Genomic DNA, 57,489 nt, shown 5'->3' with positions numbered 1-57,489 from the left:
TAAGTCTCTGCGTTCTTTGGTTAGCATAAGGTCTAGCCGTCTTTCCGCATCATTGTCTTCTGGTTGAGTTATGACTCTTGGTGAGGGTAGACCGATCTCGACTTGAACCATGGCTTCAGTGTCATAGGTGAGGCTGAACGGGGTTACGCCCGTGCTTGCCTTTTTTAGCGTTCTGTTCGCCCAAAGGACGTGTGGAACTTCGTCCACCCAGCCGGATCTATGCTCCAAGAGTCTTTTCTTTATGCCGTCGACGATGCTCTTGTTTGCTCTTTCCACCTCACCATTACCCCTGCGGGTGTGCCACTGAGGTAAAGGTGTGGGTGATTTGAAGTTCTTTCAGCCACTTTTGTTGCTTCTGGTCAGCAAAGTTGGTGCCGTTATCGCTCACCAAATTCTGTGGAAGTCCAAAACGACAAATAATAAATTCCCAAATAAATTTTTTGATATGTTTTGCGGTTGTTTGGGCTAAGGGTTTTGCTTCTATCCACTTGGTGAAGTAGTCGATGGCTACTACTAGGAACTGAACGTTCCCTGCTGCTGTGGGAAATGGGCCTGTCACATCGATGGCCCACTTCTGGAATGGCCATGAAGAAGTGACTGGAACAAGTTCGTTCTTCGGGCGATGCGTGTTGGGTGCGTAGAGCTGGCAGGACCTACATTTTCTGATGTAGGCCAGCGCATCCGTATGCATCCCCGGCCAAAAGTATCCCGCGTTGTTTAGCTTAGCTACAACTGCGCGTGGACCTGCGTGTACTCCACAGATGCCTTCGTGTACTTCCCTTGGGAGGTAATCGGCATCTTGGTCGTCAACGCATCTGAGGAGTGGGCCCAGAAAATTACGCCTGTAAAGTATGTCATCAACAAGTTGATAGTTCAGTGATTTACAGCGTATCTTTCTTGCCTGTGTCTTTGACTCTGGTAGTATACCCGCTGCAAGGTAATTTATGATTGGTGTCATCCATGTTTCCGTGCCGGTTTGGATGACACAAATTTCCTTGTGCGGGACTGATGGTGCTCCAAGAAGTTCAACGCGGATGTCCTTTCCCAAGTGGGTGAAGGCTAACGATGCAAGCTTGCTTAACGCATCCGCAGATTTGTTTTCGCTTCACTTGATGTGCACAACTTTGCAATCGTTAAAATCGCGCATAAGGGATTTGGCTTGCGCAAGGTACAGGGCCATTATGTCATTCACGGCCGTGTATGTCCCGTTTATCTGGTTGGCTACTAGCATGGAGTCCACATGGGCTTCCAAGTTTTTCACTCCCATCTTACGCGCAATTCTTAATCCGGCCAAGAATGCTTCGTACTCCGCTTCATTGTTCGTACTTGGGAAATCAATCCGAATAGCGTAAGTGTATTCTTGGCCTGCTGGGTTAATTAATTTCAACCCTGCGCCTGAACCTTCGTTGTTGGCTGCTCCATCAGTATAGAGTCGCCAGACATCGTTAATGTCTTGTGCTGGAGAGGGTTGAGCCTCTTCCTGGCACTCTTTTTCCCGCGATGCGGGGACTTCCGCAATAAAGTCGGCCAAAACCTGGCCTTTTATGGCTGGTCTTGGCTTGTACTTTATCGCGTATTCCTCCAACTCAATTGCCCATTTGGCTAGGCGTCCCGACAACTCGGGTTTGCCTAGAACGTTTGCAAGTTTGAAGTTGGTGAGAATGGTGATTGGGTGACCTTGGAAATATCGTCTTAGCCTGCGTGAAGCCTGTACAAGTGCTAAGACTAATTTTTCCAGGGTAGAGTACCGGGTTTCCACGTCCGTTAAGACGCGGCTTACATAGTAGATGGGCATCTGGATGCCTTTTCGTTCTAGTAGTAGGACTGCCCCGGTTGCTCTGTCTGTGGCGGAGAGGTAGAGAATTAATTCCTCCCCCACTTCTGGTGCTGTGAGTGTTGGGAGTTCGATCAAGCGTGACCGAATCTCTTGAAAAGCTGCTTCCGCTTCCGGTGTCCAGCGGAAGTGCGTTTTCTTTAAGCAATTTCTCAATGTTGACACGAATGGGAACGACCTATCCGCATGGTTTGCCAAAAAGCGGTTAAGTGCGACTAGTCGTCCATTCAGTGTCTGGGCTTGTTTGATGGTAGTAGGTGATTCCATTTTCATAATGGCTTCGACCTTTTCAGGGTTCGCTCTGAAGCCATCTTTGGTAACGATGACTCCTAAGAACTTCCATTCTTCCATCCCAAAAGAACACTTGCTCGGGTTGAGCTTCATGTTTATCTTCCTGAGCGTGTTGAAAGTTTCTTCGATGTCTTTCAACATCGCTCCTGGCTCAAGGCTTTTGATGACCAAGTCATCCATGTAAACTTCTAAGTTCCTCCCGATTTGGGCGTGGAACTCTTTGTCCATCAGGCGTTGGTACGTGGACCCAGCATTCTTAAGTCCGAATGGCATCATTTGGTAACAAAATGTGCCATCGGGAGTCCGAAACGCGGTTTTGTCCTGATCGTCAATGGCCATGTGGATTTGATGGTACCCTTTATACGCATTAAGGAAGCATTTAAGGCGAAACGGTGCTAACGAATCTACCTTAAGGTCAATTTCGGGTAACGGGTAACAATCCTTGGGGCATGCTTTGTTTAGGTCTTTAAAATCTATGCACATGCACCATTGTTTGTTGGATTTCGGTACCATGACGGGATTTGCAACCCATGTTTGATATTCACTAACGTACGATGCCTGCGTCAAGGAGTTCCTTGACTTGGGTTCTACACGCGTTAGCCTGTTCCGCACCCATTACGCGACGCTTTTGTATGACCGGCGTAAAAGTCGGGTCACACTTGAGCTTATGCTTCGCCTTACTTCGGGGTACACCAGTCATGTCAGCTGGTGTCCACGCGAAGATGTCAGCATTTTTTTGCAATAAGCGTTTGAGTAAGGTGCGTGTGGGATTAGTGATTGTTGGGCCAATGGTAACGGCCTGGTCAGGGTATTTGCCATTGAAGGCCCATTCTTCTGGCTCGGTAATGGTCGGTTTAGCCATCTTTGGTTTGGGTTTAGATGAGACAGATGCGATGCATACCTGGGGAATACCCGTGATCATCGTGACACCCTCAGCTGTTGGCCATCCCATCATGCCATGGACCGAAGATACCACGGCATTAAATCTTGCCATCCCATCTCTCCCGAAGAGAATGTCGTATGTGTGGTGTGGCTTCCTCATTACGACGAAGTCCACGTCTTCTGTGCGGGAGTACTTCCCGTCCGTGAGAGTGACGGGGAAAGATAGGATACCCAAGGGGGTGTTTGTGCTGCCGTCAAACCCTTCCATCGAGGCGTAAACCGTTTCTAGGCGTTCTTTGTCTTCGTCGTCTAGCTTGTCGAAGAACTGCCTATACATGACCGTTGACGAAGCGCCGTTATCAGCAAGAGTGCGAGAGGTGATGTAGTGCCCCAGCTGGCTTTTGATGACTATGGGGCCTTCTTTGTTGGGTCCTCCTGGCACACGCGGGAAGCGCACTTCAGCTTCCTTCCACGCACTTGGCTCTGTTGTTCGTCGTTTTCTTCCTCTGACGTTGCCATAAACCATGTGAATGCTGATGTCGATGGGCTTTCGTCCGTTGCCCTTGTACCGACTGTCATTCCTCCCTCCGTTCTTGATTGACGCCACGAAGTGTGTAAGTTTTCCATCTTTGACGAATGTTTCGACGATATCCTTCAAAGATGTGCATTCCTCCGTGGTGTGGCCTTTGGTCCCGTGGAAGTCACAGGATTTGCTCTGATCAGCGTTATGACGCTGTCGGATTATTGGAGCCTTTGGCCATGGGAGTTTCTCGGTGGCAAATATCTCGGTGACGCTTTTGGTGAGTGGCGTCCATCTGGGATTCCGGTTTGACGAGTGCGTGTTGTCCCTTCCGCCTAAGAGAAGGCGAGAGTTGGATGAGGTGTCAAAGTTTATCCTTGACTGCCAAATACCAAGCTTCCTCTTCTTATTTTGTCGGACGGTACGGACGTTATTTTCTCTTGTTTTCTGCGTGTAGAGGTTTGTGCTTTGGGGAAGGTTTCTACCCAATTGCTTCTCCGTCTCGGCGAAGCGTTTAGCTGCCGTCATGATGGCATCCCACGTGGATGGCATGCCATCTTTACCCGTCAACGTGCGGATGAGCTCTGGGTATTCAGCGCCCTGGATGAAAGCGGCGCGAACAAGATCTTCACTAATGGTGCCCAGACTTAGCTTCTTTGAGTTGAAACGAGTGATGAAGTCTAGCAAAGATTCGTCTTCCTCTCTGACGCAGTTGAGGATCGTCCACTGCTCTTCAGTATATTTTCTTTGTTGACTGAAGTGCTGGCTGAACTTGTGCTGGAAGTCTGCCCAATCATAGATGTGGTGGACCGGTAGACGATCAAACCACGCTCTGGCTGCCCCGACGAGCGTCATCTGGAACATGTAGCACCATGTGGGTTCCGTCCAATTGCTGACGGTTGCCCCCGCTATAAATCTGTTCAAATGATCGTCCGGGTCAGATACGCCATCGTAAGTGCCTATGTTGGACATCTGTTTGGCACTCTTTGGAGCGATTGCTTCCGCAATGTCTCTTGCAAACTTGGACGTTCCCGCATTTGCAACAGTTGGTTTGAAAGTTTTGGAGAAGTCATGTGGGTTTCCCCCCGTGCTCTTTGGCTTGAAAGTTTCTCCAAAACTTCTTTTCGAGCGGAAGTCTGCTTCTTTACGCTTCCCTTTCGCCTTATGACGAGGGTTTGCGTCACTGTCAGATTCTTCCCAATCATCATCCGAATACTCGCAATCATTGCTCATGTTGAGCTGTTGTCGAGTGCTTCCGAATTCGTCATTGGCCTGTTGGAGTGAACGTAAACGTTCATCCAACTCAGCTTGGAATTCTTTTTGACGTGCTTCCGCCCAAGCTTTAACTTGATCTAATGTTTGGCGGGGAAGCCTCTTCTGCTGTTTCTCGAACTGAATATCAATGAATCCCAGGGGAGGATTGTTTACTGCACTTGCCCCCGCTTGGGTAACCGGGGTAGTGTTCGTAAAAATCGTGTATTCACCGGTGTTTCCCCCAGTAGCTGGGGTTGTGGTTACCGGAGTTTCCTGGTCACTCGGTGGCCTTGGCATCGGAGTAACCTTAACCATCTTTCCAGGAGTTTGAAAAAACTGAGAGAGAATTAGTTCTAGCTTAATGCACGGATGGCGCCAATGAAGAAACACTAAATGGCCCCGGCAGATTAAGGATAATCTTAGGGTTAAGTAGATGTTTCCCACGAGGGTTAGGTCCGGCAAAGATGGTTATTCTTCTCGACCTGCAAAACAGACACCGTGAGCTCGTCACTGGGAAGGGGGGGGGGTTCCTCCTTGTGACCACCCTCCGGCGTGAGAATCAGACTAGATTGCTCTGAATATAAATGTATATTGAGAGAAATAGCTAGAGAGAAGATAAGATGATATGAGATGATAATACCGTTCCAAGGTGTTGGAGTATTTATAGCCGAAGGTGGGTTTCCAAGCAGGTACGGCCAGCTGTATAATATTCCTTTTCCACCAACTACGGGCTATGTTCGTGCCACGATGGGAGTTGGTGGGTAGGCAGCGGCTGATGGCAACGTTTTGTACTGGAGCGTGCTCCTCCTCGTACTATTGTCGGTGAGCTGTCACCCTGTGATTGGTTCATGGGTCGCTTTTACCAGATCTTGTCTATTTGTCCATACCTTGGTAGGTATAGTACAAAAGATCTTCTGAAAGCGTATGGACTGGCTCTTTTGGACGGGAATATTCCCGCCCTGCTCATTCCTTCAGGTGACATTGCTGAAGTATAAGAGTTAGTGCCTTATGCGTGTAGCTTTACTGTTAGTGCGGGTAGCCTTCCTTCTTGGTTTGTACCTACAGCTGCGGGAACAGGCAGGGTACTGTACCAAGGGAGGCTTTCCTGCGGGAACAGCTGGCTTACTGCGTGTAAGGTCTTCATCTCTCTGAGCATGGTGGGTCCTGCGGATCCAGTTGGTCTTTGCGCAGACGTACCTCTTTAAGGTGAGTCTTGCGGGTCCAACTGGGCTTTACTGGGACCTACCTCTTCATATACATTTGACCAATCCAACGTACTCCAATGGACGAATCTTTGTGGTCCATAAATAATAATAATAATAATAATATCTTTAAATAATTTTTAATAAACTTTAAATTGTTATACAAAAGTAGAATGTTCAAGAATTTGAATTACACAAGTAAATAAGTTTTTATTAAACCGATAAAAAAATCTAAATAACAAAGTTTTACAATTTTGTCACCTGATTTTCGAATTCTCCTTCCTATTTGAATGCATTTGTCATACACCATTATAATGTAACCAAAATCTATCATCTCTAATTTATTTTGTCGAATTATGCTATTTAAAATTATCATTAAAAACATCCAAACAATTTACAATGAAATGGCAGGTAAGCGAACAACAAGCTGCGCCGCAACTCTCTTTTGGATATCATACCCAATCTCACTAAAACAAAGTTTTGGTTATAATCTGACTGTGTTTGCACCATTTCAATGTAATGTTGACTAAAATCAATAACAGTTGTACTCATTATTGTGTAACGAGACATACTTATCTCACTGTGTTTGCTTTCAAAGCACATCTTTCCCTTGTGACAAGTTTAAAAGTTTACAAACGCGAGTTCCTTACTGTTTTCTCTTACGGCCGATCAATACCTTTTAACAATAAAATCAGTATTAACCAGAACGATAAGACCACCAGTAGTGGTGGCTTTGCCACCTGCGTTATGGCTCAAAACGCGGGGGGTACACCCCCCCCCCCCCCGCGTTATGTTGAAGTCAATTTTGCAAGCGTTTTATATACAACGCTGAGAATGGAACAAAATCCAAGGTTGACCGTTGCAAGATAAGTCTCAATCATCTGTTCCCGGGTCGGGGCCGGGTCTTTGGGGAACTCCATTACAATCAACCAATGATTATAATCACACCCGGGTAGCATAATCGTCTCTCTGGGTTCACTGCTACTGCTTCTCTTTGACGAGTAATCCCCATCGACTGCTGCGGCCTTTGGTTGCAGGGTCTGAACCCGGTTCAAATTGGGTATGGGTCGGGTGAAATTGATGAACGAAGAGGGTTTTGATTTTGTAGGTTCCCTGGATGGATCTGCACGGGATATCTCAATCTACACAGGTGCGGAATCCCTGCGTAGGTTGTTACGAGCGTAGAACACATATCAAACAAACACACGATACGAATAAACGAACACACGTTATATTATAACCGAAACACGTGATATAATCACTGAATACAGACTCAATACTCTCTGGTTCTCACGTCTCTCGACTCACACACGTCTGTATACGATTACCTTCAACAACTCTAAACAAGCCGTGACCTAGCGTATAAATACACGACAACTTCGCCTGATATGTTCAGGCGAAGTTGTTGCTAACTTCGCTTGACTAACAAGTTCGCCTGATAAGCGAACTTATCAGTAACTTTGCTTAAACATAAACTAAACACAATTAACATTACAGACTGGATTACAGACACTAGACTATGAACTACTGACATTATGCACCAACAGACTCCCCCTTGGCAGTAGCTTCATATCTTTATCTTTAAGCACTTGTCTTGTAATCTTCATGCATGCACTCCCTCTCTTACACAGACCGTGACTACTCGCTGATATTTCCTCGCTTCGCCTTTCCAAGCAGGAATATAGAATATCTTCTTCTCGTTTAACACCTGCAGATCAGCTTTAGATAAATTAACAAGATGCATCGGATCATACACTCTTAGCACTTCTTGTTCGTCTTCGTCTTCCATCACGGCTTCAGCAGTCTGGCAATCCACATACCACCATTTCAGATCTTTCAGCACATCTTGAGGCATAGTCTTCATTGGAACCTCTTTCAAACACCGAATCGGCTTATATTTCATCACCATCCAAGGTTTGCCATCTGCTCTCATTCCTCTTTCAGTATCTTCAACTAATTTCCCTTTCTGTGGTTTTAACAACTCAAACTTTTTCTCTTTAATACTTTCTTTCCATACTATCTTCCCAATAACTCTGGCCATATTATCATCACTTCTATTAATCAACCCCAGTCTGGCCAAATCCTTTACCTCACACTCAGGTAAGGTATTTAGAGATCTCAACATCCTCTTAAAGTATTGGATCCCATCATATCTTTTCACCACGAACCCTTTTAGCTGTTCATCATATAACCAACAGATAATGCCTTTCTTTGACTCAGCGTACCCTTTAATATTATAACTTTTCTTGAACATTGTAGGTACCACTGGCTTCTTCGTTTTGATAAACCAATGAGCATAGCCTTCCTTCCATCTAGGCTGCTCCTCCCATTCTGTATCATCAACTACTGTATCTTCACATACATTCGACTTCTCAACGGTTGGAAGCTCGTGTTCAACATTCTCCTCTACAATTTCACCTTCTTCAACATCATCTTCTATCACTATCTGTGCACCAATCTTCTCAATTTCTTCTAATGGCAGCACATCATCATCACACACATCATCAACATCTAACATATCATCATCCAACTCCTTCAAGGCATCGATCACATCATCTCCCATCTCCTCTTCATCTACCATCACCACCTCATCACCACCAGAACCGCCAGCTGCACCTGCAGACTCCCCCTGAGCTGTGGTTGTCCCAAGAGCTTGAGTAGTTCTTGGCAACTCACCACCTGCACCTTTCGATGCATTGGGATCATCGTCTCTGTCATTCTTCTTCTTTGTCCTGAGCTCGTCGCCTTTACAGCTCGTCTCCCCTGAGATGCCAAGAACTCCTTCATAGCATCTATAATTTTTCCATGTTCAACCAGGAGGGACGACTGTAGTTGATTTTCTGCTACTAGGCGCTGCATAGCCTGGGTCTGGATAAGATATATCCTAGATTGCTCTGCCACGACCCGCTCTAGTGCAGCTATTCTTTCCGAGTCTGATAGGGTTGCATCGAAATCGAACCTCATGTGAGATATGGCTTGAGTATACTGAGGAGGGATTTCGAATGAAACCGGGACATCAGAAGTAGCTGTGGACGTAACCGCAGGTGGTATCGTGACCGACAACCCTGCAGTGTGAACCACTGTCGACTCAATAACCTGTGCAACAACCTCCGACGGAGTAAGCGTTGGAGGCGGCAACGATACAATATCTGGAGTCGTCAGTTGGAGTGTGATGGATGGGAGGCCAACAGATGATGATGTAGCCACCACGGGAACGTCCGTGGCGCTTGGCCTTGTGACCTGTAATGGTGTAGGGACAATTGACATACCGGACAGTGCGGGCGGAGCGAAACGTATGACTCTAGAGCTCTCACCAGCTCCCCTACCTGCACCTGTCCTGTCCCTTCTTGAACGTCTGATCAACATATGAATGTCTTCTTCTTCTTCTGACTCACTGTCGTCATCTGTCCTCTTTCTCTTCCCATACGTCCTCTCTTGAGTCACCATCATACGTCTTGCCTCATCCATTACATCATCAAAATCTGAGTCATCCACCGTCGTAGCTGCTCTAGTAACATTTACTCCCGTACTCTGTGGAACCGAGACCTGTATATTTTCTTGAAGATCAACTCGGTCCATGTCAAAAAATCCTTGGCCGCCAAAAGCAGCGTCAAGGTCTACCTCTTCTTCAGCTGACACAACAGGCGCAGCAGGTACAGCTTGAGGTGCTCCCGCCTGTTGGTGCTCCCGCCTGTTGTGTTTGAGGATCTCTAAACTCGTCCCCATTAGCAGGAACATACTCCGGGTTGATTAAATACCCAAACAGTGGAGTATGCCTAGGACGCAGTTCAGGCTTGCTTCTAGCACTCGAAGTTCTACATTGAGCAAAGATACGCTTGTTCACACTCTCCACGTATCTGATAGGGCGACGTTGAGGCAACGTGGGAGCAACATGATTCAAGATCATTTGGAGAAATCTTGGATACATGATGAATCTCTCACGCCCCATCGCCCTTCGCTGTCGATCAATCTCATAGAAGACCATCTGACTCAAGCTGTAACGCTTGTTATAAGTCAGAGCAGTCATCGCCGACTGCAAGGTCGCGCCCATCCCGTCAGTGCCCGCCTTCCTCCCTGACATGCAGACAATCATTACGTGCATGAGGAAGCGCCACTGATCGAGCAAGAAACCTTTCCTTCTTTGTGTATCCCCCAAGGGACCAGAATATCCCATTCGTAGAAATGCTCCATCACGGAACGGAGCAACAAACTCTGTCGGGTCGTCCCTCGTCTCCTCTCCAAATTGCAAAGCCACCTGGATTTGTTCAGACGAGAACTGAACATCCTGACCATTTACCGTTGCACGCATCACCGGGGGGTCGACGCGGCAGTCATATTCCACCGTCTGCCAGAAATCCTCAATGTTGGGCAAGGAAATCGGCAGAGTTGTCGTAATGGCGTGGAATATCCGCGAGCGTAGCAGGAATGTGATGATTTCGCGGAAATCATCTACTCCACTCGCGTCTGGGTCAAGTGTGATATACATGTTATGACCCGGAAAGAATTGTCTCTCATTATCTCCTCCATCATCGCCACCAGCACCTCCAGCACCAGCAACAGCAGCCATATCTGCAACAAACGAACCAAGTTAGATAAACGTTAAAGCATAACACAAGTTCGCTTGTTACCATGAGCGAAGTTGTGATAAAATCTGTATAGGCGAAGTTAAAGGTGGGGCGAAGTTGGGAACAACTTCGCTTCATCTTTAAGTTCGTCTAATAACTAATAAGTAAAAAGGTCCAGGCGAAGTTAATGATAACTTCGCCTCACCACAACATCGCCTCAGGCGAAGTTAAACCTCAGGCGAAGTTACGGATAACTTCGCCCAAACTGTAAGTTCGCCTGAATCTGAATCGACGACAATAAGACGATTCGAACGACGTGCAGTTGGCGATTTTGGAGATCGAGGACTCAAAAACGCAAGATTTTAAGAACCTTTGGACGATTAGTTTGTTCATGACCACGTAAAAACAATGTTTGAAATCGGTTTTAAGGTCCGACCGACCGAGGTCACGACAGAGATCGAAACGACCGTCGATAAACAAGAATGAACAGATAACACGAAGTACCGACACCACATACCGTGAATCGATAATCGAAACTGAGAAAGAAAAAAAGAAGAAGGATTCGAAAATTTTATCGATAAGTTCGCCGAGGTTAATCGTGAGGATAAGTTCGCTGAAACCAGAAAATAATAAACTGTTTGACCTTAAAAATTCCTTTATATAGGAGCGGAGTTATACAGGCGAAGTTGTGGATAACTTCGCCTAGGGGGAAGTTATTCACAAGTTCGCCGATATATCAAATTTTACAAAATCAACCCCTATAATTTGAACAATTTGCAATTAAGTTTTAAAACTTCCTTAAAGAGTTACATGACACGATCAAGACTAAGTAACCAAGTATAAAATCAACAACTACATAAATAGGAAAAACTTTTAAAAATTAAAGTACAAGGGATCAAATTTCAGTCTTGACAGGGACTACTACGTTTTAGAAAAGATCCGAACAGAAATCATACTAATTACGTGACTGTCACATAGATCCGTGTTTAGCTGTATTATGACATAAAGAAACAGGTTGTAGGCAGGTAAATAACTTAAGATGGTTTTCATCGTTTCTGTGATACGAGTTAAGTTCAATTAAGCTCAAAAATTAAGTGGGCAACAACTCAGAGATTATGATGCCTCCTATATATTCTCAAAGCGTATTTGGCTTTCCCCAAGTCACCCCGAATTGACTTCGACCCGTAGTGTCTGATTAAGTTGTAAGTATTCTTCGATCTTTAGACTCTGCTTCCCGTTCTCTTTCTTACATCATGATTGACATTTCAAGTTAAAGAATGTCTCAATGACTTATAAATTTTTTTTTTTTATCAAACACAAAGAGAACAACTGCAAGTCCCGAATCTGGATCACTGCAGTCTCTTGACACGCTTTCTTCACGGGAATCAGAACACTAACAGGCTCGTGTATGACTGGGTAATCGCTTTTCTGCCTATCATTCGGAAAGATATATATGAAGACATGCAGAACTCTTAAGAAGTTTCCACATAAAATCAAGTAGATTTAGTTAGTATCACTTCTACTTTTACGCACCATAAAAAGCTACCATGACATACAATGACTGTTCTAAAGCCTTTTAAGCCTAATAACTTCACTAGTTAAGCACACAGAATCAGTAAATCTATCATTTTCCAAGGTTGGATCAATTTTCTGTTAAAACATAGTAACAGAACTTCTTACGAAGTAGTAGACTTGAAAAATAATTTCATTTCCCTAAAAAAAAATTTTTTTTGATTTCAATCGCCCCGATCAGTTCAAAGTCTTCAGGTAAACGGTTATCCTGAGGATCCAATGGATCCGCTGGACCGACCACATACAAGTATGTGTCCTTCTAACTAAGTATGAACGACTAATTTTCAGCGAAAGAATAAAAACACATCATAAACCGCCCCGGTCACATTCAGTCATCTGGTTAATGGCAACCCTCAAACTCTACAAGTAGAAAATGAGGACCAAACATATCCGAGGATATGTCCTTCAAACTGAGGTAACCGACATAATTTTAAGCGATAGTGACATTTTTTTTTATATATATATGCACAAAAAGCATGGTTACTCGGGATTGATCATCCCATTCAACTCAACAAGGTTTTGAAATCTTGATTTGTCAAACGCTTTAGTATATAAATCAGCGAAATTATCAAGCGTATCCACCTTTTCAAGCACAATCAGTTTCTTCTCAGCACAATCCCGTATAAAATGATGACGTATGTCAATATGTTTAGTTTTACTGTGCTTTACGGGATTATTAGTTACTGAGATCGCAGCAGTGTTATCAATACAAATTGGAGTAAGTGAGAAATTCAGACCATAGTCGCGTAACTGTTGTTGAATCCACAGAACCTGGGAGCAGCAGTTGGATGCTGCCGTGTATTCTGCCTCACATGTTGAAATGGCGACTGATGTCTGCTTCTTGCATTGCCAGGACACTAATCTGCCTCCTAGAAACTGACATCCTTCAGTAGTTGACTTCCGAATCTGATTGCACCCTCCATAATCAGAATCTGTGTAAGCTACCAACTCCAAGTCTCCTCCCTTCGTTTACCATAACCCCAGCTTAGGTTTGCCTTTGAGATATCGCAAGATCCTCTTCACACCCTTCATGTGAGATTCCTTTGGGTTTGCCTGAAAACGAGCACAAAGACAAACTGCAAACATAATATCAGGCCTAGAAGCAGTTAAGTACATTAAAGAACCTATAATAGCCCGATACTGAGTTGGGTCCACATCTGCGTCATTGTCTGTCTCAGCACCCAATTTATGGTTGACGCAGATTGGAGTATCGAATGGAGTGCTGTCATCCATCTTGAAGCGTTTGAGCACATCATGGACATACTTGGTCTGATGAATGAACATCCCATCCTTCTTCTGATCAACCTGCAATCCTAAAAAGAAAGTTAGTTCACCCATAGCACTCATTTCAAACCTTTTCTTCATGGCGGCCTCAAACTCCTGACACATGGAGACTTTTGATGCAGCAAAGATAATGTCATCCACGTAGACTTGCACCAGCAGGAAGTCGCTTCCTTCTCTCTTGAAGAACAACGTGCTATCTATCTTCCCTCTTTCAAACCCATTTTCAAGCAAGTAATCTGATAAGGTTGAGTACCAGGCACGAGGTGCCTGATGTAGTCCATACAACGCCTTGCTTAACTTGTACACGTGGTCTGGAAAGTCTGGGTCAGGAAAACCCGGAGGTTGCTCAACGTACACAACCTCATCAACTTTCCCATTTAGGAACGCACTTTTCACGTCTAACTGAAATACCTTCATCTTCTTATAAGCAGCAAATGCCAAAAACAATCTAATGGCTTCCAATCTTGCCACAGGAGCGAACACTTCATTATAATCAATCCCCTCTTGTTGATTAAAACCTTTAACGACTAGCCTCGCCTTGTTTCTTATAATAATCCCTTTCTCATCTCTCTTGCACTTAAAAACCCATTTTGTGCCTATCGCATGCACATTCTTTGGTTTTTCAACCAAAGTCCAAACTTCCATTTTCTTGAACTGAGCCAGCTCTTCTTGCATGGCTTCGACCCACGAGCTGTCCTTTAGAGCCATTTGATAATTCTTTGGTTCAATCTGGCTGATAAAGCAGGTGTACAAGCATTCGTTGATTATGCCTGTCTCCTTAATGCTTGTGTAAACACAGGTGTGCTCATTCAAGCTACGTCTTGTTTGTACACCGGAGGACACATCACCAATCACATTCTCCAAAGGGTGATCTTTATGAATTCTCGTGGTCGGAACCGAACCGACATGCAAATTGTCTTCCAAGTTAGAAGAGAGCTCGTCATTGGTTGTTCCTTGCTGAGAGTGAAACGGATTGAAAAATTCTTCTTCAGGAGAGGCAGCAGGGGTATCGATAGCATTTGATGAGGAAGGTTGACATTTATCAAACAGCTGTCTTTGCACTAGATTTTCTTCCTCATCAAGGATCATCTTCGTAGCAACTCTTTCTTCTACTTCTGCACTATCCAAATAAGGTATGTTAAAAGACTTAAAAAGTCTATCATAGTCGAAAAACTCAGCAGGTCCGTTGCTTGGTTTTGGCGGTTTGTAACTTGTGATATCGGTGTTACACACCACCTCAACCTTGCCGGTCGATGTATTAAAGACACGTCTGTTGGGAGTCCCAACAACATAACCGACTAAGATTCCTTCATCGGCTACTTCACCAAATTTAGAATTTGTTTTTAAAATCGAACAAGGGGACCCGAATGGTTCAAGACCACTCAAGTTGGGCTTCCTCCCATGCATAAGCTCATAACATGTTTTATTAAGTCTTTTAACAGTCAAGACTCTATTCAGGATATAACAGGCTGTAGCAACAGCTTCAGCCCAGAACACCACAGGAAGCTTCGAATCAGCCAGCATAGTTCTGGCTCCTTCAATTAACGTTCTATTCTTCCTCTCAGCCACTCCATTCTGTTGCGGAGTATACGGAGCGCTGTACTGGTGCTCAATCCCTTTCTGAAGGCAGAAGATCTCCATTTCAAAATTCTTGAACTCCGTTCCATTGTCACTCCTGATGAACTTAACCCTTTTATCCATAACGTTCTCAACTTTGGTAATCAAATTCTTCACCATCTGAGCCGTTTCATCTTTTGATTTCAGGAAATATACCCACGAATATCGTGAGTAATCATCAGTGATCACTAAGCAATAAGAAGTACCTCCTAGACTTTTTGCATTCACGGGACCGAAGAGATCTATGTGAAGCAATTCTAGAGTACTGACAATAGAATTGACCTTCTTGGTGTGATGGGATTTCTTGTGCTGCTTTCCCTTCTTGCACGCTAGACATTTGTCTTCAAAGTTGAAACTTTTCAAGGGAACGCCCAGCACAAGTCCATTCTTGACAATGTGGTTCATCTTCCGAAGATGAATGTGCCCCATTCTCCTATGCCACAATTCGGACTCCGATTCGCTCGCTTTTGTCATAAGGCATGATTCTTCCGTGGCCATTTCAGTCGACCTCATATCCATAATATACGTATTCCTCTCACGTGGAGCCTTCATCACAATCCACTCCTCTGGTATCTGAAAACCAGGATGCAACACAATCGCCTCATTCTTTGTAAAATGTACGGTGTACTCCTTATCACAGATCTGCGACACACTCAGCAGATTGTGCTTCAATTCTTCGACAAAGTTTACTTTCTCTAGAGTCATCTTTCCATTAGACACCGTTCCCATTCATGTAATCTTGCCTCCACTTTCTCCAGCAAAGCTCACTCTCCCTCCTTGAACAGGTTTCAAATCGTGTAACAAGATTTTGTTACCCGTCATGTGCCGGGAACAGCCGCTATCCACAACCCAAAGATTATTGGCAGCCCTGTTCAACTGTTCCTGCACGATTAAAGCAAAAGATTAGAATCTAGGGACCCAAGACCAATTGGTCTTGGATCTATACATCCCGAACTTTGGCTTTCCAAAGTTAGTCTCTGTATAATTCCTGTAAGTCCTATTAGTATACCTCCTTGTAGATTGATTGTGAGGCCTTCCAAACCTTTGTGAATTGAAAGAATTATAACTTACTGTTTGGTTATCAGCAGTGTGAAACTGAGATTGGTTTCTTTGAAAACCTGAATTAGTCTGATTTCTGAATTTTGAATGGTTTTCACTTTTACCAGTATTATAATTACCATTAGGCTTAGTCTCAGTTTTGGTATGCCTCACACCTCTGAATCGCTGCTTCAGAGGGCAATCTACAACTAGGTGCCCTAATTGATTACACCTAAAACAACACCTATGCTCAACTTTCTTTTCAACAGTTGTTTTGGATGTCGAGGCTGTACTACCGCCCGTTCGTCTCACATATGGTGGGACATAAGGGTTTAGCGGAGAACTCTTTTTAGTTGTTTTATCTTTCTCTCCACTATTTGGTAATACAACCTCCTCCTTTGTCTTACCCGACTCGAATGACTTATCCGAATCTGATGAGACCGGACTCGGAACAGAAATTTTAACACTTGACACAGGCGGACTTGTTTCGCCTCTACTAACATCTGGTTCTTTACTAGTTACCTTAATTGGAACTGTCTGAACAACCTCAAAGTCAACAGATTTCTGATTACTAGGATTAAAAGTGTAATTGTGATTATAAGGTGGTGGGACCTCATGATAACCAATTCCTCCCCTCTTAACTGAGGAACCTTGATCACTAACAAGGTGATCAAGAATAGCAGAGGAATTTCTGAACTGCTCAAGTTTTCTATTCAGTTCCACCACTTTCACCTGGTGATCAGCAATCTGTTTTTCTCTTTCAGCTATTAGTTTGGTTTTTTCTTCCAAAACTTCATAGCTTAGATCAATCACTTGAATTTTTTCAGCAAGTTTTGCTTTTAGACTTTTAATATCTTTTTCACAAGCTTTTATTTTAACTTTATAGCTATTTTCTCTTGCTTTTGTAAAATGATGATCTTCTTTTAGAGTTTTAAACTCAGCATCCAAACTAACATACTGATCAGTTATAGTTGCTAATTGCTCAGACAAGTTTTCACATTTAGAACAAGTAGGTTTAGAACATACCTCGGAGAGCTGGTCTTTAGCATCAGCCATGAAAGCTTTTTCTTCTCCAGTAGCTTTCTCACTTTCTTCATTTTCCACATTCGTCAAATTTGCCTGTTCAAAGATTTCTTCAGAATGCAGGTTCCAGTTATATTCACCATCTTCTCTGGAAATCATGGCACTATAATCTTTACTACCCCTATTATGCTGTGTAGACTTGCCTTGACCACGTTCTACACGCTCATTTCTGCACTCCTTAGCAAAGTGGCCGTTTTGCTGACAGTTGTAGCATCTTACCTTCGTCTTGTCAAACCCTGGCCTTCCACCGACAAACTTTCTTCCGGTCTTTTTCATAAACCGTTTCACTCTTCTCACGATCATAGCCATCTGCCATTGCAGATCCATTTCTTCCAAATCATCAGCATCAATCTGGTCATAGTCTTCATCCAACATAGCTGGATCAACAATCTTCCCCTGAATGTAGTTCTCATAGAAAGCAATAAAAGAAGCATAGAGAGCAAACTGCTCTTCAGCATATTTGACACTCATAGGCATTTTAGAGTAGTTGTTGCTAGGAATACTTGGAGAACAACTACTCTTGCTTGCTTGCGGTTTAGAAGCACTAGATCCACCTGCTACAAAGCAAACATCACCATTCGTGTTGACTGACACATGCCCCTCATGTGATGAGTTGGCGCCCGACTCTCCCTTCGAGTAGTAGGCAGCTGATTCAGTCTTCGAACCTGAACTAGAGTTGACTTTAGAACCATACATACCTGGATCTTGAACCTGATCCGTAGGTGTCTCCTTTCTAACCATGTTAAGCTCAAAGGTTCGGAGCTTGTTAACTGCTGTCTCAAGGTCATAGTCAGCAAAGTCTTTATCTTCTCTCATCAACACAGTATACATCTCCCATTTTGGTGGGAGAGCATCAAGAAGCTTCTCAACAATCTCATCTTCTTTGTATGCAATTGAATAGTTGCTGAGTTCAGTCATCAGATGATAATATCTGGTGATGATATCATCAAGTGATTCGTTTTTCAGATACTTGAAGACCGAGAATTGAGTTTTGAGCAATTTGATCTTCGAAGCACGGATTCTCACATTTCCTTCAAACCGGTTCTCAATAGCTTCCCAAAGCTCTCTTGCTGTCTTGTACTTTCTAAAAGTATGAAGGATCTCTTGTGGAAGAGCCATAGTGATAGCAGCATGAGCCTTGCTCTCGGCCTCATACATCTTTTTCTCTTCTTCTTCCATTTTGCTGTACTTTTTGATCTGATCACGACCTTCGTACTCCATAGTTGGTGGAATATAACCATCCTGGATGCATACCCACATTTTCGCATCCTGGTACTTGACATATTGTTCGAACCGATCCTTCCAAGCAACGAAGTCGGTTCCTTTAAGCAACTTTGGGGCCTTAGTAGCTGACCCTGCTTCTACTTCCATCTTAACTAACTCTGAGATGTTAATTGACGACATCTTTCTCAAAAACTAAGAAACCCGGAAAAAAAAAATTTCTTCTGAAAAGTACTGTAGGCGAAGTTACGGATAACTTCGCTTAAGTCTTAACTTCGCTGAAGAACTTCGCTGATTCTTAACTTCGCTTGAGGTAAGCGAACTTAGGAGGTAGGCGGAGTTGTAGAGAACTTCGCTTGAGTTAGGCGAACTTGAGAAGGTAGGCGAAGTTGTGGATAACTTCGCTTAACCTTATATCTTCGCCGAAACCCTACGAACAGTGACGGCAACTTCGCCTGATGAACACGAAGTTTCTGCAGATCTGATTTCTGGGTTTTTCGAGGTTTTTGACGGTGTAAAGGGTTGAATACGATGGTAGGAGGTAAGAATGACACAAAAACACAGAAAACACGTCCCGCGAATAGTCGAAACGGGACGATTTCTACACCCGCGTGAATATCCCGAACCACACAATTGAGCAATAGCTTTGATACCAATTGTAGGTTCCCTGGATGGATCTGCACGGGATATCTCAATCTACACAGGTGCGGAATCCCTGCGTAGGTTGTTACGAGCGTAGAACACGAATCAAACAAACACACGATACGAATAAACGAACACACGTTATATTATAACCGAAACACGTGATATAATCACTGAATACAGACTCAATACTTTCTGGTTCTCACGTCTCTCGACTCACACACGTCTGTATACGATTACCTTCAACAACTCTAAACAAGCCGTGACCTAGCGTATAAATACACGACAACTTCGCTTGACTAACAAGTTCGCCTGATAAGCGAACTTGTCAGTAACTTCGCTTAAACATAAATAAAACACAATTAACATTACAGACTGGATTACAGACAATAGACTATGAACTACTGACATTATGCACCAACAGATTTTGAGATTGAGGTGGGTTTTGTGGATTTGGGGGTTAGGGTTTTAAAGATGAGGGAGAAATTGAGAGTAGCCATTGGATTATGTGTATGAATGAAATGAAAATGATAAGGGTGATGAAGAAATAAAGAAAGAAACTACTGATATTTTAATTGTACCATGACTTGACTTGGACTTCATATTTGGGCTGATATATTGGTCAATTTTGCAAGCGTTTTATATATACAATTTATGTTGGATTTGGTCCAACATCTTTGGATGTATCGGCCTCTGCCTGGTGAAAACGATGATCAAAACGAGGGCAACAATGAAGACGATGATGAAGACAACGACGACGATGAGGACGATGAGGAGGACGAGGACGACGATGAAGAGGGCGAAGACGACGACGACAACAACGACGAATAGTTTTTTTTATTTTCTTGTAATATTTATTTAATAAAATATTATTGTTATTTGATTATTTATTAAAAATTAAAAAAAAACAAAAAGTGTAAAAGTGACTGGGCGCCACGTGGCGCATAACCCCTGGATGTGGAGAGTTATGACTACAGCCTGTTTTTGTACAAAACCATAACTCTGACTGGGCGTCACGTGGCGCATAACCCCTGGATGTGGAGCTTTACGACTACACATGGTCTAATATAGCGAAAGAATACTATTTGAAAAAGAAGAAAGTACAAGGTGCAAAAGAGGGAGAACACTAAAAAGTTTAAGCTTTGAACAACTGGTTGGTCTGAAATGAATAACCAGGGAACACGTTACCCCCCATACCCCAACACCACAACAATATGCTTTCTCTCTCTACCACCACTCTCTCTCATCCAACGCCGCCGTCGCCGTCGCACGATCACCGGCGGCCATATTTCCTTCAAACATTCAAACTCCGAGCTTCTTATTCGGATAATTCGTCTTCGAATCGGCGAGTTGTTACGAGAGAACGCGGCAAAAACGATAAACTCATCACTGCTCTTGTAAATTTCTGCCTCAATTTATTATGCATTTTGTTTGAATTCTCTATTATTATTATTATTATTATTATATTTGTTGTTATCATTAGCTTACATGACGATAATTTGGTGTAATTATTTATTTACTGATGCATAATTTAGGAGTGTGCACGGTACGGTTAGGTTATTAGTCTCAACTGAAACTCAACCAATCGGTTTTTGGCTAACTGTTTAGGTTAGTTTGTCAGTTTTAGGTTCAGGTTCGGTTATCAGCCTCTACCGAAACCGAAGTCATTGGTTAATATAGTTTTTTAATCAATCGGTGTCGGTTAATTTCGGTTTGGTTATATTCGGTTAATAATCAAAACCAAATTTCGGGATAAAGTACGTGAAATTGAGTTATAAGTACATGAAATGGTGGTATAAAAGCTAGAATTATATGTAAATATGAATGCTATGGTTCTGTTAACCGAGGGTACACGAAAAACTGATAAGCGATTTTCGGTTGACAGTTTGGTAATTGCTCACCCGATAGATATCAATGAATGGAGAGAATTTGACTGGTGATTCATGGTTTCTAGAGGAACAAATGTTATTTTTAATATGAGATTCATTTCGTTAATCTTAACTTGAGAAAACAAATTACAAAGTTTGTCAATCTCCATAAGCATAATTAAAGGAACAGTTTTTAATATAATGGGTCATTATAACTGTGTTTGTAAATTTGGTTTCTTTGTTTTCTATTCATACATAACATTGTCATGTAAATGCTGATCTTTATGTTAAATTTGGAATTTGTTTGTTATTACAATTTACAATTTTGCCATTTTGACCGAAGGCTATAGTTTAAAATTTCTTCATGTAAGTATTAGCACCAACTGATGATGAACTTGCAATCTTTTGACCTGCTAAACTGTAGAAACATGTGAAAAATGTGTAGGACAATGTGGAATGCCAATGCAGAACCTTGAAGTTATTGTTTTAGATCATTTAAAGTTTTTGACATTATATTAGTCATTTGTGTTCAATAGGAAAAACATGGGATTGACAGTTTGGAGCTTCCGCTAATTCAGCATACACAGTTACCTGATCTGGAAAAACTTGTTTCTCTATTGAGTGGTGAGCTCAAACTTCTTGATTTGAGTTAACTTATTCTTCTTCTACAGTTGATAAATTATCATTCCCATGATTTGCACATTGTGACCATGTCACCATATCTGGATTCTGGCATGATTGAAGATTTTTCTTTTGATTAAACTTGTGACTATTTATTTCAATGCCATTTATGTCTTATCTTTTATGGTTTTTTGGATGTCAGAAACTAGTTTTGATTGGATTATCATAACTTCACCCGAGGCAGCTCTAGTGTTTCTTCAAGCTTGGAAGTAAGTTGAAAAATCTCTTGTCTACTAAGTATGCATTTTTTTGTTTAATTGTTTGTATTTTGTGTTGTTTAGGCTGCTGATCCTTTACTTATAAGATCCATGACTTTTGATTAATGTTCTTTTTTATCATTTTTTATTTTTAATATATACTTTGTTCATGGTTTTCCACTCTGTCCTAGCTTGTATTCAATTTGTTAATTATTTCAAATTACTGTTAAATATTATAGGACATAAAGATCACTTTAGTGATATATAATTTGTAACCTGTCATAAATATTATGTACTACATGTTGCTATCTGTGTCAGAAAGTCAAAGATCCTTGAGCTTCTTGGTTCTCTTTATAATAATCACTTGTAGCATGTAGGTCCCACTGTAGCTCCTTCTTTAAGGAGGATTATATTCCAAAAATCACATGCAATACAAGACTTCTAAAAAGTAAAAACTTTTCATGCTTTCTAATAAAGACCAGACCAAGAAGTTTGGGATGACATATGATATAGGTGTTACTTGGTTATGATAGTCATCTTTTATTGGTTAATACATATGCCATTAAATTGACTTGTTATTATTTCGTATGCAATTTCAGAGCTGCTGGGACCCCAAGTGTCAAGGTAGCTGTAGTTGGAACTGGTACAGCAAGCATATTTGATGAAGCTTCTTCGTCTAAGCACTTAATTAATGTTGCATTTACTCCATCAAAAGGTGTCTATACATTTCTTCAGTTTATATTCACATTTCAGAAGTATTTAATTAGTATACATATCTACTAAAAGATGTATCAGAATAGCTGTAGAGGATATTAGGAAGATGTTTATCTTTATGTCCTTCATTTGCAGCTACTGGCAAGGTTCTTGCTTTAGAGCTGCCAAAACACGGGAATGAAAAATACACAGTTTTGTATCCTGCGTCTGCAAAAGCTAGTAATGATATAGGTATGTGCTTTGTTTTCATAGCTTTTGTCTTCGTAAGTTATTTAAACATATTGCAAAGTGGTACAATGGAATTTTATAAATCATTCGGTACAAATAGATATGAATTAGATAGAGTAAAAGCTCAACAGACTTTTTTTCTTCATATTCTTTTCCTTTTTAAAGAAGCTTAACATGGGTTGTTTATTTCAGAGGAAGGCCTTTCTAACCGTGGTTTTATTGTCACAAGACTGAATACATACACAACGGTACATATCTTAAATGCTGGTTGGTTTTGAAGTGTACCAGTTCAACTCTAGTTCTGATTTTACGATGTGTTTTAGGAACCTGTCCAAAAAGTGGATCAAATGATTCTTCAGCAAGCACTCTCTGCTTCTGTAGTTGCAGTTGCATCACCTTCTGCAATTCGGTAATGTGTTTGTTTCATTATCTGATGATATGTTTTCTTGTGTGTTAAAGTTGTATATCAGCTTAAACAGATTTTAAATTTTAATCTTGCAAACAGAGCTTGGGTCAATCTTTTACCTGAACCAGATAACTGGAATGGTTCCATTGCATGCATCGGTGAGACAACTGCTTCAGCTGCTAGAAAGTTGGGCTTGAGAAATATATACTACCCATCTAACCCCTCTCTTCAAGGGTAATAATTTATATTTTTTGTTTTATATCATTTTAAAACCTCTACTTGAGCTACTGTCAAGTTTTGATACATTTGTGTTTGACAGATGGGTTGACAGTATTCTTGATGCTTTACTTGCACCTAATCAAATCCTGAAGGCTTGAAACCAATCTTTGGGGCATCTTGTTTTTTGAGGTAACATGTTATTATGAGAGCTGATGTTTGTAAGCATCTCTAATAGCACCATGAGAAGTAGACAAGTGGCAGAAAGGTTTTGCTCCAATCAATGTTCAGCGAGGAGCATCTTTAGGATGCATAGTTTTATATTGTTTGTAAAATTCATATTGTAAATCAACATTGTATTTTTCAAATTAACCGTAATCAGGCAGTTTTGATTCTTAGTCTCGTATTGATGTTCTTGTAAAGGAAAAATAATAATAAATGCAACATCATGGAAATTTTTTGTTAATTTTCATATGTGTATGTTTATTGTTTAGCTAGTTTGTTACATAAATGGAGAAGATTTCCATTACAAGAATTTGAGCTGTTAAAAATCTGCATCTCAGGCAACAAGCTTCTGAACACATATCTTTCCGCATGTACCCTCTTTATCTCATATGAACTTGAAGTGCGTTTATATCAAGTCATTATATATTATTTATTGAAGTTTAATTAGTTTATTGTTTGTGTCCAAATTATTCTATTGAAGATGGAGGAAGTTCCCATTGAAGAAATGATGTGATCATGGCTAAAACTCTTTCTGGTTGGTAGCTTGGGACTGTATGGCCGGCACCTCTTACTATGGTCAGTACCATTGATCCTCTGTAGCCTACCACATATCCTCCAACCTATCAAATTTGTTACATCAGTTTTGTTAATTTTATATTTATGCTATTTGTTTGTGAAACTCTGGTTGGCATTGAATGGTTGAGGGTCGGAAACTTGGAATACTGTGTACCTCTTTGTTATAGTACCAAGGTCGCCAACCAACCTCTACTGGGATCTTTAACTTGTTTACAGAGTACCTTGAGGATGTTACTGGGACCCGTCCATCAGTGTCTCCACTGTAGATTCATTAAGGATCAATTTTATGTTTCTTTTCATGTACACGCATTCATTAGAACTAGTCAATATAGGATTCACCTGTATATCCAGACAATAAGACCATCTTCAACTAGTTGATTGATAGTAGGCAGAATGGTTGTTGGGCTGTCTGTCCATCCAAATCCAACAGCACTACAGACATTAGGAAAGTGATCAGTCATACCCTTTATTACTTCTAACTGTCACATTAAGCCCTTGTGTTTATATTGTTGGTATGTAATTTAGAAAATAGATATACCTGCAAAATCCCCAAAGGGTGTTTCGTGCATGAAGAGCTTCTTGCACTTCTGCTCGATTCAGATAGGTGGATACATATTCATCAGAACAAGGATCAAAAGACTTGACCTAGTAGAAGTACTTCTTGCTGTTAAAATCTTATTTATATACACGATGACTTGTTATATGCCCAGTTATATATTATATTTACTTAAAGGAATCAGAGACTTACAGATCCTAGGAATCCAGGTTGTTGTGCAGCATGACATAATGGAGCATAGATGTTGTATATATCGATTTCACCATATTCACCGTGCCCTTGGCCCATATACTCTGCACATTTACCCGAGAAATTTCCAGAAACGAAGTCACAGTACTTGTTGATTGCATTTGTCTCATCGGAGTTTAGGGCATGTGTCCAGTAATAGTCATACATCCCTTCATAAGAGGTAATCTCATCTATCCAAGCATTCCCAATCTGCACAATCAGATAGTGCATTAGTGTGCATTAGTGCTTGCAGTCTCCAGAGTATATGTCATCATAACAATATACTTACTGCAATTCCTTTGAGATTAATAACCGTTTGGTTTGGTTTGGTTTGTTTTCTTGTTCTCGGAGAGAACGAGTGAAGCAAGCTGAGGTACATAGTGTCCTGCATAGCTTTCACCTGTTATAAAGAAATCTCGGGTCTTGTATTGAGGGAATTTATTTAACCAGTTGACGAGGAAAGTATAGGAGTCTTTAGCTGTCCGTTTGTCGCCTGTTTTGTAGTCAGAGGATCTGTTTGAATACGAGAACCCAACTCCAGCAGGTGACTCCAAGAATATTACATTAGCCACTGTCAATTCATCACAGTTTATTCATTTGTTTTATGTCTATGCAAACAATAGACTAATGAAATGAATTTGTGTCATTACCATTATTCCACGCATAGTCGTTGCGGTAGTGTGTTTTCCCATCACTGTTGACCCGAAAGGGTCCAAGTTCTTCCATGGCTCCATATCCAAAAGATGAGCATCCCGGTCCTGTAGAATAATAAAAACAGTGCTCTCAATTCTATGATCATGGCATCAACCGTGTAAGCATTGTTTCAAGTTTGAACACGGCCCATTTAACACCTTAATCATATTACCTCCATTAAGCCACAAGACTAGAGGTTTGGTTGAAGAATTATTGGGCGATTCAGCAAAATAATAAAACAATGCTCTTCCGGCATCTGGATCGACTGTTACGTATCCTGAATAATGCTCAAAGTCCACTTCTGGTTGACCTGGCAGCTTATCAATCCTGTCCGCCTCCATTGATCCTTGTTGAGCTATAGTGTAATGTGGAGATAAATTTGAAACATCTTGTTTTGTCCATGATTCTGCACGTGGTGGATTCCCTGATCTTCTCGAGTTGATCAATTTGTTTAAGTTGCTGATTTGGTCACCCTTTCTTGCAACAGAGAAACCGAAAAGGCAAAGTGAAACCACTGTTAACATCAAACATGACATTCGTGTCATTTTGATTGTGCATGACTGATAATTTTGTATCATTTTTACCTGTGTTTCTGTGTATGTATGAATAACTACCTATCTATACACACACACACACACACTATCATAGAGATTTCTTTTAGCTGGCTTGCTCTTGTTGCTGTCATTTCTTAGGCTCATTGTACTACTCTTTGAAATCTCCACTTTATTTAATTACAAGTCTTGATAAAATTCAGCATTGACCTTTTGCAATATCTGATTGTAAACTTTTCCCCCGACCTCCTTGTGTTTATACACGTGTACTTGACAAAGCCTTATGTTCAAAGCTTGCGTATCTTTTTGGTTTGTCCCATGGAGAGTTGTGGTTGCCAAAAGGCGATGGTTTAAAAGGTTGTAACCTTCCGGTTGGTGGTTACCAATGAACCATTGTGACTTTTCTTAAAGGTGCCTATTTGAAAGGGTGTTGTGCCTGTAGGTTTTGCATTTCAATCAAATTGGATAGCTTTGTGAATTGTAAACGTTTCACGGTCAGATTAAAGTATTTCATGTGTATATGATATCAGTAATCGAATAAAATGGAAAATTTTCTACAAAGAATGAAGACGTTTTTCCTGTGGAAAACAGAGCTGGATTTCAGTATCTAAAACATTCCCATTTGATAATTTTTTATATGGGGGCTGTACCATTAGAACGAGTAGGATGAAACGTTGCAACTATTCGTGAAAGAGTACATTGGGCTTGAAAAGTGTGTAACACCTATCCAACCCCTCTCTTCAAGGGTTATAATGTATAATCTCTGTCTCATATAATTTTAGGAACTCTTAACTGTGCTAGTGTCAAGTTATAATGCATTTGTGTTTGACAAATGGGTTGACAGCATTCTTGATCCTCTACTTGTCCATAATAATTCTTGAAAGCCTAAAACCAATCTTTGAAGCATCTTGTTTTTGAGGCAACATGTTATTATGAGAGTTAATGTATATTAACATCTCTGACAACAGCATTAGAAGTCGATTAGTGTCAGAAAAGTATTGCTCCAAGTTAAGTTCAGCGAAGATCATCTTTAGGAAGCATACTTTTGTAATTGTTTGTAAATTTTCCATATTATTTTTCTAATTAACTGTAATTAGGTAGTTTTGATTCGATTTATAGCCTCGTATTGTAAAGGAAAATAATAACAAATGCAATCTGAACTTATGTTTCTGCGCATCATGGAATATTTTTGTTATTTTTCATAGCAAGAATTTGAGCTGTTAAAAAATCTACATTTCAGGTGATAACAAGTTTCGGAACGAACACACATCTTTCCACTGGTACCCTCTTCATCTCATAAGAACTTGAAGTGCAATTAAATCAAGTCCAGCATTTATTATTTATTGAACTTTAACTAGTTTATTCTTTGTGTCCAGATTATTCTATTGAAGATGGAGGAAGTATCCCTTGAAGAAATGATGAGATCATGACTAATGCTCTTTCTGGTTGGTAGCTTGGAACTTCATGGCCCGCGCCTCTTATTGTGGTCAGTATCATTGATCCTCTGTAGCCTACCGCATATCCTCCAACCTGTCAAAGTTGTTACATCAGTTATGTTAGTTTTATTTTCATAATATATGTCGTTAACACTTAAGTTAGTATTTGCTGTGTACCTCTTTGTTATAGTACCATGGTCGCCAATTGATCACTAATGGAATCTTCAACTTGTTTACGGAGTACCTTGAAGATGTTACTGGGACCACTCCATCAATGTCCCCACTGTAGATTAGTTATAGATCAATGTTATGTTTCTTTTCATGTACACACATTCATTAGAACTAGTGAGTATATAGGATATTAGGATTAACCTGTATATCCAGACAACAATACCGTCTTCAACCAGCTGATAGATAGTAGGCAAAATGGTTGTTGGGCTGTCTGTCCATCCAACGCCACTACAAGCATATTAGAAAATGATTAGTCGTCCCTAGGCCCAGCAAACTGGACGGGTCGAGTTGGTTCGGGTTATGGGTCAGAACAGGTTCTAAGAAAAATGAGTTCAGGTAAATACGGGTTGTTTTGAAACTGTATCAATCTGGCTGGGTCAAAACGGGTTTGACAAAAAAAAAACGGGTTTGACACGTTGACTATTTAAGGTGACCCACTTTGACCCTTTGACTATTTAAGGAGACCCACTTTGACCTGTTGACTATTTAAGGTGACCCAAGTCAACCCATATACAATAGATTGCCAGTTTGCCACCCAAAGTCATCCTCTTTATTACTTCTAAACATCATGTGAAACCCTCGTGTTTATCGTGCTAGTATGTAAATTTAGAAAATAGAGGTACCCGCAAGCTGCCCATGAGGTATTTCGAGCATGTAGAGCTTCTTGCACGTCTGCTCGATTCAGATAGGTGGATACATAGTCATCAGAACATGGATCAAAGGACTTGACCTAGTAGGTAGAAGTACATAATATTGTTAAAATATAATTTATTTTTACAAGTAATGACTTGTTGGATACTCAGATGTTCACCTCACTTTATCATATATGTATGCATTGTTTATGTAATGAAACAATCGACTTACAGATCTCGGGAATCCAGGTTTATGTGCATCGTTATGACATAGTGGAGCATATATGTTGTATGGGTCGATCTCACCGTATTCATAGTCTCCTTGGCTTTGATACTCCTCGCATGTATCTGAGAAATTTCCAGAAGCATAATCACAATACTTGTCGATTCCTGCATGCGTCTCGTCAGAGTTTAAGGCATGTGTCCAGTAATAGTCATACATCCCTTCATAAGAAGTAGTGTCATCTATCCAAGCATTCCCAATCTGCACAATCATATAGTGCATTACGGTTTACATTTACACTCTCCAAAGTGTATGTCATCGTATCAACATTGTTTGTACTTACTGCCATCCCTTTGAGATTAATAACTGTTTGGTTTGTTTTCTTGTTCTCTGCGAGAATCAGAGAAGCAAGCTGAGGTACATAGTGGCCTGCATAGCTTTCACCCGTAATAAAAAAATCTCGGGTTTTGTATTGAGGGAATCTGTTTAACCAGTTCACGAGGAACGTATAGGAGTCTTTAGCTGTCTGTTTGTCGCCTGTTGTGTAGTCGGAAGATCTGTTTGAATATGAGAACCCAACTCCAGCCGGTGACTCCAAGAACATTACATTAGCCACTGTTAAATTCATCACGGTTTAGCTTTTTGCCCTATATTTATGCAAACGAAAGAGTAATGAATTGAGTCTGTGCTATTAGTTTATTACCATTATTCCATGCATAATCGTTGCGGTAGAGTGTATTCCCATCACTGTTGACCCGAAAGGGTCCAAGCTCCTCCATGGCTCCATATCCGAAGGATGAGCATCCCGGTCCTGTACAAATAGTCTCATCAATCCTATGTTCTTTGAACACGACACATTTAACACCCTAATACTATTACCTCCATTGAGCCAGAGGACTAGTGGTTTGGTTGAAGAGTTATCAGGTGATTCAGCAAAATAGTAAAACAATGCTCTTCCAGCGTCTGGATCGACTGTTACATATCCTGCATAATGCTCAAAGTTCACTTCTGGTTGACCTGGCAGCTTATCAATCCTGTCGGCTTTCATTGATCCTTGTTGAGGTATAGTGTAATATGGAGATAAATTTGAGACATCTTGTTTTGTCCATGATTCTGCGTGTGGTGGATTCCTTGATCTTCTAGATTTTATCAGTTTCTTTAGATTGCTGATCTGGTTATCCTTGCTTGCAACAGAAAAAGCGACAAGGTAAAGTGAAACAGCTATTAACATGAAATATGTGATTCGGGTCATTTTAGTTGTACGTAACTGGTAATCTAGTATCATCTTTATAAGTGTTTTGTGTGTATGTATGTGTGTCTATCTACTTATATATAGACACAAACACGTATGACATCATAGAGATTCCATTTAGCTGGCTTGCTCTTGTTGGAATGTCATTTCCTAGGCTGGTTGTGCTGATCTTTGATATCTCCACCTTTATTTAATTATGAGTCTGGATAAACTTCAGCGTTGACATTTTGCAATACGTGATTGTAAACTTCTCCCCAGTGTCCTCGTGTTTTTACACGTGTACTTGACAAAGGATTATGTTCAACACATGTGGATGCTTAGCAATTGCTTAAAAAATATAGAAGTTGATAGACCCGAACCCGTTTCCACTCACGGATCCGTGTTGGAATTTTTTTTTGCAAAATACTAAACAAATTTAGTTCTTTCGAGTTCTGGTTGTCAAAAGGTGGTAGTTCAATTGTAATCTCCTGGTTGGTGGTTACCAATGAGCCACTGTGACTCTTCATAAAGGGTGCCTATTTGAAAGGGTGTCGTGTCTGTAGGTTTTGCATTTTATAAAATTGGATGGCTTTCTAATTTGTATATGTTTCACTATCAGATTAAAGTATTTGTTGTGTATTGGAACTTAGTAATCGGATAATATGGAATTTTTCTGCAAAGAACGAAGATATTCTTTCATGTGAAAACGAAGTTGGATTTTCGTATCTAAAACATTTCAAATGATTTTCTATATGCAGGGGGTCGTACCGTCATGACAGTATGGAGCGTTGCAAGTTGCAACTCTTCGTGAAATAGTAGTATAGTACAACAAAAATTGGGCTTGAGAATTGTATACCACCTATCCAAGTGTCCTGCAACTCTTCAAGGGTAATAATGTATAATTTCTATCTCATATAATATTAGGATCTATAACCGTGCTAGTGTCAAGTTGTCATTTGTGCTTGACAGATGGGTTGACAGCATTCTTGATGCTTTAATTGTCCACAATTAATAAGTAAACAACTGGTAGAAAGGTATTTTGCTCAAATTCATGTTCATTGAATAGCACCTTGAGGAAGCTTATTGTTTATAAATTTCTGTATCGTTAGTCAAATTTAATTTTTAAATTAACTGTAATCGGGTAGTTTGTGATTCCGACTTAGGCTAAGTGGTATGGCTCATTTGAGCCATTCCACCTCATTCGTCATGTCTGCATCATGTTAGCTTTTCCTCCACCATTCAACCACTGGTATGGGTCATTCTCCATTTTTCATTTTCAATTTTTGTTTAATGCAATCTATATATTTAAACTAATAGTTTTTATCAAATATAAAACAAAAATGATATTTAGATATTGTTAAATAATAGACTAATAGTATATAACTTCAAACCTCTAAAATCAGACCAGATCCATCAATCATCATTAACCCCTTATTCCTTCAAACTTTCAACTATTCCATAACAAAAAGAAAAAAAAAAATAAGAAAGGCGCACCCCGTCATGCGTGACGACTGACGGGGTTTGAGCGGGGCGGTGTTCCTTCAAGACCCTTCCGTGTTGATGCTGCCACGTTGGACCCTTCACTGATGGCGCCGGAGCCACACCGGTTAAGCCTTATAAATTCGTATTAACAAATTGAACTTATGTTTCTGTGCAACATGGGAATTCTTTTTGTTATATTTCATATGCATATGTTTATTAATTAACTAGCAAGTTACATAATTCAGAAATAGAGGGCTCGATCTCCATTACAAAAATTTGAGCTATTACAATATCTGCATCTCAGGTAACAAGTTTCAGAACTTGAAGTACGGTTAAATCAAGTTCATTATTTATTACTTATTGAAGCTTAATAAGTTTTATTATTTAGATGGTGGAAGTTCTCCTTGAAGAAATGATGTGATCATGACTAATGCTCTTTCTGGTTGATAGCTTGGGACTGTATGGCCATACAGTCCCAAGCTATTGATCACTGATGGCGCCTCTTACTGTGGTCAGTACCATTGATCCTCTGTAGCCTACTACATATCCTCCAACCTATCAAATTTGTTACATCAGTTATGTTAGTTTTATTTTCATAATATATGTTGTTAACGCTTTGGTTAGTATTTGCCGTGTACCTCTTGGTTATAGTACCATGGTCGCCAACCAACCTCTACTGGAATCTTCAACTTGTTTATAGAGTACCTTGAGGATGTTATCGGGACCACCCCATCGATGTCCCCGCTGTAGATTCATTAACAGTCAATTTTATATTTCTTTTCAGCTACACAGGTTCATTAGGACTAATTAATATAGGATTAACCTGTATATCCAGACATCAATACCATCTTCAACCAGCTGATTGATAGTAGGCAAAATGGTTGTTGGGCTGTCTGTCCATCCAACACCACTACACATATATTAGAAAAATGATTAGCTAGCTCCTTGGTTACTTCTAACCATCATGCTGTGGTTTTAGTACTAGTATGTGAATTTAGAAAATAGAGGTACCCGCAATGTGACCATGAGGTATTTCGGGCATGAAGAGCTTCTTGCACGTCTGCTCGGTTCAAATAGGTGTCTACGTAGCCATCCGAACAAGGATCAAAAGTCTTGACCTAGTATAAGTACATAACCATGTTAAAATCAAATTCAAAATATAAAAATAAAGGGTTGAAATGTAATGTCTTTTCATCTCTTCTAATATTCTTAAAACATATAAACAAAATTCATTTATTTGTAGATGCGCAAATCATGCTTAGGCTATATTTCCTACACATGTGTAGATAAACGTTGAAAAATGATAACAAATTAGTTTAATGATTTTTTATGCGCATAACATAGACATTTATATGATAGGAGCAAAAGGTTTATAAAATATTAATCATTGATAGAAACAGTTGAACAATTTAAGTTTTTCCTTTTGTTCATGCAATAATTTAACTTTTCGTTATAAACATCGATAAGAGGCTTACGGATCCCTGGGACTTAGGTTTTTGTGCATCGGCAGGACATAATGGAGCATATATGTTGTACAAGTCAATTTCACCAATTTCATCGCCTGCTTGTCTTTGATACTTCTCACATCTATCTGAGATATCACCAGATTCGAAATTACAATAGTTAGTGATTCCTGCATGTGTCTCATCAGAGATTAAGGCATGTGTCCATGCATAGTCATATTTCCCTTCGATAGAGGTAGCGTCATCTATCCAAGCGTTCCCAATCTACACATGCAGATAGTGCATTAGTGCTTACAGCCTCGAGAGTGTACATGGTTATGTACTTATGTCATATTAATACAGGTAGTTTTTACTTACTGCAATTCCTTTGAGATTAATAGCAGTTTGTTTTGTTTTCTTGTTCTCTGCGAGAATGAGAGAAGCAAGCTGAGGTACGTAGTGGCCTGCATAGCTTTCACCAGTAATAAAAAAATCTTGAGTTTTGTATTGAGGGAATCTGTTTAACCAGTTCATGAGGAACGTGTAGGAGTCTTTAGCTGTCTGTTTGTCGCCTGTTGTGTAGTCGGAAGATCTGTTTGAATACGAGAACCCAACTCACGCAGGTGATTCCAAGAATATTACATTAGCCACTGTCAGTTCATCACAATATAGCCTTTTTTATGTCTATTCTAACAATGGACTAATAAATAGAATTTGTGTTATTACCATTATTCCATGCATAGTCATTGCAGTAGAGCGTTTTCCCATCACTATTGACCCGAAAGGGTCCGAGTTCTTCCATGGCTCCATATCCAAAAGACGAGCATCCCGGACCTGTAGAAATAGCCTCATTAGTTCTATGATCATGCTAACTGTTGTTTATATACGACCCTGTTTTACTGTCCTATAATATTACCTCCATTGAGCCAGAGGACTAGCGGTTTGGTTGAAGAGTTATTTGGTGATTCAGCAAAATAATAAAACAATGCTCTTCCGGCATCTGGATCTACTGTTACATATCCTGAATAATGCTCAAAGTCCGCTTCTGGTTGACCTGGCAGCTTATCAATCCTGTCGGCCTCCATTGATCCTTGTTGAGGTACAGTATAAACTGGAGATAAGTTTAAGACATCTTGTTTTGTCCATGATTCTGCATGCGGTGAATTCCCTGATCTTCTCGATTTGATCAATTTGCTTAGAGCGTTGATCTGGTTATCCTTGCTTGCGACAGAAAAACCGACAAGGTAAAGTGAAACAACCATTAACATTAAATTTGGCATTCGGGTCATTTTAGTTGCACGTATCATCTTTATATGTGTTATTTGTGTATGTGTGTGCATCTACCTATATATATGCATACACGCGCATTATAATACAATCGTACAGATAGCATATAGCTGGTTTGTTTTTGTTGCAGTGTCATTTCCTATGCTCTTTGAAATCTCCATATTATATAATTACTAGTCTGAATAAAATTCGGCATTGACATTTTGCAGAGTATCTGATTGTAAACTTCTCCCATTAGCCACTCATGTTTTCACATGTGTACTTGACAAAGCCTTATGTTCAACACTTCATATGCAGATACTTTAACAACTGCTTAAATAAATATTGAAGTTGGCCCGTATCATATTTGATCCATTTGCACCTGACTCGACTAGCCTGTTTTGCGAATGTTATATTTGAGATTCTGAAATCTTGTATTGGTCTATCTAGCAAGCCCAGACAATATATATTTTATAGATCAATCGGATTTTAAATCGTGGGTAATTTTATTGAATCTAGAAATATGTATAAACCAGATATTTAAGGTTTTATTAAATTTAGTTCAGTTAAGAAATTAAAACAAATTGGTTGAGTTATTTACTTATTTAGTTGGAAATATCTGTAAGTTTATTAAAATTAAACATGTTATAAAGATGGTATATGATAATTTTGGTAAAAATAAACATGAATTATAAATGTATATATTTATAAAATTACAAATAAGTATAAAAGGCAACTTTGGTGCCGGAAAGCCCCATTGGGCTGGCTTTGTGGCACCTTATTGGTCTGCGACATTTTGTTTTTTTCCTTTTAATTCTGGTACCCTAACAAAGGTAAGGAAAACCAATCAAATGTTAATTTTGTTTTTGTTCTGGTACCGTAACAAACGTGACCGAATCGACTTAATTCGTGTGGGCTCATCGTGTTTTGTTTTAAATCTGGTATCGTAACGAACAACGAAAACCGTCCGAATGTCAATTTTGTTTTTGTTAACAATTTTGATCATAAGGCACACTTCTTATTTTTAACACTTTTAGAAATTTATACTGCTCTCAGGATTAAATTTAAGATTGAATGATACATAATTAAACAAACGATGTAACCAACAATGTTTGATTTATAATATTCTTGTAGGAAGTCACTTAAATTTCTAGAAACTTCGTCCATTGAAGTTTATTAACAAATATAGGAATCAAAGGACTTATAGCATAGTAGTAGTAGTATTAAGGTAGTCTGTAGTGGTGTTCTTTCTCATTAAATTGAGAGTTTTGAGTTTTATAGACTATAATGTAAAATGATATGAATTTTGAAGTATGATCAGTGGGGTATTGAATTAGTGTTTTAATAAAAAAAAAAAATAACGAATGAGTCTCCTTACAAATGAAGTCTTGGGAGATCTTGGGAGATTTTTTGGCGATTGAGGGAAAGTTAAATTTATTTTTTATATGAATAAAGAAAAGAAAATAACATTTCAATAAAAAACAACCTTAAATTCCGTATACCAACAAAAGATTTTAATTACTAATTGCATATACATGTTTAAAGGTATCGTAAATTAGTAACTCTTTTATGAACAACAAAATTCTCATAAGTCATAAAGATAACACTTTTATGCTATTATGAACTTAAGTTGTAGATGTGAATTAAGCATCTTTAGTTATTGCAATCATCATGCATCGTGTTTGGAGATCGTTAATCCTTTTATACTACACTGCACTAGGTTAAATTGTGTTTTTACATAGTATTTTTCGGTTGTCTAGAGAGAAGAATTAACGCTTTTAAGATTTTTCAAATTGTCTTAATATTTTTTTTTGGTATCAATTGTAAACATTTATCATATTATGAAACTACATATTTTATATTAATTTATGTAATATTAACATCCTAACTAAATGTGTCGTATTGTATTAGTGGTACCGTAAGTGATAAGACTGCTAACTAGAATAAACATGCCAAAGAGTAGAGGTATCCAAAGTTATTCTATTAGTTTATTATTATCCATTAAAGTTGTGACTTTAGGCCTTATTAAAAGCAATAGTTGAACCTATTTGTTATATAAATGCATCTAGTTGCATCAACGACCCGCCTATCATTTTTTTATATTCAACTTAACTTTCAAATGAAGACCTAGCCAACGACTTGATATATATAAAAGTATATATTATATATAGCCTCGTGCTCAAATTGACAATAATAACCTAACTACAGAGGCGAAAATATTTATTAAAAATGATATATAATCTTATCTAATATGTGAAAGAAAAAGAGAAAAAAAAAACATAGCCCATTTGGTTGAAAAATTCATGAATTAAAATTGGAATTAAGTTGATTGCATCATAATTTATGCTTAGCTGAGACGGATCAAAGCACCTGTAGTCTAGCGATATCAGTGTATGTTAAATGGTGTTGTTTTACAACTATTTATAGGTTCTAGTTTCATGATGGATAAGGATATAGATTTAGGAGTATGGCAAATAAGCTTTTGAGTTAAATCGGTCTGAAAAAACTAGGGGCATAGATGGAATTGGATTTGGAATTAGTTCCATAACTCCTCCCTACTACCATTTGTATTCATGGCCAGAGTTAAAGCCGATGAGGAAGCGCAATCCACGAGCAGTGGGAGCTTGGTTCTGAGCAATGAAAATTAACCACCTTCATCAACAACAGTAGCAATGAGTCCTATTAGTGACGGTCAAATCAGTACCAAGTCACTGCTTAGGATGACAAAGCGACACATTGCGAACATAGGGGTGTTCAGAATTTGAATTGAAGCTGAAACATTCGAAATTCGTTTCGAATTCAGTTATTAAGATTCGAATTTGATTTTAAAAAAATCGAATTCGTATTCGAGTATAGTAACCTAATACAAATTTATGATATATTATTCGACTCGATCCGAAATTCGATTACAAATATATGTGTGTGTGTGTGTGTACGGGTGGGTTATTGTATAATAATGGCTTATCGTAAAGTAAAACAATAGAACAATCCAAAAGCCACTTACACCATACTTCAACATCTCTACAAAAGTTGAACTTAGAAGGATTGAAACACACAAAGAATATAGTACTAAACTATTATAATAATACATTTACTTGCGATCTTGAAATGACATCAGATTTTTAGTTTTTCTTTTTCATAATTTCAAAGGAGAGGGCTGCTATTCTTGTGCTACCCCCAAACTAATATACGTCACTCTAAAGTCTAAACTGAAGCGGTTGTTTGATGAATTCTTAAACATTTGTTTTAAAAGCAGAGGTTATGATTTGACAACTTATAATAAACGTTAAAAAGTAGGAGGCTATGATTTAACTCCCTTAAACAACCGATTGAGATCCCTCAAACGACCTACTGAAATTTTCTAACGACAATTTGAAAAATGGCGTGAAACTAAATCGCAAATGGTGTGTGCATGGCAAGTGCCCTGCAGGAAATAACTGAGAAGAATCTAAACAGCTGATTGCATATATAGAAAGGTAGTAATAACAAGTTAACAATAATAATAACTATCTGAGTGTTTTTTATTCATTTTAATGAAATGATGTATAGCACTCATGTATAAACTATGTATACTAATATTATGTTAGTATTGTAAATGTTTGGTTCCTAACAACTATATATATTAACTCATTTTTCTTGTCGTCTAATCTTGAATAATTAGAAGCCGGCAAAACAGAAAACATAAATAAATCATGACACTAGAAAAAACGTTCTTGCTTATTAAATATATAATATTGGACTAAATATTGAATACTGAAAATGAAATAAGAAATATTAAAATTAAGTTTAAAAAAATACACTACAAGAAAATGAAGCTAATGCAACCCCATTAAAAAGTTGCATTAGCCCCTAAAAAGGTTGCAATAAGCCTAATGCAACTTTTTATCAAGGACTGCATTAGGTGAAGTTGCATTAGACCTAGCGCAACCTTTTTGTTAGATAATGCAACTTTTTGTTAAAGCATTGCATTTTCTATTCTAATGCAACATTTTTATGATGCAACTTTTTTACGAGCTAATGCAACTTTTTTTATTTTTAAATGCAACTTTTTCAATACACAAATGCAACTTTTTGTATCTCAAATGCAACCTTATCTTAGACTAAAATGCAACCTTTTTTTGCACTATAATTCGACCATTATTATATGCAAATGCAACTCTATAGCTCATCGTGTAAAGTACTAGAGATTTTATTAATAAGAAATAGTATCTCAAAAACATACCAACAAAGTAATAGCATGATTACAATGGATAAATGTACATCGCAAATAACGTATGTCCAATATCAAACTAACAACGTAATTAAAAAAACAAGTTGTCAATCAAAATTATACAAGTAATGAAAACCTCCTACTCATCTCTAAGATCTTGAAGTACTTTAGTAGGAAGCTTTTCCATGATATTTTGCATCGTCGTTTCAAAATTTGCTTGTTGGCGACCAAAATCTTCTAGCATAGCTTCTAGCTAAACTGTTTTTTTTTATTTTGTGGTCCCGTTCAATTTCTTTTCGCAATTCAAGCAATTGTATGTTCTCTTCAACTCCAGACTCTTTAATTCCCATTAGGCTTAATGTAACCCTTGCTTGTGAGTCTTTTCTGTAATACACAAATATAGCTATGATTAAAATAAAACAGATCTCAAGAGGTTCAAAGGGTCAGACCTGTAGAGCATGATAGCATAGATGCTATTAGGTATATGCTCTGCTCTCATAGAGCCGAACCTTATAACATGTGACCTTTTATTTACGTCTCAAATCAGCACTTGACATTAGCTAAATTAATTAAACCAAGATAACTTTCAAGTAGTTTAAGAAAAAATGGTGAGTACTAATTCAACCCTTCAGACTTTTCACGTATAATAAAATATGATGTTAGTATAATAAAGTTGGATATTATTTGGAGCAACTATAACTAGATATCTTTTTGAACGGACTATAACTAGATATTAACCATGGGAGAATTAACTAACAACAACATACTAAAGAAACATTTTAGCAAACCTGTTTTCAATAAGCTAACTAGTACACTCCCTGACTACTGGCCAAAGGGCAATGCGAGATATACCAAGTGATAGCATCCTTTTCTTTTAAATCGTCTTTCTTGACGTCTTTTCCATTCTACCCCGAGCTTCTGTATGTATCACCTCCTACTAGACATTTGAATGGCATGTTTAGATGATTCCCCTTTCTGGTAAACATTCTTTGTTCACTATTTCAAGCACAAAAGGATAGGAAAATCATATGGTGTATTTAAAACTTGAAATTACTAACTTGATATACTACCTCTGTGTATTGGCACAATTGATGTCTCTTGTACAATGAATCTATGTAAAACAACACAACAAAAGCATGTATGCAACATAAGCAAATATTGTACTATAATAAACACAGTGAGGCATATGATGAAAAACACCTTGTTTTAAGAAATCACAATGATTAAAAAAAAGCAAATAATCCAGATATAATAACTAGTCCTATAATTCTATAAAAAAACAAATATATTAACTAGACATTAAGACCAATAACAATCATTAGAAAGTTCCATTTTTCCAATCTAAATTATCAGTTAATATACCAACTATAGTATTGACGGAAAGCATGAATCGATCACAAATGAAAATAGACCTACTAACCAACGCCCACGTCGTCTCTGGTTCGCGGCCAAACACCATCACAGCGTACCAACTTAGGACTGAAGAAGAAGAAGAATACGAATGGCCGAGTGGGGTAGAGAGGATTTACGCTTAGGAGAAGAAACCGATTTACGGTTAAGCGGGATTTGGCAATATATTGGGAAGGAGATGGAACCGTCTTGAGTTTATGAAAATTGATATACTTGGTAGTTTGATAGGAAAATTATAAAATCAGATAAAATTATAAATTATAAATAAAATATTTTATAATTTGATAGTTTGATAGGTAAATTATAAATATAGATAAAATTAGTATTTTAGATTAAGAAATTAAAATTAAAATTAATTACTTTTATATTTATTAATATATTAAAATATGTTAAAAACATAAGTGTTTACGTGAAAAACAATCTAAAAATTAATATAAAATATGTTTTTTATAACAATTAGTGATTTCAGATAGAAATAAAAAGTACTTACTTTTAACTTTTAACAACTTATAAAATAGACAATAGGTTGCAAAAGTCACGTGTTCATATTTACGTCATTGTAAAGTTCGCGACCTTTTAAATAAAATGTTGCAGTTTTAATAATATTTGTAACTTTTTATAAAAAATGTTGCATTAGATATACTAATGCAACCTTTCTGTTAAACGAAGTTACATTAAAGTCAAATGCAACACAATTAAAAAGGGTTGCATCTAAAATGTTGCATTAGCCTCATTTTCTAGTAGTGATATAAACAAAATTATATTATACAAGTATTCTAGATTGAAATAAACATGTCTATCCGACTAGTCATTATTGTGGACCACAAGTAATTAATAGAAAATACACCAATTTACACATAAAATACATAAAACAGGTTTAGATATTTTGAAATTTATTTTGTAATCAGTAAATGCACGCGCCAGAGTTTTATATAATTTAACAATCATAAAACGAACAACTGCACCGATTTTAATAATACCAACACTGGTATCTTTTTTATAAAAGATACCGACGCTTGTTTTGCATTGATTGATCGTATACCAATACTTGTCCCGACAATACCAACATCGGCGCCTATTTTGTTCACATGTATCGATTTGGTCTGTCACGGTACTAGTACAGTAACATGAAAATTCGTTTACAGAACACACAATCCCGCTAATATCTTGCTAATCATCAAAAGACATGATCCTGCTAATTAATAAATACCTTGTTAACTAACATAAAGATGTAAATCATAATAACTCTAGTTAAGCACACCCTTACCCTAAAAACACGTGAAATCAACATTTAGACTTCTTTTAAAAAGATGTAGAAGATTCGTTATTACTAATCTTTGAATCCACAAAGAATATACTTATAAGTTGCCATTTGGTTCACGTATACATGTTTGCAACCACTAAAAGTAGAAATAAAATTCAGTAAATTGAATTTTCTTCCATTAATTTTGCAGTTATCAACGACTAAACACCAAGAGTATTCATACCCCGACAAAGATTTATCAACACAAAGGCTGCCCATAAGACATGCCAAACGTTGTTCCAGAAGACACTCATAGACGGCAACTTAGACCAACCATCATACATATTAATCCCACCTACCCTACCCCACACACATCCTTCATATAACAAACAACCTAGTGTACGTATGTTCTTAACTTGTATGTTCATGTTCTTAACTCATTAGAACAACAACAACATCATGGAGGTTGCTTCACCCGTACATCCTAACGATTTCGACTTCACCGCATCCGCATACGCGTCCGCACCATCCACTCCAAGGTTCATGGGAGACTACCACTTCAGTGCACCCACCAGTCCCACAAGAATCCCTGACTTATACTCTCAATTCGAAGAACTCCTTATATCCGAATCCGAAGACACGAACCGGACTAATTACTGCCTTGCCGCCGTCCCCTTCGCATGGGAAGAAAAACCCGGTGTCCCTAAATCAGTTAGTAATGTATATGACCGTGATTTCGCTTTTGATGTGAGCGGTGAACTCCATCGTGACTCGTCTGTCTCGGCCGAAGATATATTCCACGGTGGCGTGATCAAACAACATGAACAGCCACCAATAACACCACCATGTTCAGCCGCAAACAAAGTTAGAGAAAGAGGAAGAGAAAGAACCCCTAATTCGGGGTTATCTTCTTCAAGAAGTAGAAGAACGCGTTCACTTCCACCCTTCAGAGGGTCGGAATTAAAATCAGCAGCAACAACAACAACAACGACAACAGCAGCATCACAAGAGGCTTCATCTAGTACAACTCTTTCAGTTTTCGGGTCGAAAAAGTGGAGTTTTAAGGATCTTTTCTTATTCAGGAGTGCTTCGGATGGTAGAGCTATGGCTAAAGACCCTTTCAAGAAATATTCATCTATTTTTAGAAAGCATGATGAGGATTTAAGAAACTCGAGCTTACGTCACCTGTCCGGATCTGGATCAGGATCCGGATCGGGGTCTGGGTCTTCGAAGAGAAGACCAGTGCCGAGGGTGTCGGCTCATGAGTTGCATTATACTGTGAACCGGGCGGTTTCGATTGATATGAAGAAGCAAACTTTCTTGCCATACAAGCAAGGGATTTTGGGAAGATTGGCGTTTAATCCAACGGTTCATGCACTTTCAAATGGTTTTGGGCATTCTCATAATTATTTAGAGATGGATTAGGGTTTGGTTTGTTGTTGTACAAGAAAGGTGTTAGTAAATTCGTTTGTTGTTTTTGGTTGTTGTGATCAAGAGATCCGTTTGTTAATTTGCTTATAGATGTGTTAAACATATATTATGTAATCATGAAACAAATGTTCATATACAATTTTTACTTATTATTATTTGTATGATAAAAATAATCTTCTTGTTCACTTGTTGTGGTTGGTTAAAGATTAAGTATACGGAGGGGTAACAAAAACCGGTTTTAGTTAGTAACCGAAAACTTAAACCGATCATAACCAGACTTGACAAGCAAATTAATAAACCGGTTTTAAGTTTTAGCGTGAACCCTAGGTTTAAAAGTTGAAAGCTGAAACCGAGTTCTAACCTTATGTGAAACTGGTCAAACATGGTACTTTAATTAACCGGAACCGGCTTCACACACAAACTAGTTTTGACTTTTGTTGACTACGTCGGTAAAATTCGTGTCAATCAATAAGTGGATATGGATCAACCAAAATAAAATAAAACATCTAGAATTATCGATGTGTTGATGATGTCATTAATCATCCTAAGAAAATAAAATAAAACAAAACATGTTCCATCATCTTATTAATTAATCTAGGTTTGCAAAGAGAACAAGAAACGATACACGTTCATGACAACGACAAGATATTTAAAATAACTATCCAAATAATAGTTAAATGATTTTGAGAGTAACTTTGTAAATTTTTCAAAACCATCCAAGAGTAATATTGTTTTTTTCTATATCACCTAATTCTAAGAAAGTTCCTATTTAAACGCATATGCTTGGATTATTCTAAGAAAACACTTTATATAGTAACAAAAAGAAAAAAAATGAAAAAAGTAAAAGGTGGCAACTAAGTGATAAAAGGTTGTTTGAAAAAAGAACCGTTAAATATATTGTTTAATCAAAAACACATTTTTTTAAAATTGTCTGTTGAAATATCAAATTATGTGTGTATATATAGAGTATTTTAATTATATATTAATTTAACTTATCTAGTAAAAAACCTTTTTTTATAAATATGTTTGTTAGTCAAACCGAACCTAGCAATTTCTACCCAAATTAATTAATGATTTTAATTCAATCAAATGTGACCCGTTATTAACCCATCAGATCATCAATCTTACAACTTCCAAAAAAAATATCAAACAAATATAATAGACAAGAAAGAAAATGCTTAAAATACTAGGCCGTCACGATTGATTTTTTTTGTTTTTTTTTTTTGAATTTTGTTTTTGTGGACCAAATTTGCATATTAAATAAAACAAGGAAATTAAGGACTTGTGCATGAATACAAATGTAGGGGGCCTAGCACATAAGACAACCAGTTGATTAGTTGAATACTTACAATTTAAAAAATATAATAAATAACAAGTGGTTTATATGAAAAGGGGTACGTGGTCTAGTCGAACTAAATGTGCCATGATCAATTAGATGTTCCTAGGGCTACGGTTAACAAAGCTCATTGTAAATACGAGTTTACAAAGACTCACTGATAATGATAATTACTAAATGATGATAAGCAAATGTTTTTAAAATTAAACCGGATCGGTCAAAAGAACCCGTTGAACCAATTATGAACAGAAGGAGTGGTCGGACCATATTCCAAAATTTTATATTGTATTCAAGAATCTTATTTAATGATATATTTACCAAGGATTTGGATCAAATACAAATGAAATTAACGTGTTAAACGTGAGAATCAAGTAGTATAAATATATATACAAACAAGTAAAGTAATTATGTAATTAGAGTAATTATGTAATTACTCTACTTGTATATATAATTAATCTACTTGATTCTCACATTTAGCACGTTAATTTCATTTGTACGTTAATTTTCCCCATTTACTGATTCAGACATCATATTTTGTTTATTTAAGGTTTAATATTTTTATGACATTGTGAATCACACTGAAATAAATAAAACAGTTTCATTGTTTGTTTTAAGTTATTATCACATAGTCAACTTTTTTAGATCGTGACGGTCGGCTTAGTAACCATTAAGATTATAAAAACATTTTATTAATTAATAAAATATAAAATCTGATGTGTTACTTGAACATGAAGCATGTACCTTTTGCTTCATGATACAACCAAATTGTTTCAATATCCATATAATATTTACAACACGTTTTGGTAAGATATGTAAAGAAATTTAGTAAACCCAATCGCTCTAATGCAGCTGAAGAAAATGGTTACTTCATGTCAAAGCTTGGTGGGCTGGAAATACAAGGCTTTATGTTCACTCCTCGAGTAAGCCCAAAAGTCTTAGGCCCCTTAGTAAGAGAGAAATGAAGCAAAGGGTAAATCTAGTTTCTAGTATAGGTCAATTTATTATTTAGGTTATTTATGAAAAAAAAATCGATTAATCAAACCGAAACAAAGCTAATCAATAAAGCCAATCCAAAATAACCGACAGTTTGGTTATGTTTTTCTAAGTTACAATAAAACTGAACCGCTGGGAATTTATAAACCATACTTGTTTGAATGTTTGTTATTGTATTGATACTCAAAACTCATTGTTTTGGGGAAAAAAATTTTGTTCCAAATTAATTAACATGCAGTTAAAAAATTCCCTCGTCCAAGATTTCAAGCGAAAATGTAAAATTGAGAGCATATCCATAACCAAACCAAACCCGTACATACATCCAAAAACAAATAACTAAAAACTGATCGGCATTTTAAATAGAAAATTTCGGGTTTTTGTTTGGTTTAACTGTTTAAGCACAAAAACGGCTCATACACACTTTTACTTTGGATCATTAGTGACATGGCATTTTGTCATGAAAAGCCCAAGTCAAATTATCATATGGAGCGTGTCCTTGTTGAGCAAAACTTGCTAAATTTAGGCACATGTTGGCATAATGACCATCATTCCTAAAAAGCTGACGATGAGGCGAAGAAGACCACAACCCTGTCCACCGAAGTTGCCACATATGCTAAAAGAGTCGAACTCCATGACCTTGAGAATGATTAGGATGGCGGGATTGATGGGATTTGAATGCAACTACAAGAGTTGTCGAACCATGTAGAGATCGAGAGAGACCAACTCATGACTTTAAGCTTGACAGAAAAGTTCATAGAAGGAAGGTTGAGGTTGAACAACCCGATGTGCAATAAAGAAAGTCTCAAAGAACATACCAAGACCACAAAGGAACCTGTGGCATTAGTCCATGCCAACAACTGGTTGACAAATAGTAGAGAGTTAATAGCAAATCGCAAACCATTTTGAACTTGAGACCATAGTCAGTGACAAAGGAGTGTCGTTTTTGAAGTTGATGTAAGGAGTCACGAAGATTTTGCACGCGCTCCACATAGTAGTGATTGTAAGCTACCTCGAGTTTGCGCCATATGCGATGCGAGGACTAAAGCAAAACAAAGACCTGTTGGCCTACCTCGCAGCAACTAGTGTAGGTTTTGGATAGGGATGGTAATGAAACCCGAAACTCGAAATAAATGGGACGGGTAATACCCGACCCATTAGGGTTCGGGACGGGTTTGGGATTTCTAATATACCCGATTACCCGACCCGATTTCCCGATAACATAAACTCATTTACCCGATTATATACTCGATGTACCCGAGATAACTTATTATATTATATAATATACTATATTCCAAATATATTATTTGTCGGAACTTGTTTATGTCAATTATTTGAGACGTTTTATCTTTATGGTAACCATCTTTATAATCGATTAGTTATATTTTGTCAAAACCCGGTAGAAACCTAGCGGGTTTTGAGCCGGGTATACCCGACGTGTATATTATCAAAACCCGATAAGAAACCCGAAACCCGATGGGAAAACCCGAAACCCGACGGGTAATTCCCCGATTAAAACCCGACGGGTTTGAGACGGATTTGGGATGGATTTTAATAACCAGGTATGGGTTTGGGAATACATAAACCCGACCCATTGCCATCCCTAGTTTTGGATGGCAGTTGAATGGGGCCATAAACATATCCAATTAAACAAGTTAGTTAACATTAACATTGCAAGTATAGCGTTTAATATGTAATATTCCAAAACCTCAAGGACTTAATAAGCAAAATCAACCACAACTTCAGCTAACCGCTCAATTTCCATTCTCTCATCGAAAACCATACATATCCTTCATCAATGGCTTCTGCTGCTTCATCTCTTCATGTTTCAGTAACCGTAACGCTATCTTCATATTCCAACGGCAAACAACTCTTTCCCTTGAGACATATCTCCTCGACAATTGGATTTTCCGACAAAAAGAAGGTGCTCATTCTGATTGTTTTTGGTTTTGTTTGCGGTATATATATATATACTACTAGCTTTTGAACCCGTGTATTACACTATTATATGCATTTATCAAATGACCGAAACTTAGGTATTTAATCATACGTAGTTTAGGGATTTTGTTTTGAATTTATAGATAAATTTTAACATTATCACACACACTTCAATTGTTACATATTTATATTTTATATTTTCTTAAGATTGAAATAATGTTTTAAGATGACATGAAATCAGTTATTGGTACATAAATATATTAAAGATGTTTTGTATGATCAATACGAATGTAAGTTAAATAGTGTTTTACAAATTGTAAGTATTTATTCAACGAAATTTGAAGTACACACAACTAAATATCTGTAATAAACATATGTCACTAATTATTATATGATAATGGTTCGTGTATCATTATTTAACTAATTTAATAATTCACTGTTTGATTTTAAACTTATTATAGATGTTCAATGGTTTGTATGTTTTTTTAAAAATTGTGGTCAAGCTTTCTATATCTAATAGTCAAATATGTTATAAATTGGTAAAAGTTATTGTGATTTAAATTACATTAAATACCTTTTCTTTATATGGGTTACAACTAGTGGGACGGTCATACCTGTTAAACCCATGATCCATGGTTAGCATGGATTAAGAAGAGTGAAGATTATAAAATAGAAGGAAAATTAAAGGTAACATTGAATGTGGTTAGGACACATCATCATTATTATTTTTGTTTATCAGTATAGGTAGATTACCTCAACAATTGTGGCCTTTATCTGCATTCATACTAATAATGGATTGTTGGGTATAATGTTTTTTGAATCATTGATTTGAATGCTTGACTGATTGGGTTTTGTCCAACTACAACCTCAGGTCACATCATCTTTACACTTCAAAGCAATATCTTATGAATGCGATATTATAAACGATTAGCTGTTAATGTTATTTCGCGTGGTGACCTTAATAATATTCAAACTAGACATGTAACAAATTAGGACAATCAACTAAAGACACGTAAGCTGGTTGGTTAGGCATCATTTATGCTGAAACTAAAATCTTTGCAAAGCTAACGTGACAGAACCTTTATCTGACACATGTTGCAAAGATTCTGCCATGTCAGCTTTGCAAGGATTTAGTGTTGGCCCAAATGGCGCCTAACCAACTTATGTGCATGTATTTGATTGGCCATGACTAGTTTTATAAAGTGGTTTTTCAGTGTTTTTTTTTTTTTTGAGAATTTTTTGGCCAACATACCTATTTTAGAAATCTTCCCGCTAAAAATGGTGGGTTGTTATTCCGGCTTGATTGATGTTAAATAATGCTTGGTTGTTATGACTATATGAAGCAAAAGAAAAGAGAATTATCTTGACGAGTCTGAAACTGGGGGCTCTAGATGATAAAATTTAGGTTTGACAGTTGCCATATGGTTTAGCCCATTGAGACGTTTCCGTCCATTTCCTGTCGACCCTGTAACTCTAGACATAGTTCATGTTATGCCATTTTAAGTTGGGCTGTTTTTTAGCCTATTTGCCTCTGTTCAGTTGGTTGAGTATATATGTCTGTGCTAGCTCTTGTATCAGTATAGCCCTCTTGAAGCTACATGATTTGCATAATTTCACTGTTTGATGTTGGCCACTTGCCTAATTGGGTGCACATACTTTTCTTTGTCTGTATTTGCACTGCACTTAGTACATTAGATCAAATCTTAGTTTGGTTTTATTGTGTGCTCACTTAAACTATTAGATGGAAACAACCTTCTGTATCGTCTATAAGGTGCATTCTAATGGATCTTTGGAAGTTTAGCAGTAAATATATGTTTAGCTAAGTGCATAAGCTTTATTAATCTCTTCAACACCTTAGAAAAGATTTATCATTTATCATAGTTTTGTTAATTATTTTATGCTTTCTTAAATAGTGGCAGGGCATCCGAAATAATCAGAGTTGTGTTGGTAGAATTATGTGTGAATCAAAAGAGTCATCAAATGTTTCCGATTCGCTACAAATAGGGTCACCAATTATCATAGTTGAAGCTCCTAAAATGCTGAAGACAGCAGCTTCTGTTCCTTGCCTTAGGGTTAATTCTGGTTTAGTCAAAGCCGGTGATGTTGGCAGGTAACCTTTCTCCCTTTCTTGCACACATCCTAATCTTATTATACAGTTTTGACCTTTTCATTAGGCACCACATGAGTGATAATCCCTATTTTTTTTAATAAGGAACTGCAAAAGAAATAAATAAGCCTTGTTGTAACCTCAAGAGACATACATAATTGTATATGCATATAATATTTAGTATAACAAGTTAATTTTAAAAGAACTACAAGCAACATGTACAATTTGTAACTCTAGAGACATACTATCTATATATGCTTTTAGTATCTAATGTAACAAGTTAATTTTAAAGAACTACAGGCAGCATATACAATCTGTAACTTTAGAGGCATACTTAAATGCATATGCATATAATATTAATATAACAAGTTAATTTTTCAAGAAAGTATATATATAATATAACGAGCGTGCTCGGGTGGTCAGGAAGTTTTCCGTAAGGTTTCCTCCTGGGGAGGTGAGGAGGTCCTCAGTTCGATTCTCACAAGTGTAGGCTAGTTACTGGGGTAGAACACCACTCCAAGAGGATTCGAATTCGGTTAGGCGCGGTTGTTGTAGAAGCTCTCGTTCGGGACTTGCCAGCCGAACTAACGCCATTAAAAATAAAAAGTTTTTGATTGAACTTCAACCGGTCAATTCTATAGGAAAAAATGATTTTTTTTTTCTTTTAAAAGGTATTATATAAATTATAAACTTATTTGATATATTCATTCTGAAACGATAAAATAATTATAACTTATGATGGAAAGTCATTGATATATATTTGATTACAATTATATATGTTGGGACTTGGGAGATATTTTTGTATTCAGAGGTGAACAAATGCATTCTAATTACAGTACTCTTCTAATTATTTTATGAACATAAATGTACAAGAATATATATTTAAGACTGAAGAGGGACAATCCAACCCAAACAAAACCGTAGGGCCCATTGGGCCAAACAATTGCTATTTGTAGAGGTGCAAAAAAAAACTGGTTCCGGACCTGACCCAGTGGTTCCGGGCCCTACCCGCGGGTACGGACCTGGCTTTGGGTTTTCCCTGGACCTGGTGGAACTGGTTCCACCAATACCCGGTCAAAACCCGACCTGAAACCCGAAAAAATCCCGGAAAACCCGGTCAAATACCTGACTATACCCGGAACCAATTCCTACCCGACCTGGTTTTGACTTTTGTTGACCATACCCGGAACCGGTTCCTGAAAACACTCGGTTTGTGCACCTCTAGCTATTTGTAATCTAACAATCTTTAATGACGTTATCTTATTTAATGAAACCTTGTACACAACATATTTCAAGTTATTTCAACAATCTTATAATTTGACTTAGATTAAAACCTCAACGATAAACATACACGTGCAGGATTATGTCAAGAAAACCCAAGGATGTATGGGCGGTTCGTTTGACAATCGGCACTTACCTCATAGATGGAAAGTACTTCAAACCCTTACAGTTAGACGCAGATAACAACTAATCATTTATTTTGTAAATATCTCATTATGTATACATTAATCATACACCACATCATGTTGCCAGATTCCCAATTTGTATAACATTATTAAAACCAATAGCACTAGACTAGTTTAAAAAGCATGTAACGCCTAACTTCTTAAAAAGCAATAGCAAGCACATGGAGTTGGACCCATCCTAGATTATCTTGTTTCATCTAATCTTATAAGAAAAACAAAATACTTTCTTAGATTCCGCCCAAAATCCAAGTCGGGTCACTTTTATCTTCGGTATATTAATATAGTATTCGAGCTCGATTCTTGTAAAATAGATAAATAAAGTTTATTTTAAAGTCTTAAACTGAACTCAAATTATTAATCATCATATGGCATCTAGCTTGAAACTATCTTGTAATCAAGTTAAGAGCCCCACATACATAATGATTCATATGATCGGTGTAAAAAGTCGTATACGGGACCATCTGCAATGTAATCTGATAGTCATATATGCTTTATATCTTTATATTTATAATTGAAGTGGCCCGCTTTCTTTCAAAGGTTGTACTGCCTTCCTGCCATGTTAGGCTAAGGGGTGTGGGGGGCTTTAATGGGACCTCCAACCAATAATATTATGACGTGTGGCAGAGAGAGAAACTGGATAAGGGGGGTGTTGGAGCCCCCGTTGGAGCCCCTGGCCCTGGTGTGGAGGGGCTCCAGCAGGGGCTCCAGCGAATTTTTTTTTATTTTTTTATAAATATATTCAAACAACGTATTATTAAAAAAACTCATAAATTATTAAAAAAAAAACACACATTAATAAAAAAAAACACATTAATATCTAAAAATAAAATAAAAATTAAAGTACTAAAAAAAACATTCTTCTTATTCTTCGGCTTAGTCTTCTTCGATCAACCTCTTTCGGATACGTTCCTTTTGCTTTTCCATTAGCATTTGATCGACCGGATTTAGGTTACTGAAGTCTCTAGTAAGAAAGTCCAAATCTCTCATTCGACTTTTTTCCTTTTTGTCATTAGAGACCACCTCCATGGTTTTGTTGAATTTATTGAGGGATTCAACAAGATTGGCGATGTTTACGGCTTCCCCCTCAGCCGGTTTTTTCCCCTTGGCGTCCCTTCCCAATAGCCGCCTCCTCGGCGGTGAAGACGTTTCCTCCTCCGCAATGTTTAGGTCGAATCCAACGCGGCATCCGACCCGGTTGAAGTGCTATACGCTCTAGACGAACTAGTTTTAGTCCGTTTCGGCCGTACTTCCGCATCAACGTCCGGCGCCACCAGCTCAACCCACTTGGAACACCTTTTCAACCTCTCCCACAACTTTAAATCGTCCCACGTCTTCACCATCCCATACCTCCGCAAACACTCATGCTTCCACTCTTCGACCGTGAAATTGTAAACCGCCAAATCATCACTGCCACTTGGTCTCATACGACCGCTGTTCCTGTTGAAAAGATTAGTAAACAAGCCGACAAATTTTCTGATTTCGGACCACCGACCCGAAATCATATCGGCGTTCCGCTCTGTACTCCCAACGAGCATGTAGAACGTCTCCCTAACCTTTGTCCAAAAAATCTTGTTCTTTTGGTAGTCGGCTGCAAAATGAATAAATAAATTAGATTTCCATTTAACTTTTTTATTTAACTTTTTTATTAAAAATCATTTTTAAAAACGTTAAAACAATTACCGCAACGCCGATCCTCAGAAATGACTATCCAAGCCCGACACAAGGCTTCCTTCTCATCCGATGATCACGGAGTGGCTTTCCGTTTCGTCCTCGGAGTCGAAGCCGGTCCCGACCCGTCCGTTGCAAGTTGTTTTTTCCAGTGGACGCGTCTTTTTGGTCCCGTAGCTTCACCGTGTGATTCTTGTGTCTCCGGAACAACAAAGTTAGGAGACGGTTGTGTGTTGGATGGTTGAAAGCCGGATGATTCTTGCGGCTCCGAATAAAACATCGGTTGGTGCGGTGACGACCATAAATCGTCGTCAATATAATCTGAATCAAGGTTTGGGTACCAATTTCCAGCCATTTTTTTTAAAAAAAGTTGAGAAGATGAATTGATTTTGGGTGAAGGTTTGAAGTTGTGGTATAAAAATAGAATGAAATGGGGTATTATATAGGAAATTTTTTTTTTTTAATTTAATAAGAGCCCAACGGCTCTTTTTCTAAAATTCAACAAGCTCCTCTCTCTCTTCTCCCGCTAACAGGCTCACGCCTGCATGTCTTTTCGCGCTAGCGCCCCGGTTAGCGCCCCGGTGGTGTGGTGTTAGCGCCTAGGGGTGCGAGCGGAGGGGCTCTAGCGCCCCCGTTGAAGCCCCACACCCCTCAGCCTAATAAATAATAAAGTCAATAACGGTCCACGCGGAACATGTGGGGGAGATCAACTGCGGCCTGATTGAAAGATTTGGACCCCACTGATTTGGACATATCTTGCGTCTTATATCCATTTTGTCGGAGTGGGTGGTGTACGGTGGACACTTATGCATCGTACGTTGAATTTACTAATCTATAGCTTACATTTGTCGGTGAGTTTAGATTGCACCCCTAATGTTTATATATATTGACTCAAAAGGCTGATCTTGTTTGGTTTATTAACAACTGATCCTTCAAGTTTTAACTTGATCTACTATTGGCACTTCTATCCATAGTCAGGTTTGTAATTATTGGATTTAACATGAGCAAAAATCGCAAGAAAAATCGAGACGGTGGAATTCTGCTACTTTATGATATGAAGTTTCGAAAGTAAATGCAATTTCGTAAATCAATGACGGATGATAGCCTGACAAGGGTGTGCATAGGGGCAAATCTTATATGGTGGCTTCCCTCTCACGTTTTCATCAAAATTTCGCCACTGGGCATGCGTGAGTTGATTTGTGCACAAGCGGAATCAAAAACAGAAAAATTTGGTATTTTAGTTAAAACTATTTTTCTCCAATTTGGTTTCGTTTTGTTTTATAATTATGGATTGAAAATTTTTGACCAAGATAAATGGTGGTTGTTAATTACAAGAGACTATGAAGCTCCGAATACATATAAGATAAATGAAACCAAATCTCATTAACACTCAAGGCTAGCCCTAATACCTAATGTTAGCCTATAAACTTTTGGCGACCTAAATGAAAGGCTTTTTTGTTTCTAAAACAGTAGAGGCATCGATGTTTCTATCCATTGAGTCATCTAAAAGTGTAGGAATGGCAAGTGAACTCAAACCTGACAAACAAACTTAAAATCTAAAAAATCGGACAAGTATTTAGGCATGGGATGGGTATGTGATCAGGTATTGATTAACTTTAAAAAGAATTTACTGGAAACAGACGAATATGATATTAGGTGATACCCAACCAAGATTACCCGAATCATACTTGTAAGCATATTTTTAAGTTTATGTTTCCCCTTTGTTCTTGGTAGTAAAATAATCTACTAATTCGACATCTTTTGCTTTTATTTACAACTTTTTCGTTTATAAAGGTGTATAAAACCAATTCCATCCAAAATCATAATTAATGGAATAACATAACTTCGCTAGATGAAGTCCTTTTGTCCCGCAACATCAATCTAAATGAAAAGATCGTGGGGGTGGTCAGACTTCAAACTATCAGGGCTGCTTTCCAGAGTTAAAATCGGCTGAAGGGAAGGGTCGTTGAATAAGCAATACAAAAGTTATATAAAAACTAAAATAGTAAGAAGTGTGTTTTGAAACAACGGGTTGTATATAACAAATAGTACCCAATACTTAATAGGTATTGGACCATGTATATAACAGTTAGATTACCGATATCGTGCTCACACTCGTCTTTAGAAACACCAAATATATCATAGGATGACATGAAACGTAAAACAACTAAACATAGTATGTTGTTTGGGCTTTTTCTTGAAGTTAGAGGGTGGTTTTGGGGCAGTGTGGTTTTGGTAACATTACAGCGGAGCAAGGTAGTTGTCGGGGGGGACTTGAAGAGGTAGGTCCCAGCAGAGCCCAGTTGGACCCGCAAGACTCACCTTGAACAGGGACGTCTGCGCAATGACCAACTGCTCCAGCAGGACCCACCATGCTCAAAGAATCTTACGCGCAGTACGCCAGCTGTACCCGCAGGGAAAGCCTCCCAATGGTGAAGTACCCCGCCTGTTCCCGCAGCTGCGGATACAAGCCATCAGGGAAGGCTACCCGCACTAACAGCAAGGCTACACGCACAAGGCATTCGTTCAGTAGTCACATGAAGGAATGAGCAAGGCGGGAATACTCCCGCCTAAATGAGCCAGTCCGTATGCTTCTGGAAGGTCTTTCGTACTATACCTACTAAGGTATGGGCGGAACAGACAATTTGACCAGAGCAGCCCATGAACTAATCACAGGGTGACAGCTCACCGACAACAATACGAGGAGGAGCACCCTCTAGTACTGTTTGTCACTATTAGCCGCTGCCTACTCACCAACCCTTACGATGGGACGTGCGCAGCCTACAGTTGGTGGAACAGTGCGTAGCCGGCAGTAAAGGAACAGTATACAGCCGACCTTATTACTGTTGGCCGTAACCTATCCACCAACCAGCATGGCCTGTGCGTAGTCCACTGTTGGTAGAACAGGATTACTATTCAGCCGGCTGTACCTGCTTGGAAACCTACCTTCGGCTATAAATACTCCAACACCTTGGAATGGTAAGATCATCATCATCTGATATCTCAATCTTATCTAGCAATCTCTTAATATACACTTATATTCAGAGCAATCTAGTCTGATTCTCACGCCGGAGGGTGGTCACAAGGAGGAACCCCCCATTCTCAGTGACGAGCTTACGGTGTCTGTTTTGCAGGTCCCCCGAAGAACAACCTTCTCTGCTGGACCTCATCCTCGTGGGAAACATTACTTAACCCCCAGATTATCTATAATCTGCCCGTGGGTTCACCTAGTGTTTCTTCATTGGCGCCATCCGTGCATAAAAGCTAGAACTAATTTAGTTTTTTCAAAATTTCTGAAGAAATGGTTAACGTTACTCCGGTCCCAAGGCCAGTAACCGACCAAGAAACCCCGGTAACCACAACCCCAGCAACTGGGGGGAACACCGGCGGTTATACAAATCTTACGAACACTACCCCGACTACCCAAGCCGGGGCAAGTGCAGTAAATATTCCACTGGGGTTCACTGATGCCCAGTTGGAAAAACGAACGAGGGCCCCTCGCCAAACACTAGATCAAGTGAAGGCGTGGGCCGAAGCTCGTCAAAGAGAGTTCCAAGCTGAATTGGATGAACGCTTGCGTTCAGTTCAACAGGCTGACGAATTCGGCAGTACTCGCCAACAGCTCAATATGAACAGCGAGTGCGAGTTATCAGACGAGGAGAGAGAAGAATCCGATACCGACGCAAACCCTCGCCATAAGGCGAAAGGGAAGCGTAAGGAAACGGACTTCCAGCCAAAAAGGAATTTTGGGGAAGCTTTTAAACCAACAAATGCGGAGAGAAACCCGCGTGACTTCTCAAAAACCTTTAGGCCAACTGCTACAAATGCAGGAAAGTCAAAGTTCGCAAGGGACATTGCGGAAGCAATCGCCCCGAGAAGTGCCAAGCAAATGTCCAACATTGGCACTTATGATGGTCTATCCGACCCAGACGACCACTTGAACAGATTCATTGCGGGGGCAACCGTCAGTAACTGGACGGAACCCACGTGGTGTTATATGTTCCAGATGACTCTGGTTGGAGCGGCCAGGGCATGGTTCGATCGCTTACCGGTCCACCACATATATGACTGGGCGGACTTTCAGAACAAGTTCAGCCAGCACTTCAGCCAACAGAGGAAATATACTGAAGAACAGTGGACGATCCTCAACTGCGTTAGAGAGGAGGATGAATCTTTATTAGACTTCATCACCCGCTTCAACTCTAAAAAGCTAAGTCTCGGCAACGTAAGTGAAGATCTTGTTCGCGCCGCTTTCATCCAAGGCGCCGAATACCCGGAGCTTATCCGCACATTGACGGGTAAGGATGGCATGCCATCAACATGGGATGCCATCATGACGGCGGCCAAGCGCTTTGCCGAGACGGAGAAGCAACTGGGAAGGGATCTTCCCCAGAGTACACACCTCTACACGCAGAGGACAAGAGAGAACAATGTCCGGATCGCCCGGCAGAACAAAAAGAGGAAGCTAGGTATCTGGCAGTCAAGGGTAAACTTTGACACCTCATCCAGCTCTCACCCTCTTGTTGGCGGAAGAAATCACACACACCCTTCAAGCCAAAAGCACCGGTGGACGCCACTCACCAAAAGCGTCACGGAGATATTTGCCACTGAAAAGCTACCGTGGCCAAAAGCTCCAGTGATCCGGCACCGACCTAATGCGGATCAGAGCAAATCCTGTGACTTCCACGGGACAAAAGGTCATGGTACGGAAGAGTGTACATCCTTGAAGGATATTGTTGAAGCATTCGTCAAGGATGGAAGACTGGCACACCTGGTGGCATCAATCAAGAAGGGAGGACGGAACGACAACCGGTACCGAGGCAACGGACGAAAGCCCGTTGACATCAGCATCAACATGGTTCATGGTAACATCAGAGGAAGAAAAAGGCGAACGCCAGAACCATGTGCGTGGAAGGAAGCTGAGGTGCGCTTCCCGCGAGTGCCAGGAGGACCCAGCAAAGAAGGCCCTATCGTCATCAAAAGCCAGCTGGGGCACTAAATCACTTCTCACACTCTTGCTGACAACGGCGCCTCGTCAACGGTGATGTACAGGCAGTTCTTCGACAAGCTAGATGACGAAGACAAGGAACGCCTGGAAACGATCTGCGCCTCGATGGAAGGGTTTGATGGCAGCACAAACACCCCCCTGGGTATCCTATCTTTCCCCGTCACTCTTACAGATGGGAAACACTCCCGCACAGAAGATGTGGACTTTGTCGTGATGAGGAAGCCACACCACACATACGACATTCTCTTCGGGAGAGACGGGATGGCAAGATTCAACGCCGTGGTATCCTCAGTCCACGGCATGATGGGATGGCCAACAGCTGAGGGTGTAGCGATGATCACCGGCATTCCCCAGGTATGCATCGCATCTGTCTCATCTAAACCCAAACCAAAGATGGCTAAACCAACCATCACCGAACCAGAAAAATGGGCCTTCAACGGCAAGTACCCGGACCAGGCCGTCTCCATTGGCCCAACAATTGTTGATCCCACACGTACCTTACTTAAGCGCTTATTACAAAGGAACGCCGACATCTTCGCGTGGACACCAGCTGACTTGACTGGTGTACCCCGGAGTAAGGCAGAGCATAAGCTCA

General features: G+C 39.0%; 4 protein-coding genes and 2 pseudogenes across 7 annotated transcripts; 3 read left to right on the top strand and 3 right to left on the bottom strand.

Moving 5' to 3' along the window:
• The first annotated feature begins 20,173 nt into the window (after window positions 1-20,173).
• On the top strand, window positions 20,174-24,192 carry LOC143560097 (uroporphyrinogen-III synthase, chloroplastic-like). 2 transcript variants are annotated; one of them, XM_077048479.1, is made up of 9 exons: window positions 20,174-20,402; window positions 21,410-21,497; window positions 21,697-21,763; window positions 22,351-22,466; window positions 22,601-22,696; window positions 22,886-22,941; window positions 23,017-23,102; window positions 23,199-23,333; window positions 23,419-24,192. In XM_077048479.1, the coding sequence occupies exons 1-9, from the start codon at window positions 20,220-20,222 to the stop codon at window positions 23,474-23,476; spliced, it is 885 nt and encodes a 294-aa protein (XP_076904594.1). In that variant the 5' UTR covers window positions 20,174-20,219; the 3' UTR covers window positions 23,477-24,192. The 2 variants fall into 2 exon arrangements, with proteins under 2 accessions (XP_076904594.1, XP_076904595.1); XM_077048480.1 differs by lacking the exon at window positions 23,419-24,192 and having other exon boundaries at window positions 23,199-23,337.
• On the bottom strand, window positions 24,008-26,138 carry LOC143560098 (serine carboxypeptidase 1-like; annotated as a pseudogene). Its single transcript, XR_013140054.1, has 8 exons — window positions 25,766-26,138; window positions 25,551-25,658; window positions 25,190-25,471; window positions 24,865-25,110; window positions 24,625-24,761; window positions 24,456-24,590; window positions 24,271-24,376; window positions 24,008-24,160 (listed from the first exon to the last, which is right to left on the bottom strand). The product of XR_013140054.1 is annotated as a serine carboxypeptidase 1-like (transcript).
• A 1,383-nt stretch (window positions 26,139-27,521) lies between these two features.
• LOC143560096 (serine carboxypeptidase 1-like) lies at window positions 27,522-29,918 on the bottom strand. Its single transcript, XM_077048478.1, has 8 exons — window positions 29,546-29,918; window positions 29,370-29,477; window positions 29,010-29,281; window positions 28,676-28,927; window positions 28,435-28,541; window positions 27,953-28,039; window positions 27,758-27,863; window positions 27,522-27,674 (listed from the first exon to the last, which is right to left on the bottom strand). The coding sequence occupies exons 1-8, from the start codon at window positions 29,916-29,918 to the stop codon at window positions 27,522-27,524; spliced, it is 1,458 nt and encodes a 485-aa protein (XP_076904593.1).
• Window positions 29,919-31,644: 1,726 nt separating this feature from the next.
• Window positions 31,645-34,126, bottom strand: LOC143560095 (serine carboxypeptidase 1-like; annotated as a pseudogene). The gene is made up of 8 exons (XR_013140053.1): window positions 33,738-34,126; window positions 33,548-33,655; window positions 33,200-33,471; window positions 32,855-33,106; window positions 32,391-32,497; window positions 32,203-32,289; window positions 32,018-32,123; window positions 31,645-31,934 (listed from the first exon to the last, which is right to left on the bottom strand). The product of XR_013140053.1 is annotated as a serine carboxypeptidase 1-like (transcript).
• Window positions 34,127-41,409: 7,283 nt separating this feature from the next.
• Window positions 41,410-42,375, top strand: LOC143560087 (uncharacterized). Its single transcript, XM_077048473.1, has one exon. The coding sequence runs from the start codon at window positions 41,410-41,412 to the stop codon at window positions 42,373-42,375; it is 966 nt and encodes a 321-aa protein (XP_076904588.1).
• A 4,097-nt stretch (window positions 42,376-46,472) lies between these two features.
• On the top strand, window positions 46,473-50,590 carry LOC143560080 (protein CHLORORESPIRATORY REDUCTION 42, chloroplastic). The gene is made up of 3 exons (XM_077048464.1): window positions 46,473-46,631; window positions 48,559-48,755; window positions 50,112-50,590. The coding sequence occupies exons 1-3, from the start codon at window positions 46,506-46,508 to the stop codon at window positions 50,221-50,223; spliced, it is 435 nt and encodes a 144-aa protein (XP_076904579.1). The 5' UTR covers window positions 46,473-46,505; the 3' UTR covers window positions 50,224-50,590.
• The last annotated feature ends 6,899 nt before the right edge of the window (window positions 50,591-57,489 follow it).

The sequence above is a fragment of the Bidens hawaiensis genome, unplaced genomic scaffold (genome assembly GCF_021521415.1).
Source record: "Bidens hawaiensis isolate Kalapana, Puna unplaced genomic scaffold, B.hawaiensis_p1.1 tig00020220_1, whole genome shotgun sequence".
Lineage (NCBI taxonomy): Eukaryota > Viridiplantae > Streptophyta > Magnoliopsida > Asterales > Asteraceae > Bidens > Bidens hawaiensis.
This window is presented reverse-complemented; position numbering and strand designations above follow the sequence as displayed.

Excerpts from the sequence above, each read along its gene's own strand:
- LOC143560097 (XM_077048479.1), top strand. The coding sequence starts at position 20,220 with ATGCTTTCTCTCTCTACCACCACTCTCTCTCATCCAACGCCGCCGTCG. Across the intron at positions 21,764-22,350 it reads GTGTTTCTTCAAGCTTGGAA|AGCTGCTGGGACCCCAAGTG; the intron begins GTAAGTTGAAAA and ends ATGCAATTTCAG. Across the intron at positions 22,942-23,016 it reads GACTGAATACATACACAACG|GAACCTGTCCAAAAAGTGGA; the intron begins GTACATATCTTA and ends GATGTGTTTTAG.
- LOC143560096 (XM_077048478.1), bottom strand. The coding sequence starts at position 29,918 with ATGACCCGAATCACATATTTCATGTTAATAGCTGTTTCACTTTACCTT. Across the intron at positions 29,282-29,369 it reads CGATTATGCATGGAATAATG|TGGCTAATGTAATGTTCTTG; the intron begins GTAATAAACTAA and ends TGAATTTAACAG. Across the intron at positions 28,040-28,434 it reads ACCTCATGGGCAGCTTGCGG|TGGCGTTGGATGGACAGACA; the intron begins GTACCTCTATTT and ends ATATGCTTGTAG.
- LOC143560087 (XM_077048473.1), top strand. The coding sequence starts at position 41,410 with ATGGAGGTTGCTTCACCCGTACATCCTAACGATTTCGACTTCACCGCA.
- LOC143560080 (XM_077048464.1), top strand. The coding sequence starts at position 46,506 with ATGGCTTCTGCTGCTTCATCTCTTCATGTTTCAGTAACCGTAACGCTA. Across the intron at positions 46,632-48,558 it reads GATTTTCCGACAAAAAGAAG|TGGCAGGGCATCCGAAATAA; the intron begins GTGCTCATTCTG and ends TTTCTTAAATAG. Across the intron at positions 48,756-50,111 it reads AAAGCCGGTGATGTTGGCAG|GATTATGTCAAGAAAACCCA; the intron begins GTAACCTTTCTC and ends ATACACGTGCAG.